This window comes from Oryctolagus cuniculus, chromosome 7 (genome assembly GCF_051225735.1).
Source record: "Oryctolagus cuniculus isolate XC-2025 breed Fujian yellow rabbit chromosome 7, ASM5122573v1, whole genome shotgun sequence".
Taxonomy (NCBI): Eukaryota; Metazoa; Chordata; class Mammalia; order Lagomorpha; family Leporidae; genus Oryctolagus; species Oryctolagus cuniculus.
Genome location: NC_142873.1, coordinates 48,955,214 through 49,019,940, shown reverse-complemented (window position 1 = coordinate 49,019,940; position 64,727 = coordinate 48,955,214). Strand labels below are relative to the sequence as shown.

General features: G+C 50.7%; 1 protein-coding gene and 9 non-coding genes across 10 annotated transcripts; 7 read left to right on the top strand and 3 right to left on the bottom strand.

The window, feature by feature from the left end:
* The first annotated feature begins 4,699 nt into the window (after positions 1–4,699).
* Positions 4,700–4,771, top strand: TRNAQ-CUG (transfer RNA glutamine (anticodon CUG)). Its single transcript has one exon. It is a non-coding gene; the product is annotated as a tRNA-Gln (tRNA).
* Positions 4,772–9,526: 4,755 nt separating this feature from the next.
* On the bottom strand, positions 9,527–21,736 carry LOC103350072 (NBPF family member NBPF6-like protein). The gene is made up of 8 exons (XM_089299387.1): positions 21,559–21,736; positions 18,850–18,934; positions 16,497–16,732; positions 15,216–15,267; positions 14,231–14,385; positions 12,283–12,390; positions 11,447–11,566; positions 9,527–9,537 (listed from the first exon to the last, which is right to left on the bottom strand). The coding sequence occupies exons 1-8, from the start codon at positions 21,734–21,736 to the stop codon at positions 9,527–9,529; spliced, it is 945 nt and encodes a 314-aa protein (XP_089155513.1).
* An 8,998-nt stretch (positions 21,737–30,734) lies between these two features.
* Positions 30,735–30,808, top strand: TRNAN-GUU (transfer RNA asparagine (anticodon GUU)). The gene has a single exon. It is a non-coding gene; the product is annotated as a tRNA-Asn (tRNA).
* Positions 30,809–36,067: 5,259 nt separating this feature from the next.
* On the bottom strand, positions 36,068–36,140 carry TRNAV-AAC (transfer RNA valine (anticodon AAC)). Its single transcript has one exon. It is a non-coding gene; the product is annotated as a tRNA-Val (tRNA).
* A 4,254-nt stretch (positions 36,141–40,394) lies between these two features.
* TRNAN-GUU (transfer RNA asparagine (anticodon GUU)) lies at positions 40,395–40,468 on the top strand. The gene has a single exon. It is a non-coding gene; the product is annotated as a tRNA-Asn (tRNA).
* Positions 40,469–42,149: 1,681 nt separating this feature from the next.
* LOC127493888 (U1 spliceosomal RNA) lies at positions 42,150–42,312 on the top strand. Its single transcript, XR_007924425.3, has one exon. It is a non-coding gene; the product is annotated as a U1 spliceosomal RNA (small nuclear RNA).
* Positions 42,313–46,360: 4,048 nt separating this feature from the next.
* On the top strand, positions 46,361–46,524 carry LOC138850766 (U1 spliceosomal RNA). The gene has a single exon (XR_011390945.1). It is a non-coding gene; the product is annotated as a U1 spliceosomal RNA (small nuclear RNA).
* Positions 46,525–55,300: 8,776 nt separating this feature from the next.
* TRNAG-CCC (transfer RNA glycine (anticodon CCC)) lies at positions 55,301–55,371 on the top strand. Its single transcript has one exon. It is a non-coding gene; the product is annotated as a tRNA-Gly (tRNA).
* Positions 55,372–56,458: 1,087 nt separating this feature from the next.
* On the bottom strand, positions 56,459–56,530 carry TRNAE-UUC (transfer RNA glutamic acid (anticodon UUC)). The gene has a single exon. It is a non-coding gene; the product is annotated as a tRNA-Glu (tRNA).
* Positions 56,531–57,686: 1,156 nt separating this feature from the next.
* TRNAV-CAC (transfer RNA valine (anticodon CAC)) lies at positions 57,687–57,759 on the top strand. Its single transcript has one exon. It is a non-coding gene; the product is annotated as a tRNA-Val (tRNA).
* Positions 57,760–64,727: the final 6,968 nt, after the last annotated feature.

Below are 64,727 nucleotides of genomic sequence, written 5' to 3'. Positions count from 1 at the left end.
ATTTTCCTGCAAATGTCTTCTCTTTGCTGTAACAAGTCTGTGAATGTGCATGTGTGAGCTACGGCTCTCATCCCGGGACCTGGCAAAGACCTTTATTTTCTCTGAAGGGGCAGCATGAAGGGTAAACTGAGGCTGAGGAGGAGCTGGTGGGGGTCTGGCTAACTCACCTGCAGCAGAAGCTGGGAGCAGGGCTGTTGGATTTCTTTTTCTAAAGATGAACTTTTCCTGTCCACTGACTTGTCTTTGGCAATCCAACATAAAGCTGGACATCTCTGAAACACAGGAAGCCCCAGGCTTACCAGACCTCTAGGCTAGCAGGCTGATTCAGCGAGGCACCAGGAAGACACTTCCCCCACACCCTGGTGTGGGAAGGGCCTTGGATGAGAGAAAATGAGACAGAGAAAAAATAAGAGGCATAGAGAGAGGACCCCTATCCAATAATTCACTCCTTAAATGTGCACAACACCTGGGGCTGGGTCAGGCCAAAACCTGGCTCAACCCAGTCTCCCCATGGATAGGAGAGGCCCACGTGCTTGTGCCCATCTCCCCTTCAGCAGATGGCAGCTGAGGTCTCTCTGGGTCCCTTTAGCTGTAGCAGGACTGCCTGGAGCCACCCAAACTCACACAAGCTCCACACATGCCTGGAACTGCCTTCCTGGCTTTTTCCTCTCTGAGATTTCCTCCAACCCCCTTGTCTTCCCAGCTGCTGTGGTGGCCTCGACCTTGTCCAGCAACTCAAAATTAGCTCTCAGCCACATCTGTGAAGCTGGAACAGTGGCTCCATTCTTCCAGGAGGCTGCCTGCAGTGCCCAGAAACTTGAGATCATTTTTTAAGAAAGATTTTCCAGGCCGGCGCCATGGCTCAGTAGGCTAATCCTCCACCTAGTGGGGCTGGCACACCAGGTTCTAGTCCTGATGGGGCTCTGGATTCTGTCCCAGTTGCCCCTTTTCCAGGCCAGCTCTCATCTCAGCATGGTAATTCATTTCATCCATGCCCTTCCTTTGATCAAGTGATTGGTCCATGCTGAATTTGTTTCCTCTTTACTAAAATGGGTCAGTTGGAATTCCTTGCTTGTGAGTTGTTTCCTTTCAGTGTTCAGGTTATGCACCAGATAAAGCAGATGCTGGTGTTGGAAAAGTGGATTTCTCTGGCGTCTCTCTGTAGAGAGAGACTCCCTCTGGGAACATCTGAGTGCACCAGAGGCCCAGGGCTGATGGTGCCTGGGCTGCACTCTGGGTGGGATGGAGGTGGACAGGGTTGCCTGTCCTCTCCCACCACACTGCAGTGGGGTCTGCAGGAGGAGCATTAGTGGGAATCAAACCACGCTCTGGTGGGCAGCTTTGGGGTGGAAATGAAGGTTCCAGCTGGAGAAATCCTGAAGGCAACTATGCAAGGGGCCTGTGAGCTGGAGAAGAAGACACTATAGACATCCTGCATCTACATCGGGAACACCCTGTGCAGGGGATAGGAAATCCTTCCAAGGCTCTGCTATCCAGGTGAACCCAGAGGCCTCCTGGAGCAATTCTCCCAGAGCTTTCTGAGTATACACACAGCAGGTTCAGTCCTTGCTCATAGAGTCCCATCCATGTCTGCGATGTCTGAATGGGGCCTGCTTAGTTTCTGACTCACTTTCTAGTCTTGCTTTGCAGAGAATCACAATGAAAAGAGACAGACAAGAGACTCTGGCCCACAGGTAACTCTGAATGCTGAGGAGCTGGTGATGGAGCGAGGAAAACTAGAGAGGATTCCAAAAGCAAGAGATCAAAGAGAGCTCAACATTAACACCTTGAGCAACAACACCAAAGCCAACCCAGAGACTGCAGAAGGAAACTCTTTGTTCATGGATATATAAGGATGTGTCCTAACTCTATTGGTAACCTGCTCTACTGGGAGCTCATACATTGTTTCCATTTATTAGTAATGTCTCAAGAGTCGCTTTTAGTCAGTCTGACCTAAAGGGAAACAAAGCAGTGGCCCTTGATTTCTGTGTGAGTTTTAATCTGCAGGGTCTTGGAATGGTGCCCATGTGGGATGCCGGCACTGAAGGCAGCAGCTTTATTCGCTATGGAACAGCGGTGGCCCCTAAATTCCCATCTCCATAGGTGCACTCCTGTATACTACAGAGTGGTAGCACCAGTCCAGGTGCATCAATCATTCCAGAATCAAATGTCACTAAGTCCCTGGGATTACACAGAAAAACTGCATTGGATCCCCCACTCTGACAACTGACATAGGTCAGGCAAGAAATTCTGTGTTGTAGGAGGCAGGTCTGTAGGGTCTGTAGGAGAGCAGGGTCACACAGGTTCACTGCTAGAAAACCCAAGGCAACAGTCATAAAATGTTTGCAGAGTCTTGAGAAGTGGCTCTTCACTCCTGACGTCGAAAGTCTTCCTGAGGACTCCAGATTTCCATATAAAGGTTTCAGTGTAGCGCACAGACTGAGACATGTGCCCAGATTGCACTGGGCATTTCACAAACTTCAGTCTTGTTTTATTTCTTTTTTTGAAGCTAAACTTTTCCTGTCCACTGACTTGTCTTTGGCAATCCAACATAAAGCTGGACATCATTGAAACACAGGAAGTCCCAGGCTTACCAGACCTCTAGGCTAGCAGGCTGATTCAGGTAAGCACCAGGAAGACATTTTCCCCACACCCTGGTGTGGGAGGGGCCTTGGATGAGAGTGTGCTGCAGATGGTGATCTCCATGTGCTGGTTCAGTGAATGCTGACGTCCATCAGCGACAAACATAAGGCAGAGCCCCACAGTTTCCATGCTGGGCGTCAGCCGGCTCTTCTCAGACTCCTGTTAAATTTTCCTGCACACTTTCAGAATCTCATTTCTTACTGCACTGTAGTGATGGAGTTTAGGCCACCTAGTTGTGTAGCGTGGGGTATGTTGCTTGTGGGACTTGTCAAGAGGCAGGGGCCTGAGTGGGGATATGGAGATGACAACAGCAGGCCCAGAGGGAGAGTTGGGAAGACCATGGGAGCATAAAACGACCCTTCCGCGACCGGGAATCGAACTCGGGCCGCGGCGTGAAAACGCTAAATCCTAGCTACTAGACCACTAGGGACACACAGTAAGGTCTTTGTGGTGTGTTTCCCTAGGAGCAGCGGCTATGTTGGACACGCACGTCTGAGAAGATCCATGTTTCATGCTGTGCCTTGTCCTTACTTCGGGGAAATCCTGGGAGGCCGCCCCCTGCAGATTCTCAACAAAGGGCGAACCGCACCGGGTGCACCAGGAGCCCCGCCCCGCAGGCAGCCTGGCTTTCAGCTGAACTTAGAAACCACCAAGCCTTAGTGAACAGACAGCGGGCCTCTGGGGAGGTGTCCGCAGGTGCTTGGGCACCCCGGGGGTGGCCGGCGGGAGGGAGACCCAGAGGCGCCCAGGGTACAAGGAGCTGAGTTGAGCCGCTACGAGCTCCGACGACAACGCACACAAAGCAGGGACACAGACGCCCGAGGGAATCTCTCCCAAGCAAGGTCTTGAGTTCCCCCAAAGACCACCACGAGCCTGTCCCCCAAACTCTGCCGCCCCTGAGTGTTTCCATCTCAGCTGGAGCTCGGTCCCCATCCTCCCCACGCTCAGAACAATCCCAAACACGAGGGCTCTGACGCCGGGGCGTTCCTCGACTCCACATCTAACCCGCCAGGAGCGCGTGTGTTCCCGCGGCTCCAGGACGGGCCTTGCTGTCACCCGCTCCTTCCTCCTGGTGACGGAGTTCAAGTAAGCGGCGCGGACCAAGGCGAGCAGACCCATGTCCCTCGCGCCCCCCGGCAGTGGCACTGTGCTGTCCTTGCACGCCTTCGTCGGCTCAGTCCTCCGCTTCACCCTCTGCCAGGCCTGTCCCGGGCCCAGGGACCGTGGCGGGGCCCTGGCTGCGCGGCTCCTGTGCGAGCGGCTGGCACCCGGCAGCTCCCGGGGCGTCCCGAGGAGGAGCTCCAGCGGCTGCTTCGGGGACGTGCGGGGGCGCGGCGAGGCGCAGGCGTGCGGGGCCGCAGGGAGTGCGGGTTCCCCAGAGGCTGGCGCCCGTGCTGCTCCCGCAGGAGAACGGACACTGCCCCCTCTGTCCAGCAGGACCCTAAACGTGTTCGTGGAAACGCGGGGTTTGTTATCCTGTGTGGATGGGGGAAGTGACCGATGGCGGCCGGAAGGGGACAAGAAAGGCACCACATTGTCTCATGAAGATACCAGGGCACAGGCTTCATCTGCATGAAGTCAACCCGCTCCTGCCAGATTTACAAGAGGGAAAAGCTTTCAGGTTTCCTTTCCTTTCTTTCTCTCCCTACATATTTCTCTTCTTTTAATATATTTATTTATTTGAAATACAGAGTTAGAGAAAGATGGAGACACAGAGAGACGTCTTCCTTCTGCTGGTTCACTCCCCAAATGGCCTCAACAGCTGAAGCTGAGACCATCCGCGCGCTAATTGAATGCGCCACAGAGACTCGGCTCCCAGGGCACAGGGACCGAACCTTCCCCGGGCAACCGCCGGCTTTGAAGGGAGACGTTTCGGGCTCCGGAGCCCGGCCACTGCAGAGAAGTAAGCGGGAGCCGCAATGTGCGCCACGCAGGCAACCGGTGCTTAGGGAGGTCGGGCAGCCGCAGGGCAGCCAGGTGGTCTTCTCGCCTCAGGAGCCCGCGCCTGGCAGTTACTGTGGACCACAGGCCTCCAGAGCAGGTAGGTCTTAATCTCGGTTTTATGGTGTAGTGGTGAGCACTCTGGACTCTGAATCCAGCGATCCGAGTTCAAATCTCGGTGGGACCTTTGCCTTTAACTTACTGAACTGTCATTTTGACTGTTTCAATGGGATTTATTACCGCTCCCAAGGTCCTTCCACCTTGTAAGGGACAAGAAGGCAGCTCTGCAGGGTATGGACTGCTCTGGGCCTCGATGCCTCCTGTCCCTGGCAGCACCTGGAACCTCGCAGGTTTGTTCTGCTCTCCTGCACTCTCTGGAGTCCGCCTTCCAGAAATGGGTTCTTTACACCGGCCCGGTCCCCAGGGAAATGACCCAATCTGGAGGATCCCCATCCTGGGCGAGGCTGGGGCTCCTGCCCTCGCCATGAACGAAGGGGCAGAGGCACACAGGCTGCCCTTGGCCCTGCTGAGGCTGAAACCTGAGCCGGTGGGGAAATCACCCATGGCTATCGGGGACAGGTGGGAAATGCTGGGGTCTGGACCGTGGATTTATATCCCGGCATGCTCACTGACCATTGTATAGCAGAGTCTGGGTTGGATCCCGGCAAAGTCTGGGTCGGACCTACTCGAGTGGGTAAAAGACTTATCCAGGACACCCATGCTTTCTGGGCAGGAGGAGCAAGGGAGATGATGTTAAGAAAAGGCATATTTCATTGAAAGAAGAAAAACATTCTTGTGCTCTAATGTGTCGCTCCCCCTCTTCGTGGAGGAACGACACTAAGTCCTGCCCAGGCTTCATATCCGAGTCACGGCACCATTATGTCACTCCCCCTCTTCGTGGAGGAACGACACTAAGTCCTGCCCAGGCTTCATATCCGAGTCACGGCACCATTATGTCGCTCCCCCTCTTCATGGAGGAACGACACAGGACCCTGCGCTGTTCTTTCGTCTGCTCGGCCCTCCCCGGGTTTGCTGCTGGTTCTTCCCGGGTTTGCTACTGACCCTTCCACCTCCGTGGAAGGGCGGTTCCCCCTGGCCACTTTCCCCACTTCCGCAGGGGAGCGGCACACCGCCGGCCGGCTCTCTCGGGGGCTGCACAGGTGTTCCCCTTAGATGTTCCCCTTAGATGTTCCTGGTGCATGCCGTCTCTCTCCTCCTTTATAGTCCTCCTCTGCCAATCCCAACTCAGCTGCCCACACGCCGAGCATGCTGCTCTCCTCCAATCAGGAGCAGGTCCTGCTGTTTATTGGTTGAACTGGAGGCAGCTGGGTAGAAGCTGTTTTCTTCTCTCCCAGCGCCATATTGTGGGAGAGCAGATGCATAGAATAAATCTTAATTCCAGTAACTTAGTCTATTCCGGGTTGCTCCCCACACTAATGTTTGTTAAAATTCTTTTGAGCATAATAGGCAAGTGAGTCTGGAACAGAGAAGTCTTTGACTGTTCTGCCTGCAGTGTTGCAGACCTTCAAGAGAAAACTCAGATAGAAGTTTTTCTATTTACATCGAAAAAACCCTTTGTTCCAAGAGGAGCAGAGGTGGGGAAGCAAGACCCATCTCCTTAAAAACCCCCAGCCTCAACCGGACTGCGCTCAGCCCTCTGCCTCTCTGCTGAGCTGCCCTCCTGGCCTGGTCAGGTGTAATCTCTCTACTCAAGATGTAACCTCGCTCCTCCCCCCCCCCGCCCCCGCCCCAGTCTTCAGGCTCTGTCTGGAGAGGTGCCCATCCGTCCTTACGGATGTCCCTGCCCTAATAAACCTTGCTATTTTACCTCCCACTACTCTCTGTCTCACACTTGAATTCTTTCTTGTGCGAAGACAAGAACCCTGCAATTTCTCCAGTAACAATTCCACCAAGACGAAGCTATGCTGCCCCAGCAAAGAGGACCGGGCAAGTCTCATGGGGCGGGACACTGCCATCTCCTCACGGCCCTCTCCTCACCTCACTGGGCCCTAGTTCATTGCTGTGCCTGTTGCATTCCGAAAGGCAGACACAAGACCACACGAGTCTGACAAAATCCCTCGGGGAAGTTGCATCTGAGGTGCTCAGTTGACGTTTAGTGCATAGAGGGCAACTTTGAACTTTCAGCAATGGCCTACAGCAAAGCTATATGTGAAAAGGTTTTTTTTTCTCCTTCCTTTTCATAGTAATTGAATCAAAAATGTGTACTGGGTTAGATTGAGGAATTAGGCATGGATCTGAATGCTTTTTTTACTTCTGAAATTTGTCCAAGTTTCTCATTTACTTCTTTCTGTGCATATGAATTGTTAAAGCCAAACTCATGAGCCCTCCAGATCCCCATAAAAGGATCTGCTGAGCCAGGGCAGGGGACTGCCAGATGGAAGGAAAGGGCCAGGGTCAAGGTCCTGCAGGTGCAGCTACATGGCTGCGTGGCAGCTGGAACCATGTCCATCAATCTCAAATGCCAGAGTGCCTGGCACCTGGCTGTCTGTGGGAAGGGCTCCTGGTGCATCCAGTGTGGTACACACTTTGGCGGGAATCTGCAGGGCGTGGCCTCCCAGGGCTTCCCTGAAGGCAGGACTAGGCCCAGGTGTGGTAACATGGATTAGTTCTTCTCCAATGTGTGTGTCCAACCCAGCTTCTGCTGCTAGGGAAACAGACCAGACACTGCTTGCTGTGTGTCCCTGGTGGTTTAGTGGCTAGGATTTGGCGTTTACACTGCCGTGTCCCAGTTTGGTTACCGGTCCAGGAAGGGTCGTTTTATGCTCCCATGTTCTTCGCAACTCTCCCTCTGGGCCTGCTGTTGTCATCTCCATTTCCCACTCAGGCCCCTGTCACTTTGATGAGTCCCACAAGCAACACACCCCAGGCTACACAACTATGTGGCTTAAACTCCATCACTACAGTGCAGTAAGAAATGAGATTCTGAAAGTGTGCAGGAAAATTTAACAGGAGTCTGAGAAGAGCCGGCTGACGCCCAGCATGGAAACTGTGGGGCTCTGCCTTATGTTTGTCGCTGATGGACGTCAGCATTCACTGAACCAGCACATGGAGATCACCATCTGCAGCACACTCTCATCCAAGGCCCCTCCCACACCACGGTGTGGGGGAAGTGTCTTCCTGGTGCTTACCTGAACCAGCCTGCTAGCCTAGAGGTCTGGTAAGCCTGGGACTTCCTGTGTTTCAATGATGTCCAGCTTTATGTTGGATTGCCAAAGACAAGTCAGTGGACAGGAAAAGTTTAGCTTCAAAAAAAGAAATAAAACAAGACTGAAGTTTGTGAAATGCCCAGTGCAATCTGGGCACATGTCTCAGTCTGTGCGCTACACTGAAACCTTTATATGGAAATCTGGAGTCCTCAGGAAGACTTTCGACATCGGGAGTGAAGAGCCACCTCTCAAGACTCTGCAAACATTTTATGACTGTTGCCTTGGGTTTTCTAGCAGTGAACCTGTGTGACCCTGCTCTCCTACACACCCTACAGACCTGCCTCCTACAACACAGAATTTCTTGCCTGACCTATGTCAGTTGTCAGAGTGGGGGACCCAATGCAGTTTTTCTGTGTAATCCCAGGGACTTAGTGACATTTGATTCTGGAATGATTGATGCACCTGGACTGGTGCTACCACTCTGTAGTATACAGGAGTGCACCTATGGAGATGGGAGTTTAGGGGCCACCGCTGTTCCATAGCGGGTAAAGCTGCTGCCTGTAGTGCCGGCAACCCATATGGGCACCATTCCAGCACCCTGCAGCTCCACCACCAATCTAACTCCCTACTATGGCCTGGGAAAGCAGTAGAAGATGGCCCAAGTCCTTGGGCCCCTGCACCTGCGTGGGAGACCTGGAAGAAGCTCCTGACTCCTCTCTTCAGATCGGTGCAGTTCTGGACATTGAAGCCAACTGGGAAGTGAATCAGCGGATTAAAGACCTCTCTCTCTCTCTCTCTTACTCTCTCTCTCTCTGTCTCTCTCTGCCTCTCCTTTTTCTGTGTAACTCTGACTTTCAAATAAAATAAATAAATCATTAATAAAAAGAATTAATCTGAGTATTAGAAAAAAAGATGGGAGTTCAGGGGCAGATATTGTGGTGCCATGGGCTGGGCTGCCACTGGAACACCTGCATCCCGTATCAGAGCCGAGTATCAGACCTGCCTCCACTTCCAGTCCAGCTGTCTGCTAATGTGCCTAGAGGGAGCAGTGATGGTGCACAGACTGGGTTACTTGCCAGCCAGGACTAAGACCTTGACTGGCCTCATGGCGCCAGCTTCCACCTGGCCCAGTCCTGGCTGTTGGAGGCATTTAGGGAGTGAAGATTCTCTCTCTCTCTCTCTCTCTCTCTCTTTATATCTCTATCTCTATCATTATCTCTTTCTCTCTTTCAATCTGTGTGTGTGTGTGTGTGCATGTCACTGTGCCTTCCAAATAAAAACACCTTTAAAAAGAAGAATTAACATTGCTGTTTCAAGCTGGAGAATAAAAGTTTTAATTTCAACTTGTACAAAAAAGATAGGCAACAAAATGTACGTTCAATAAAATTTATTTTCTGAGGTTTCTATACCCTACCATTCAAGTAAAATGAACATGTGCCCGAGAGCTGGTAAACCATCTGCAGGGACTTTTTTCTGCCCGTTCCTGGACCCAAATCCTTGCTCTTTCCAGGCTGGAGTTGGGAGGGAAAAGGATGAGGGCCTTTGAGGATCCTCGCCTGATCTGGGCATTGGTGTCTTAGGGGCTATCACATGTGCAGACGGAAGGGCTGGGATTTCCGCAAGCAAATAGTGCATTGGTCCTGCCAGGTAATTTGGTTCTCAGAGATGGTGACTTCTTTGATTTAGACTTGCTTTATTGTTTTATTTTCTCATCAGTTGGAGAATTATTGGTGACTTAACTTTTGGTATTGAAATTAAACAAGTCATTTGATACTTCAGTTGTTACCTGAAATAGATAAACAAACAAACAAAAACAACTCATGAACAATCTTCTGTGTGGTTGCTGACAACTGCCTGGGGCTGGTGCTAGAGCTGATGGAAATGGAGGCCAGGGGGAGCCCGACTGAGGGGAAGGGGAGAAGTTACAGAGTGGACCACAGGCCGGAAGGAGATGGTGGCGCTAGCACATGCAAGGCAGAGTCTCCTGAAGTGTGCTAGCTGCCCGTGGTGTGGGACACAGGGCCCCAGCACCTCCCGTTGCCAAGAGCCCTGCTCCCAGCTGCTGCTGCAGGTTAGTTAGCTAGACCCCCACCAGCTCCTCCTCAGCCTCAGTTTACCCTCCGTGCTGCTTCTCGAGAGAAAATAAAGGTCTTTGTCAGGCCCCACGATGAGAGTCATATCTCAAACATGCACATTCACAGCCTTGTTACAGCAAAGAGAAGACATTTGCAGGAAAATTCTCCTAAATCCATCTCATAGGAGGGTAGGGCCACAGGGAGAGCCCTACAGTATGAGAGCCACCAGAGTCCTTGGACAATAACAAGACTGTGAGAAGATCATGGTGACAAGGGGCTAAGGACTAAACCCACATGACCTAGAGGTCAAAATCCTGAGCTGGACACCAACATGTTTTCTGGTACATCACAGAGTGTTGGAAAAGGCGGAGGGAGGGCTTCCACCTGGAGGAAGCTGGACAAGTTCTACAGGATGAGCGTGACTTTGGCTGGGACAGGAACACGCTTTGCCTGGTGAGACTTGTCAATGTTCTTGTACAGTTAGAGGGTGGAGGTGGGGGAAAGAAGTGAGCAGAAGCAGAAAAAGGGAAATTGCCAAGCAAAGAACAAGGCATAGATCTTGGCTGATGCCCCTCATCCCAGGGGAAAGCAACATTCTACAAAGGTAATTTCTCCTCAGGGCGTTTCGAGGGATATCTTCAGGAACTAACCAAAAAGTTCTTTAATAAAACGTGAGGTGGGAAGGCCGGCGCCGCGGCTCACTAGGCTAATCCTCTGCCTAGCGGCGCCGGCACACCGGGTTCTAGTCCCGGTCGGGGCGCCGGATTCTGTCCCGGTTGCCCCTCTTCCAGGCCAGCTCTCTGCTGTGGCCAGGGAGTGCAGTGGAGGATGGCCCAGGTGCTTGGGCCCTGCACCCCATGGGAGACCAGGAAAAGCACCTGGCTCCTGGCTCCTGCCATCGGATCAGCGCGGTGCGCCGGCCGCAGCGCGCTGGCTGCGGCGGCCATTGGAGGGTGAACCAACGGCAAAGGAAGACCTTTCTCTCTGTCTCTCTCTCTCTCACTGTCCACTCTGCCTGTCAAAAAAAAAAATAAATAAATAAAACGTGAGGTGGAGGATTAGCCTAGTGAGCCACAGTGCCGACAATCCCGGTTCTTGCCCCGGTAGGGGCGCCAGTTCTGTCCCGGTTTCTCCTCTTCCAGTCCAGCTCTCTTGCTGTGGCCAGGGAAGGCAGTGGAGGATGGTCCAAGTGCTTGGGCCCTGCACCCACATGGGAGACCAGGAGGGAGCACCCGGCTCCTCACTTCGGATCAGCACAGTGCGCTGGCCGTAGCAGCCATTTTGGGGGTGAACCAACGGAAGAAAGACCTTTCTCTCTATCTTTGTCTCTCTTACTGTCTAACTCTGAAAAGTGGAAAAACGCTCATTTCTCATACCTTAGATGTTTCCCATCAACCCATCTTCTTAGGGAAGGATCTGGGGTTTGGTTTTGATTTGTTCCTTCCATTGTAGGGGAGGTAATTGCAAACCCAGAAGCTATTACCTGTAAGTTTGGTTTCCTTGCTGTTGGGTTCTCTTTGGGAGAAGAAGACCTAAAAGCTCTCTGTGTAGTTTCTTTCATGAGAAGACTCATTGAAGGCAACATTTTCAAAGACCTCCCGCTGTGCCCTCACCACTTACCTCTGCAGGCAGGGTTCCTGCACACTGGGAGTCTCTGGTATTTTTCCCTGAGGACCATGTTTTCATCATACAGCTGAACAATGGAATCCAGGACCTGCCAGTAGAGGTTGGAGGTGCATCCTGTCCAGGAGAGAATTATGGTCAGGCAAGGCATTCACATTTGCTTAAGGGAAGGCTTCCTGCTAATTTCCTGAACTCCACTGCAGGGCCTGAGGGCTGCACTGACAGGCTGATGGGGAACAAGCTTCATGGTCACCTGCTTCCCAGCTCCAGCACATTCACATCATTCTCACACCCGGTGCTGCAATATGAGGAAGTGTGTGAGATTCGATCACACTTTTGGGGCCCAGCCCAATGATGCAGCATGGTGGCCTTGGCATGAGAGCAGTGGAAGGCGAGGGCTGAGGCAGAAGTACCCTAGGATCCACGAGGAGCCCTAGGTAGGAGCAAGGAGCAAATGAGACACAGGAGGCAGATGAGGATGGCAGCGGGGGAGACTGCTGCACGTGGGGCTCGGAAACCTGGGTTTTACTGAACCACACTCACATAAGCTGACAGACGCAGACCATGCACAGAGTCAGAGGCACGAACATGGTTTGAGGTCAGATGGCTAAAAGTGGGAGGAAGAGTTTAGCGTGGTCAAGTCTCTACCTAAGCCTATTTGGTGGCTTCCAGAATAGGAGTTACAGCACTGGTGCTCACTCTCTAGCCAGGCCATTTGTATGAAGTGGGTGAAGCAGGTCTAACATGTGCTTAGATTCTGTGAAGCTCTGGCCCAGTGGCCTGCCTGTGGAAACACACCAACTGCCAGACTCAGGCCCCTCTGGTCCCCCTACCGCTGTCTCTGTCCACGGTGCTGAGGTGACGCTGCAGCATCTGTCGCAGGCTGACGTTGACCACCATGGTCTCCTTCAGATGCTGCTGTAGTTTCTGCATCTCATCTTCTGCAGCAGTCCACCAGGACATGAAATGAGGGAAGGGAGGAAGAATCTTTGTCACTATGGGACAGCCAGAGGCTGCCGTACAAGATCCCTGACTCTCCCTACCCCTCTGCCTACGTCATGCTCTCATCAGAGAACACCAGTCCCTGGGTGGGTTTCAAGTGAAGAATGGGCAAGCACTGAGCACACTCACAGGGCTGCCTCAACCCAAGGGCATGGGAGGTGGAGGAGAGGCAAAGAGGAGGAACAAAGACCTTACAGCCTCTAGGTAAGGCCAGACGGTTCCCACGGAAGCTGTGGCCACCTCCTCGGTGTGACTTGCAGGAACTAGAAATACTTTCCTCTACTACATACCTCGCCCAGACCAGTTCAATACATGGTGAACACTTCCTCTGCAGCTCATGGTGAAATGTGAAAGGGAAATGGGGATTCCTTCCTAGGAGGATGATCTGAGTAATAAAGGGCACCTACTTATACCTGCCACGTGAAGGAGAGGGAGAAAGACAAGCCTGACGGGGTTTATATTGCTAAGCAAATAGCCCAGTGGGTCCTGAGTGAATTAACACAGTCTCATTCACCTGCCAAGAAAAGGATATACACAAAAATTCAAAAAAGGGAAGCTGGACATCAAGAGAGAGAAGACAAAGACTGAAGCTGTGTTCTGAACACACACCAGCGATGCTGCTGCCCAGGGGGCTCCTCTGTCCATGCAGGAGGTGCTCTGGCCCCTGGGGGGTTTTGGGAGGGGAGCATGCTGCTGGCACCACGGTTACTCATGGCCTTTCTTTCACCAGACATGTTGGCTCTTGGTTTGGATGGCAATGCAGCAATGAGAATAAACCACCCATGTTTTGGGGGGAAAAAAAGAAACTTTGTGTTGCTGCACAAAGCGTGACATTGTGGCCATTTACCAGGGGTTGGCAGCATCAGAGACCTGCCTTCAGGAAAATCACCTTTCAACTGTCACTCTGATCGGACCTGGGGAGGAGGAAAGGGGACAGGATGCCTGATAACTGAGCAAGGCTGGCAGCATTCCTACATGGTTGGAAAATGCAGGTATTCCATCCACGGACTATAATTATCAAGACCATTTCAAGCACGGGGGGCTGGTGCTGTGCCATAGTAGGTAAGGCCACTGCCTGCAGTAGTGGCATCCCATATGGGGGGAGAGTTTCTAGTCCCAGCTGCTCCGCTTCCGTTGCAGCTCTCTGCTATGGCCTAGAAAAGCAGTAGAAGATGGCCCAAGTCCATGGACCCTGCACATGCATGTGACCCAAAAGAAGCTCCTGGCTCCTGGCTTCAGATCACATCAGCTCTGGCTGTTGTGGACATTTGGGGAAGGAACTAGCAGATGGAAGACCTCTCTCTTTCTCTCGCTTTCTCTCTCTCTCTCTCTCGCTCTGCCCCTCTCTGCCAGAATGTAACTCTGCCTTTCAAACTAATAGATAACTCTGGGGAAAAAAAAGACCATCTCAGGAAAAGAGCTGTCCCAATAGAGGCAGGTTGTGTACATGGACTGTGGAGTTGGCTGAAACTTTCCCGTGCTCCCTTCACTCTCCTCTATGGGCCACTGTGCGTGCATCAGATGCTCTATGCCAGTGGTGGCAGGGTGACTCAGGCGAGATGTCAACCAGGAACACTGAAAATCATCTGACCCACCCAGGACTGCACTTGACACCTGAGCCCAGCGCTGTTTTCAGCCTATATGCCTTTTCAAGGAGAAGCTTCTAGGCCTGTCTACACAGATGCTACAGCTCAGTTCAGACAGAAGTGGTGAGCATGCAGAAGGAAGAAGCTACTGGAAGGTTTTGAGCTGTACTTTATTTACAAGGGGAGGACTCACGGCCTGCGTCCTCAGCAGAGGTGGCTTCTTGTGTCTCAGACAGGACGGTGTCTCTACTGGAAGGCTGATCACAGTTGCGCTGGCCAGAAGGAGTCAGATACCGTTCATCCACTGCGTCCTCAGGTTCCACACTCCCTCCCTCCCCCTGGTGCTCTCTGTGGGGCCTGCTGGGAGAGGCAAGATAAGAGAGGTCACTGAGGCAGCTTGGAAGCAAAGCTCATTACAGGTCCTGATCTGAAGCTCATGGAAGTGGCACGAACACCAGAGAGGCCATCGCATCAAGAGGAAATGTAGCATCTACTTCTGATGGGGCGGGGTGTGCTTAGAGCTGGGGTAGAGACAGCGGCAGGTGCTCAGTGCACTGACCCATAGCTCAGTGTGAAGAAGCAGACTCAGGAACTGCCCTAAATCCAGTTAGAGACCCAAAACAGTGAACAGAGATGTGTAAATAAAGCATTGTATTTTATATTACATGAAATGGCCCATTGAACATTGGCTCCCGAGACAGCAAAACCTCCCTGATTTCTTCCAAGTTTTAGATTTCTCCAGATATTTGATGTCATTTCTGTGTTTTTTTTTTCTCAAGATAACTTTCTGGGAATGAAACATCTTCCAACAAATCTCAGGAAAACTGTGCAGAAAGAGACAGGCATGTGAATTTGGGGTTCAGTCATGAAGGTTTAAAATCACACAGAAACCAAGGGCCACTATTTTGTTTCCCTTTAGGTCAGACTGACTAAAAGTGAACTTGACACGTTACTAATAAGTGGAAACAATGTATGAGCTCCCAGTAGAGCAGGTGACCATTGGAGACAGGACACATCCTTGTAAAATCCATGGACAAAGAGGTCCCATCCGCAGTCTCCGGGTTGGCTTTGTTTGTTGCTCAGGGTGTTAACTTTGACCTCTGTTTGGATTCCTTGCTTTTGGAATCCTGTCTAGTTTTCCTCGCTCCATCACTAGCCCCTTTACCATTCAGAGTTACCTTTGGGCCAGGGTCTCCTCTCTGTCTCCAGATTTCTGATCATTGTGATTCTCTGCAAAGCGAGAATAGAAAGCGAGTCAGAAACTAAGCAGGCCCCATTCAGACATCACAGACCTGAGACTCTATGATCAGAGACTGAACCTTCTGCGTGTATACTCAGAAAGCTCTGGGAGAATTGCCCCAGGAGGCCTCTGGGTTCACCTGGATAGCAGAGCCTTGGAAGGATTTCCTATCCCCTGCACAGGGTGTTCCCGATGTGTGTCCACGATGTCTACAGTGTCTTCTTTTCCAGCTCACAGGAAGTAAGATATGTATAAAATTAGATTTGAAAGTTTACTGAGTCTCAGGGCCAGCGCTGTGGCATAGTGGGTAAAGCCATCGCTGCCTGTGGTACCGGCATCCCTTATGGGGTCAGTACAAGACCCAGCTGTTCGACTTCCAATCCAGCTCTCTGCTATGGCCTGAGAAAGCAATGGAAGCCCACCCACGTCCTTGGGACCCTGCACCCATATGGGAGCCCCAGAAGAAGCTCTTGGGTCTTGGTTTCGAATTGGCACAGCGCTGGCTGTTGTAGACATTTGGGGAGTGAACCAGCAGATGGAAGACCTCACTCTCTCTACCTCTCTGTAACACTGCCTTCAAATAAATAAGTAAATCCTTGGAGAAAAAAAGCAAAACAAAACTTTTAATCTAGAATCCTACATCCAGTGAAAAGCCATTTCACAAATGAAATCTGGCAGCCAGCCTTGGGGCGTAGAGGGCTAAGCCAGTGCCTGCAGTGCTGGCATCCCATAGAGCCACTGGTTGCATTCCTGGCTGCTCCACTTCTGATCAAGCTCCTGCTCATGGCCTGGGCTCTTGCCACCCACATGGGAGACCTGGATGAAACTCCTGGCTCATGCTTCAGCCTGGCCCAGTGCTGCCACTGCAGCCTCCTGGGAAGTGAGCCAGCAGGTGGAAGATCTCTCCCCACCTTCTCCCTCTCTCTCTGAAACTCTGCCTTTGAAAACTAAAAAAAAAAAAAAAAAAAAAAGAGGTCTATTTCCTGCCATGCTCATCAAGATGAAGTCAGTCTTCTGTACTCTTTCTTACTGACTGTAGATGGAACCTTGCAAAGAATAACTCGAAGGAATTACCTGAGTGCTCTGAAAAGTCCAAACTGCATGTGGATTAAGTGCCACAGACAAGAGCAAAAGAATGAGCTGGGGCGGTAAGGGCATGGTTCTCCCTCCTGTGAGGCGCTCTGGAGGAGGAAGGGCCTTTGGAGCTGCAGCCACTTACCCGCCGTGAGCTTTCTGGCAAGGCTCTCTGCCAGCTGGCTTCCTTGGGCCAACTGTTCACAGAATCTCTGTCTAAGGTGGCGGGCAACGTCCATGCTCCTGAGGAGGCCCTCAAAAGCCTGGCCCATGTCCTTCAGGTGCTGGGCAAAGAGGGAGCAGACCTCTCTCCCTTCCTGTATCTTGCGCCGTAAGTGGGTGAGTTCTCTGGCCCGAGCCTGAACTAGGGAGTCTTGTCCGCTAAGGTAGGGAAGAAGACAGAAATGTAAGATTGAATGACAGCTCACAGGAGCCTCGGCAGAGCCATCCACTAGAATTGCCGAAGGGCAGTGCCCATGGTGCATGCTGGTGTATGTTGTGAGGCTTGCCTTGGCAGGGGGAATGTGCACAGAGGCCCTGTGCTTGTTTGTTTTTGCTATGATTAAGATGCCCTTTCAGTCCCTCACCTCAGCCCACATCCATGTAGTGAACAGCAAGCAGTATGCCAATAGGGCCAGGAACATCTGTGTTGGGCAAGCTCGCCTGCTGGCATTGAGATGTGGGAAGTCCCATAAAGGCCATGAAGGCAACATTCATTAGAATGACATGGAGATAGGCTGGCGCTGAGGCTCACTAGGGTAATCCTCTGCCTGCGGTGCCAGCACCCCGGATTCTAGTCCTGGTTGGGGTGCCGTTTCTGTCCTGCTTGCTCCTCTTCCAGTCCAGGTCTCTGCTGTAACCCAGGAAGGCATTGGAGGTTGTCCCAAGTGCTTGGGCCGTGCACCCACATGGAAACACCTGGCTCCTGGCTTCGGATCAGTGTAGCGCCGGCTGTAGCAGCCATTTGGGGAGTGAACCAACAGAAAGAAGACTTTTCTGTCTCTCTCTCTCTCTCTCTCTCTCACTGTCTAACTCTGCCTGAAAACAAAGAAACAAAGAAACAAACAGAAACAACAACAACAAAAAAGAATGTCACGAAGATGAGGATAACCAGTAGGAATGCAAGGATAGTACACGAGCTTCAGATGATGATTGTGTCATCTCTGTGAGATTTCCTTGTTTTCTAAAGCCTGAAGCATTTCTCATTGCCCCAGTATAGGATGTGAGCTCTGTTGGACAGACATGGCCATGTGTTATCCAGCTCACAGCACTCAGTAGAGGTACACATGGGGCATCCAGTTAATGCTGAGAACCACAGAATCCTGAAGCTGGACCAAGCTCAAGAGTCACCCACCCTATCAGATGCCTGAATGTTCTCTTTCTGTCAGCCAAGTGGTTGTTCTCACATTGTCAATCTCTAATCCCTAGAAATGCTACAAAGTGTGGGGCAAGTCAAGGCCTACAGGAGAATCAAACAGGGGCTTCAGGCCTGTACCCCCTTCCAAGTCCTATCTCTGTTTGCATGGGTTTTACACACATGACTGTATAGGATCACTTCAGCAAAGTGCTCAAAGACAGTTTGAATGCCACAATCTACCCTATGTTAGAAACTCTCTAGGAAGGGAAATGCTGGCCTTGAGAAAAGTAATAATTCATTTTCCAGGCAATAGCTGCACAATTATGCACTTACTAAATAGCCCTATAGTGCTTAAAAAATTGGTAGAGAGGAAATAGTTTTAAAATGAAAGAATATCTATAAAAGCTGGAAAATATCTCTTGTAGGAAAGCTCATTAATGGGGCCCGTGCCATGGTGTAAATGTTAAACTGACAGGACACCAGTATCCAGTATGGGTACAAGTTCGACCCCCAGTTGCTCCTCTTCCAATCCAGTTCCCAGATGACAGCCTGGGAAAAGCAGCAAAGTCTGGCCCAAGTGATTGGGCCCCTGCAACCAATGTGGGAGAACAGGAAGAGGATCCTGGCCCCTAGCTCTGGCCATTCCCTGCCCCAGCAGTTGAGGTCATCCGGGGAGTGAACCAGCAGAAGGAAGATCTCTCCCACCCTAACATCTGTCTCTCCCTTTCTTTGTGTAGCTCTGACTTTCAAATACACAAATAAATCTTTCTAGAAAATGCCATTAGTTACAGTCACCATGTCTATAAGAAAGAGTAAGTCTAGCAACTACAGCAAATCACTGAGATTCCATGTGTGTCAGAGATGGTGCCAACCACTTGTACTGGTGAGTCTGACCTCGTGAAGCTCTGCAGGAGATGCTGTCAGCACTTTCCTCTTACAGGTGAGCCAGCCCAGGAAAGTTAAGAAAATGGGTCAGGGACACACAGTTGGACATGCACTGTTGTGTCCTACCCAGGCATTTGATCCGTTTTACCCATATGTTACTTCATGGAGAACCCCACGCCCTACCTCACCCCAAACCCACAACCCCACTGATAGTCATGGATATTTCCACTTCTCCTTGCACAGACTTGCTCCTTACCCCAGCCTCGCAGCTGATCGCATCTCCTCAAAGTCAGGCTTCTCCTCCAGCACCGATGCAATGAGGTCTTTGTACTCCTCACACCCTGAGGAAACAGAGTCGCACCCTCCTCAGTGGACAGGTGGCCATGCAGCCGAGGTCACTGTCTATGGGGAGGACGCACAGTCCCCTCCACCACACAGGAAACCCAGGGACCAGGCTATGTGCAGAGATTGTCACTCCTGTACTCCTTGGACTCCTGAGTGTTCCCCAGTTTAGAGATGAGGAACGAGAAGCTCATGGAAGGTAGAGCAACGTGACGAGAGGACTGGGTTTGAATGAGGCAATGCCAGGGTTCACATCTCCTAGGCCTCATCTAAGTCATGGGCCACTGCAAGCAGCAAGCCCTGGGGCTTCTTCAATGAAACGTTGACCTGGGAATTGCAGCAGTGATTTCCTTGTTTGGGAGGACACCAAGGACTGTAGGACTGATGGTTCTCCTGTGTGGAGTTTCAGTAATCCCTGAATAGTTTGAAGATTTAAAAGACTTTCGTGGGAGCTGCAGCCCATATGGAAGCGCTGATTCAAGTCGTGGCTGCCCCACTTCTGATCCAGCTCCTACTAGTGCGCTCCTGGGATGGCAATGGAAGATACCTCAGGTACTTGGAACCCAGCCACCAAAGTGGAGACATGGATGCTGGGTTCCTCACTTTGGCCTGTCCAGCCCTGTCAGTTTTAGCCACTTGGGCAGGGAATCAAGGAATGAAAATTCTCTCTCTTTGTGTGGAGCTTAGAGCTTCTTCTGGGTCTCCCACATGGGTGCAGGGGCCCAAGGACTTGAGCCTTCTTCTATTGCTTTCCCACGCCAGGCAGAGAGCTGGATCAGAAGTGGAACAGCCAGGACTCAAACCAGCACCCATATGAGATGCCAGCACCGCAGGCAGTGGCTTTTTTTTCTTTTAATTTGACAGATAGAGTGAGACAGTGAGACAGTGAGAGAGATAGAGAGAAAGGTCTTCCTTCCGTTGGTTCACCCCCCAAATCTGTGCCAATCCAAAGCCAGGAGCCAGGTGCTTCCTCCTAGTGTCCCACGCAGGTGCAGGGGCGCAAGCACTAGGGCCATCCTCCACTGCTTTCCCGGGCCACAGCTGAGAGCTGGACTGGAGGAGGTGCAACCGGGTCTAGAACCTGGTGTCCACATGGGATGCTGGTGCCGCAGGCAGAGGATTAAGCAAGTGAGCCATAGCGCCAGCCCCCCCCAGGCAGTGGCTTTACCTGCTATGCCACAGTGTTGGCCCCTGTTTTATTTTTAAAGAGAGATCTGCTATACTTTGAGTCAGATCCCAAACACCAACAACAGCCAGGTCTGGGCACAGGTTGAACACTGAAGCTCCATCTGGGTCTTCCATGAGGGTGTCAGCTACTCACTTACTTGAGCCATCATCTTTTGTCTCCCAGGCTCATTAGCAAAAAGCTGGATCAGAAAGCAAAGGCAAGACTATATTCCATGCGCTCCCACATGGGATGCAGCCATCCCAAGCTGCACTACAGCCTACTGGGCATGACACCTGCCCTGAGGAGCCAGTACTGAAATCAGACATTCCAACAGGGGATGTGGGTGTCCCAAGTGACAGCCTAAACCCTGAGATATCCACCTTTAATTGTAGTATACTTTTGATAATGTGATGTCTTAAAGATCATTTTGCATTTCATTGCCAGGGAAGCTGTAATTTTCACTGTTCACTGTGTATGACAATAAACAGCATCACAGGTTTGAAGCCCTCCCATACTCACACTGATCAACTGAAAAATCATGGTTGAAATTTGAAAGCAAACAACTGCAGTGTAGCAGGTGCCCTCCTGTAGCATCCCTGCCCTCGCAAGCTCTTGTTCCCGTGTACACGACAGGAATTACAGCCTCCCCCTCTTCCCTCTATTATTAGCAGCTTTAAGATTTTCCAGTAGATTTCCGAATGGTAAAGCTGGCTATGGAGACGGAGAGCCAGCACCTACACTGGCCTGGCTTGCGATTGAGACCTGCAGTCTTCTGCACTTGGCCTTCTTCTCCTCATGCTCATGTCTGGGGGCCACATCCTGGAGGGCCACCTGCCCTTGCTGGCTATCTGCAAAGTTCCTGTGCAGGGTGAGACAGAAAGGGTGGCATAGGTCTCAGAGTCTCCTGGACATGGCCTTCTCGTAAGCAGAGAGTGAGCAATGGCTTCTCTGCACTTCTGGGGAAAAGAAACTTTTGCAGGCATTAGGGCTTCCCTCTGTGCCTGCCAGGGCTGCTCTCAGTGCCAGATGCCTGGGAACAGACAGTCCCGAGCTCCTTGAAGGCAGGCGGGTATCATTACCCCTTTCAGGCCAAGTGAAGCTACCTGTAGATGGGTGCTTAGTAAGAGTTTGAACTGAATGCTGAGACAGTGGAGCGCACAGCGCTGCCCTGGTTCCTAGGAGCTGACACAGGTTCCTGTGCCAGAAGAAGCAGTTACTGCCTCACCTGGGGTTTTAGTCTCCTCCTCCCTACCTTGTCCCTGCAAACTTTCATCTTTGTGCCTCTGTTTTCTCCACTGCGGCAAGCTGAGGATGAAATACAGGCACCTACCGACCCAGAGTACAGTTAGGAGTTTACTTTGACGAAGAACAGGGAAGATAAAGTAGAGAGTGTCCATTTCTCTGAGGAAGGGAACCCCCACTTCTCAGTCTGGGCCCGTGGCTCTGCAGACCTACCGTGCCTCTGCAGGCGGTTGGCCAGGAAGTAAACAGTAGCTCTGGCAGTGAGGAATTTCTCTCTCAGGTCTTGGACGTTCTGCTGGCTCCTCTCCAGCTTGGCCCGCAGGTCGTAGTAGGTGTCCAGGGCACTGCTGTTAGCCATTGTGCCAGGAACAGTGCTGGGAGGTACTGCCATGATGAAGCTGTGTCAGAGCAGAGCCAGAGCCTGGACAGGAGAAAGCCACACAAATAATGAGCTACACACACGTGAGTGCACTGTGCTGACAGTGGTCTTGCTTAGTTACACACACGTGAGTGCACTGTGCTGACAGTGGTCTTGCTTAGTTACACACACGTGAGTGCACTGTGCTGACAGTCGTCTTGCTTAGTACACACACGGGAGTGCAATCTGCTGACGGTGGTCTTGCCTGGTAAGCTCCTACACTCACCAAGCTGCTCAGCTCTAAGGTGTGAGTGATACCAGATACAATTAGTATCTCTGTAACTCTTCTTCACATCAAAGAGGGGGTGTAAAGAGAGTCAGGAATGCAGATCTCACTCTAACTTACTTTTGGGAGGAACTTTGTCAGCAGTCACAACTCGCAGACTCCTTAGAGACAAACGTGAGGGCCAAGATGCCAGAGGTCTGAGCTGAAGGCACTGCCCATACACAGACGCTGCCGCAGGAGTGTGGCCAGAGGCCCCAGGCTGCCAGGGAACGGTCTGAAGTCACAATAGCAGAACTAGAAGGTGGGGGGGTCGTGGACTCTCAGGAACCCGTGAGTTCTTCTGCTCATCCCCAATGGGCACCATCCCCTCCGCAGCACACAGGTCTGTGCGAAAGGGTCCGGTGGCCTAGCAGCTGAGGGGTTGAGGGACAGGCAGACTCGGCCTGGAGTCCTCGGGTCCCCACGGAGAGCCCGTGACGGCCAAACCGAGAGCGGCCGTCACCGCGACCCTGTCCCTGGGGAGCCCGGAGCTGGATACGCGATGCGATGCTTCCGAGTGCCCGCGGGCGGCAGGGGCGGCGGGGGCACGGTTTTCCCTGAGTGGAGGCGGCACCGACGCGGGCGCTCCGTGGCCTCCGGCCCACTCTCTCCGGTGGGACTCGGACCCGGACTTCTGCGGGGAGCGGGCTCCTGCGGCGGGCGGGCGAATGCCACGCGGCTTCCCGCGGCCACCCGACTCCCAACGCACAGGTAACCCTCGCGGCGAACAGTGTGCCTTCTGCTCGCCGGTCCGCGGTGCCCGGGGCTCTGGAGCTCGCAGCGTCGCGCTGTGCGGGCAGAAGCTGTGTCTCTGTGGCGCAATGGGTTAGCACGTTCGGCTGTTAACTGAAAGCTTGGTGTTTCGAGCCCACCCAGGGACCGCCGTCAGCACTTTTACCCCGTTTGATAATAAGTCAGTGAAATGCCCTCACTCTGTTACCCTCACGGGCTCCTCGCGTCCCCAACGGGGTTCTCAGAGAATGGCTGCTGGGATGTAAACCCTGTAGTTGAGGGGTGCAGATCACCGCCCCTATTACTCTGTGACAGATAGTGCAGGAGCGGTGCCCCTAGCAATTAGGCCATCTGCACCTGTCTGCGGAGATGAGAGAATCTTCCCCTGTTGAGCTGGTGGCTCACATGGGCTCAGGTTTCTGCTGAATCTCAGGAGCAGAGGTTGAGTCTGACTTTATAGGCTTGCGCTCTCTCTCTCTCTCTCTCTCTCTCTCTCTCTCTCTCCCTCCACCACCCTCCCTCCAACACCTCCATCTCTCTGTTAACCCCTGCATGGTATTTTCCCACCGGCGGTCTCACTGTGAGTTTCTAGTTTTGATATTATGAACTTCACTTCTCTGGTACCTACAGGGATCCATTCCCTGTTTGTGGGTGAGTATCTTCAATTGCCTATCATCCTGTGCCTTCTGGAAGTTCTTGATATTTGAGCCTGCAGCCGAGAAAAGAAGCTCCCATTCTGTCTTTCTAATACTTGGTTAAAAGGGCAGGGTGTGCTTAGAGCTGGGGTAGAGACTGCGGCAGGTGCTCAGTGCACTGACACATAGCTCAGTGTGAAGAAGCAGACTCAGGAACTGCCCTAAATTCAGTTAGAGATCCAAAACAGTGAACAGAAGATGTGTAAATAAAGCATTGTATTTTATATTACAAGAAGTGACTCTTTGAATACTGGTTCCTGAGACCACAAAACCTCCCTGGGCTCTTCTACCTTTGAGATTTCTCCAGATATTTGATGCCATTTGAGTTTCTTTTTCAAGGTAACTTTCTGGAAATGAAACATCTGCCAACAAATCTCAGGAAAACTGCAGAAATGAATCATGCATCTGAATTTGGGATTCAGTCATGAAGGATTAAAACTCACACAGAAATCAAGGGCCACTGCTTTGTTTCCCTTTAGGTCAGACTGACTAAAAGTGAACTTGACACGTTACTAATAAATGGAAACAATGTATGAGCTCCCAGTAGAGCAGGTAACCAATAGAGTTAGGACACATCCTTGTAAATCCATGAACAAAGAGGTCCCATTAGCAGTCTCTGGGTTGGCTTTGGTGTTGTTGCTCAAGGTGTTAATGCTGACCTCTGTTTGGATCTCTTGCTTTTGGAATCCTCTCTAGTTTTCCTGGCTCCATCACCAGCTCCTCAGCATTCAGAGTTACCTGTGGGCCAGAGTCTCTTGTCTGTCTCTTTTCACTGTGATTCTCTGCAAAGCAAGACTAGAAAGCCAGTCAGAAACTAAGCAGGCCCCATTCAGACATCGCAGACATGGATGGGACTCTATGAGCAGAGACTGAACCTGCTGTGTGTATACTCAGAAAGCTCTGGGAGAATTGCTCCAGGAGGCCTCTGGGTTCACCTGGATAGCAGAGCCTTGGAAGGATTTCCTATCCCCTGCACAGGGTGTACCCGATGTAGATGCAGCATGTCTATAGTGTCTTCTTCTCCAGCTCACAGGCCCCTTGCATAGTTGCCTTCAGGATTTCTCCAGCTGGAACCTTCATTTCCACCCCAAAGCTGCCCACCAGAGCGTGGTTTGATTCCCACTAATGCTCCTCCTGCAGACCCCACTGCAGTGTAGTGGGAGAGGACAGGCAACCCTGTCCACCTCCATCCCACCCAGAGCACAGCCCAGGCACCATCAGGCCTGGGCCTCTGGTGCGCTCAGATGTTCCCAGAGGGAGTCTCTCTCTACAGAGAGACACCAGAGAAATCCACTTTCCCAACACCAGCATCTGCTTTATCTGGTGCATAACCTGAACACTGAAAGGAAACAACTCACAAGCAAGGAATTACAACTGATCCATTTTAGTAAAGAGGAAACAAATTCAGCATGGACCAATCACTTGATCAAAGGAAGGGCATGGATGAAATGAATTACCATGCTGAGATGAGAGCTGGCCTGGAAAAGGGGCAACTGGGACAGAATCCAGAGCCCCAGCCAGGACTAGAAAGAACCTGATGTGCCAGCCCCGGTAGGCGGAGGATTAGCCTATAGAGCCACGGCGCAGGCCTGGGAAATCTTTCTTAAAAAATGATCTCAAGTTTCTGGGCACTGCAGGCAGCCTCCTGGAAGAATGGAGCCACTGTTCCAGCTTCACAGATGTGGCTGAGAGCTAATTTTGAGTTGCTGGACAAGGTTGAGGCCACCACAGCAGCTGGGAAAACAAGGGGGTTGGAGGAAATCTCAGAGAGGAAAAAGCCAGGAAGGCAGTTCCAGGCATGTGTGGAGCTTGTGTGAGTTTGGGTGGCTCCAGGCAGTCCTGCTACAGCTAAAGGGACCCAGAGAGACCTCAGCTGCCATCTGCTGAAGGGGAGATGGGCACAAGCACGTGGGCCTCTCCTACCCATGGGGAGACTGGGTTGAGCCAGGTTTTGGCCTGACCCAGCCCCAGGTGTTGTGCACATTTAAGGAGTGAATTATTGGATAGGGGTCCTCTCTCTATGCCTCTCATTTTCTCTCTGCCTCATTTTCTCTCATCCAAGGCCCTTCCCACACCAGGGTGTGGGGGAAGTGTCTTCCTGGTGCCTCTCTGAATCAGCCTGCTAGCCTAGAGGTCTGGTAAGCCTGGGGCTTACTGTGTTTCAGAGATGTCCAGCTTTATGTTGGATTGCCAAAGACAAGTCAGTGGACAGGAAAAGTTCATCTTTAGAAAAAAAATCCAACAGCCCTGCTCCCAGCTTCTGCTGCAGGTGAGTTAGCCAGACCCCCACCAGCTCCTCCTCAGCCTCAGTTTACCCTCCATGCTTCCCCTGGGGAAAATAAAGGTCTTTGCCAGGTCCCGGGATGAGAGTCATATCTCAAACATGCACTTTCACAGACTTGTTACAGCAAAGAGAAGACATTTGCAGGAAAATTTCTCCTAAATCCATCTCATAGGAGGGTGGGGCCACAGGGAGAGCCCTACAGTATGAGAGCCACCAGAGTCCTTGGACAATAACAAGACTGTGAGAAGATCATGGTGACAAGGGGCTAAGGACTAAACCCACATGACCTAGAGGTCAAAAGCCTGAGCTGGACACCAACATGTTTTCTGCTACGTCACAGATTGTCAGGGAAGGCGGAGGGAGGGCTTCCACCTGGAGGAAGCTGGACAAGTTCTACAGGGTGAGCGTGACTTTGGCTGGGACAGGAACACGCTTTGCCCGGTGAGTCTTGTCAATGTTCTTGTACACATAGAAGGCCAGGTGGGGGAAAGGAGTGAGCAGAAGCAGAAAGTGGAAACTGCCAACTAAAGAGCAAGGCATAGATCTGGGTTGATGCCCTGTGCCCAGGGGAAAGCAACATTCTGCAAAGTTATTTCTCCTTAGGGCATTCCAGGGATATCTTCAGGAAATAACCAAAAATTCTTTAATGAAAAGTGAAAAAATGCTCATTTCTCATTCCTTAGGTGTTTCCTGTCAACCAGTCTTCTTAGGGAAGGATTTTGGGTTTGCTTTTGATGTGTTCCATCTGTTGCAGGGGAGGCAAATGCAAACCCAGAAGCTATTCCCTAAAGGTTTGGTTTTCTTGCTGTTGGGTTCTCTTTGGGAGAAGAAGACCTACAAGCTCTTTGTGTAGTTTCTTCTTGAGAAGACTCATTGAAGACAAAGATTTTCAAGTTGTGATCCTGCTCCAGTCTCACATTGTGAAATCAAGACTGTAAGCACTTACTACTGAGATTGTACTGAAATAATAGGGCTGGTTGCTTCTAGCAAAGGTTCTTGTTTCTTTGATTTTTTTTAAAGATTTGCTTATTTTATTTGTGAGGTAGAGCTACAGGGGTGGGGTGGAGGACGGAGAGACTGCGAGAGAGTTGTTCCATGCCCTGGCTCACTCCACAAATGGCCACAAAGGCCTGAGCTGGTCCAGTCTGAAGCCAGGAGCCAGGGGTTTCCTCTGGGTTGGCCATGTGGGTGCTGGGGCCCAAGTAATTGGCCATCTTCCACTGCCTTCCCAGGCATATCAGCAGGTAGCTGGACTAGACGTGCAGTTGCCCATGCTCAAAGCTGCCTTCATATGGGATGTGGGCCCACACACCAGCCCCTGCGTTTTTACTCAGTTTACTGTCCATGCTACAGGTCACAGAGAATTGTGTGCTTCTCACTACATTTTGAGGACAGAGGTCTAGGAGAAAGTCTGCTCTATCTTTTTCTCTTCATTTTTCCCCCCTGCTGTGAAAATATGATCATTGAAAGAGGAAGAATTCTATCAATGTCTCTTGTTAGGACTCTTCTATGAAGAAGGTTCATGCTTGGGATACTTCTAGGCTGGTGACCTGAGCACATTCACATTCCTTGTCATCTCTAGCCAAAGGCTAGAAGCCCCTGGGTACTTTGAAAACTACTAATGCTCCAAACCCACCTGAAGCCACTTCAAACTGAGATTGCTAGGAACAGAAACCAGCCATTCGTGGTAGTTATAGGCTCTCCACGTGATTACAACATGATAGCACTATTAGAAGCTACTGCATACACCTGGTCTAATTCCCACCCTTCTCTGATTCCTTGTCTCTCCCATGATGGGTGTCTTGCCCATGCAAGCAGAACATCTTCAGTCTTCCTCTGCACAGTCTCACATGTGTCACTCTCTGTCATAATTGGACCTTCTGTGGCAAGGATTTATCCATTTCTATGTAGATCTTTAAAAGGTGGCCCCAGAGGGGACAGCGACCATGCAGCTGGGGCCAACAGGGTCAGCTGCTCAGGCTCCGTGTGCGGGGGGACAAAAGATCACATCACAGCCTCTTTCAGGAAACTTGCTGGGATCTGTGGATCAGCCCAAGGAGAGCCCAGGAAGCGGGAGGAACTCACTCTGTGTGTGGACAGCGAGTTGTGTGAGGCTGTGCTGGGACAGAAGGGGCGGAACTCATACTTACCTGGCAGGGGTGACACCATGATCACGCAGGTGGTTCTGTAGGTAGGAAATCACATATGAGCTATGTGTGTGTGACAAAGGCCTAAAGAGTTGACATGTAGGTCCAGCATATGCATCTCAAAGTCATCCCAATAACCTGCCAGGGGCAGCCCAGTATTTGCATCCTGCCCTGCTCCCTCTACCCAGTAACCTGCCAGGTGGGGGTCCCCGCCCCTTCTGCCTGATCACCTTCCAGGTGCAGCCCAGTATGTGCACTTCAAACATCCTAGGGATCTTCCAGAGGGTCCCGCCCATCCTTCCTCTAAGCAGGGCAATGGCAGCCAGGCTTCCTGCTGTTTCTGAGAACTTCAGAAGCAAAACTCAGATAGGAACTTTTCGCATTTACATCCAAAAAGTCCTTTGTTCCAGGAAGAGCAGAGGCAGCAAGGCAAGGCCCATCTCCTTCAGAGCCCCTGGCCTCAACCCTCTGCCTGGCAGCTGAGCCACCCGCCTGGCCTGCCCAGGTGTACTCTCTCCACTCAACCATGTAACCTCACTCTCCCCCAGTCTGAGGGACTGACTGGGCACTCTCTCTCAGGGTCTGTCTGGAGAGGTGCCCATCCATTCTTACTTTGGCCCTGCCCTAATAAACCTTGCTGTTTTGCTTTCTGCTTACTCTCTGTCTCACGCCTGATTTCTTGGTTGGGCCCAGACAAGAACCCTGCCAATCTCTGGTAACCGTGCTCCCAGGGCGAGGCTCGTCCATTTCACTGCGGCAGTGCTAACCCCTGCGACTTCCCCATATGGGGGAAACTCGACTGCAGAATGTGTGGTAGTGGGGACGGTGTGCTCGCTCTCCCCTGATTTTTCTCCAGTTCAAAGAGTAGATGGCCAGGAAGTAAACAGTAGCTCTGGCAGTGAGGAATTTCTCTCTCAGGTCTTAGACGTTCTGCTGGCTCCTCTCCAGCTTGGCCCGCAGGTCGTAGTAGGGGTCCAGGGTACTGCTTTTAGCCGTTGCGCCAGAAATTGTGCTGGGAGGTACTTCCATGAGGAAGCTGTATCAGAGCAGACCCAGAGTCTGGGCAGAAGAAAGCCACGTAAAGAATGAGCTACGCACACGTGAGTGCACTGTGCTGAAGGTGGTCTTGCTTAGTTCCCGTATAAAGATACTCTTGGATGACCCTAAATGTTGCGTGTATTCGATGAATTCGAAAAGGGTGCTCGGCACTTGGACTCCTAAGCCTGACGCAGTGTAAGAACGGGCGCAGTCCGGACAGACCAGGGCCGAGGCCTGGGCCGGGGCGCCCGCAGGGGTGGGGTTTGGAGGGACGGGGCGGGCACAGCTGTCACTCTGAGCTCGCCTAGGGTCTGCTGGTGGAGCAGCTGCTGGGCGCGGGGAGGGTGGGGCACCTCCCGTGACGTCGCGTAAGGGTCGGAGCTACGTAGATAGAGCAAGCAGGGGCTGCTGGGCCGGGACCTGCTGCAGATTCACGACCGCTTTCCAGTGCTGTGGGAGAAAGCACGGCACCGCTGGCGGCACATACGTGCGCTGTGCGTGCTTCAAGGCGAAGGGCACCCAGGGACGTGAGGGGCGCAAAGTGAGCGCGTGTGAAGAGTTCGGGGCGTATGAGGCTGTGCGATTTGTCGGCTGCAGACTTTTTGGAAGTGGGGCACTGTGTTGGCACTCTCCCCCGGCTTTGATAAGTTGAAGAGCAGGTGGCTACTAAGTTGCAGTGTGCAAATCCTCCGTGCAAAGCAGGTTATGTACTTTTCAAATCCTACGCAGGGTAAATATTGTGGGCTACTCTCCTCTACACAAACATCTCTCCGTTCTGGGACTCACTTGCTCTTTCTCTGAAAGGAATTTTAACAAACATTATAGCACAAGGATGTTTTTCTTCTTTTAATGAAATATGCCTTTTCTTGCAAAGAGTCCTTCATTGACTGATGTACGGTGGTTTTTGCAAAGCCCGCTGGGCGGAGCCTAGTGCCAGGGCGGGAGCTCTCTCCTGGGACCTGTAGACGGCCTCTCCCCTGCTCCTCCCGCCCAGAAATCCTGGGTGTCCTGGATAAGAGTCTTTTTTACCCACTCGAGTAGGTCCCACCCAGACTTTGCCGGGATCCAAATCCGCGGTCCAGACACCGGCGTTTTCCACCTGTCCCTGATAGCAGTGGGTGATTTCCCCACGGGCTCAGGTTTCAGCCCCAGCAGGGCCAAGGGCGCCCTGTGTGCCTCCGCCCCTTCGTGCATGGCGAGGGCAGGAGCCCCAGCCTCGCCCAGGACTGGGATCCCCCAGGCTCGGTCATTTTCCTGGGGACCTGGCCGTTGTAAAGAACCCATTTCTGGAACGCGGACTCCACAGAGTGCCCTAGAGCTGGATGAACCTATGAGGTTCCAGAGGCGGCCGGGGACTGAGGGCATCGAGGGCAGAGCAGTCTGTTCCCTGCAGAGCTGCCTTCTGTCCCTTACAAGGCGGAAGGACCTCGGGAGCGGTAATAAATCCCATTTAAATGATCAAAATGGCAGTTTAGTAAGTTAAAGGCAAAGGTCCCACCAAGATTTGAACTCGGATCGCTGGATTCAGAGTTCAGAGTGCTCACCATTACATCATGGAACCACGCTTAAAATATACGGGAAATGGCTGCAGGCGGACCGCGTTGACTGCCAGGCGCGGGCTCCTGAGGCGGGAAGACCACGCAGCTGGCCTGCAGCTGCCCGACCACCCTAAGTACCGGTTGCCAGCGTGGCGCATACCGCGGCTCCCGCTCGCCTCTGGGCGGTGGCCGGGCTCTAAAGCCCGAAACGTCTCCCTTCAAAGCCGGAAGTTGACCCGGGGAAGGATCGGTCCCTGTGTTCTCAGAGCCGAGTCTCTGTGGCGCAATCGGTTAGCGCGTTCGGCTGTTAACTGAAAGGTTGGTGGTTCGAGCCCACCCAGGGACGGCCGCCGTTGCATTTTTACCAGGTGCTGCCCGCGGAGCACATTCTTGTCTCTCGTCTTTACTTGTCTGCTGTCCCCACAAAAGCCACCTCCCCACGTCATTCCACTCCCCCAGACCACCTGCTGGGAGCCCAGGAGGCCTGAAACACATACTGGAGGAAACCAGTCCTCGGGCCAAATGGGCTGGCGCCGGTGAGGTCCGTTGGGGGACTTGCATTTCACATCTGTGATACAACACCCACAGCAGTGTTTGGTGCCCAAGCGTGTGCCTCAGTTGTGCTTACTTTATCAACAGCGTTCTCACCATTATAAATAATAATTTGTAAAAAGAAGTTTCTGTACTCTGTGCAAGTACTTTCAAAATCTTCTGAAGCCTGGTTGGCTTCATGAGAGCACCACAGAGGTCGTTGTATTGTGCACTAGGAAGATGTATCATGCACATTTTAGCCCCTGTGCAGCTGTGTCCACAGTGTAGCGTTGCCTGTGCAACTGCTTCCTTATGGCTGTTATACACGGCTTCGAATATCAGCCAACTTGGAAACTGCTCTTTTTCTAGAAAGGCACTAAGTCATATTCCAGGTGGTTTATGAACTCCATTAGTGTCCCTCTCTTCACTTACTTGTAGGCACAAGCTTACTATTCAGGGATCTTGAACCTCCAACAAGGGGAGTGGGCCCCCCTGCTTGACTAAGAGCTTGGTGCAACAGGAGGATTTGGTGGGCACTCCCCACAGCTGCTCAGCTGTGGGTGTTGACAGCTAAACTTCTAAGCTAGCTTGCAGACTTCCAATAACTGCAACTGTTGTCTGTAATGACCTGGTTACACACATCCAGAGAACCCTGGCAGATGACCTCTTTTATGGCTTTCAGCCAAGCCACTATCCCAGAGGGGAATCCTCATGGTGTCAGACACCTGTTCTCCTGCTTTCCTTTATATCTTCAGAGATCTTGCTTTGGCTTCCACAGGAAGTGATGAGAAGCTTGCGTGTCTTCTCCTGCTATACCATGGTCAGTGAGCATGCAGATAACTCTCTCCATAGTATTCCTTGCCAGATGTTTGCTGGGGCTCTGCCCATGCCAATATGCCCATGTGAGATGCATCACTGGAGCCAAAGGAACCTGCACCCGACAGGCAGACCTGGGCCCTAGTGCTGTGGGCTCATGATCCCTTGGTTCTTCTGTTTCTCCCATGCGCAGAAACAGAGCTCTTGACTCCTGCATGCTGAACCTGGGTCCTGGACCAAGGCTTTTGTTCTTTCTTTAATTTTTGCATCGTGATTTCTCCCACCAGGGGCATCGCAGGGGGTTTCTGAGTGTCATGTTTCAAGTGAACTTCTGGGGTGATCTCTGTTAGGTGGTGATTGACAGAGATGCATTCTCTGTTTGATGGCGCATGTCAGGAAAACTAGTCTGCGAGTGTGTATTGATTGTCCATTATCCTGGAGAGGCTGGTATTTCCAGCATTTGAGCCTGCAGAATTGAGAAGCTGTTCACCTCTCCTCTTTCCAGTGTGTGGTGAAATTATTATGGGCCTATAGCTTTTATGTAACAGCTTTTTTTTTTCTTAAGATTTATTTATTTATTTGAAAGGCAAAGTTACAGAGACTGAGAGAGGGAGAGAGAGAAAAATCTTCCATCTGCTGGTTTACACCCCAAATGACCTCAAGAGCTGGGGCTGTGCCAGGCTGAAGCCAGAGGCTTCTTCCAGGTCTTCCACATGGGTGCAGGGGCCCAATCACTTGAGCCATCCTCCACTGGCCACCCAAGCCCTTCCAAGCAGCACCATCTAAGACCAGGGCTCGAAAGCTCTCCTGGGAGAGAAGGCAAAGCTCTGGCTGCGGTGAAGGCAGCTCACCAGTGAAGACAGCACGAAGAACTCCAGGGACAAAGTAGAAGAGAGTGTGGGCAAGGGGTTGGGAGCCACAGACGCACTCAGCACATGCTGGAGCTCCAACTATTAAAACTGTCGGCTGCCTGAACCTTCAGAGGGGGCGTGAGACCCTCACAGTGTCCTGAGGATCCTCTGGGTTAGGGGTGGGTTAATGTAAATATATACTTTCAACCAGGGTGCCTGAGGAATATTGACAGTATCAGCTTGGTTTGAGATCCAGATGCGGATTTAAATTCAGGTTCTCTCCACCAATCAGTGGGTTCTGCCGCTGTGTTCCCATAGGGTGGGAAGCCAAGCAGGCTCCTCCTCAGCTCCTCTCTGGAGTTCACAAACCAGAAAGCACTGGTTCCGTGTCAGCCTAGGCAGAGGACTGAGGCCTGTGGAGAAGACTCACTGTAAGAAACCTGAGGGGCCTACACTGTGACTTGAGGCACTGACATTCCATATAGGCTCCAGTTCGAGTCCAAACTGCTCCACTTTCTATCCAGCTCCCTGCTATAACTGCTGCCTGGAAAAGCAGCAGAGGATGGCCAAGTCCTTGGGCCCCTGCACCCATGTGGCAGACCTGGAAAAAGCTCCTGGCTCCTGGCTGTGGATTGGCTCTGCTCCGGCCATTGTGGCCATTTGGGGAGTGAACCAGCAGATGGAAGACTTCTCTAAGTGTCTCTACCTCTCTCTAACTCTCTGTTTCAAATAAAAAAATTTAAAAAAAATCTGAAAGCATTTCACCATTGTAAATCTAAAGAGCTGGGATGGCAGGAAAGGGGTGACAATGGGCACTACGAGCAGAGAAGAGAAATGGGGTCTGGTTGACGTGAGCTGCGTGGTGTGTCCACCCTAACCCCATCCTTGTTCTCCTGGCTTCAGGAAAAGTCTGTTTCCGCCCGGTTTCGAACGGGGGACTGTTCGCGTGTAAAGCAAACGTGAAAACCACTACACTACGGAAACCAATAACAAAAGTAGCCAACAATACGTGTCCCTGAAAGCCATGTAGATGAAGCAGGTACTTTGGTGGCTTCAGATTAGACAATGTGGTGCCTTTCTCGTTCTCTTCCCGCCGCCATCGGTCACTTCCCCCGTCCATACAGTTTAACAAACCCCGCGTTTCCACGAACACGTTAGGGTCTTGCGGGACAGAGAGGGCAGTGTCCGTTCTCCTGCAGGAGCAGCACGGGCGCCAGCCTCTGGGGAACTCGCACTCCCTGCGGCCCCGCACGCCTGCGCCTGGCTGCACGCCTGCGCCTCGCTGTGCCCCCGCAGGTCCCTGGAGGAGCCGCTGGACCACCTCCGCGGGCCGCCCCCCCACCCCCCCTTTTCGCAAACTCCAAGCTTCAGGAGTGTTTGAGACCCGGTCTCGTCCTTCCCCTTAGAACCCTGACATCAGAAAGGTTGCAGCCTGCTTCGGAAACAGCGCCCCAGGGACGCCCGAGTCAGCGACCCCGGGCGGGAGCCGTGCTGTGATCACGGGGAGCCGAGCGCGCCCGTGGGCTCCGTGCCGGCGCTTCCCACTCCGCGCTCCGCCCGGCTGCGCTCGGCGGAGTCCGTGAGGTCGGTGCGACTGGTGCGGGTGAGTGACCGCGCCAAAAGCAGACGCTGGAAAAGGAGCCAAAGAAAGCAGAGGCGTCGCTGAGACAAGGAGACCTCCCAGGAGGCCTGTGGGGAAGCACCGGCCCGATCCCAGGCGTGGGAATCGTGACTGTGTGGAAAAAGCGGGAGGAAGAAGCGGAGACGCGCATGGGAGAGAAACGCTCGAGGATCTCTACCCGTCCAAGAAGGAGGCAGCGAAGAGAGTATTTCGCTTTATTTTTGAAGTCGCAAAATGATAGGCGGCACAATGGTTGCCAGCAAGCTTCTCCAGCCTGGAGGTCTGCAATTCGAGCTCTGGACACCGCGACGCCCTCCAGCCCGCAGCTGGCGACGGGACCGGTGTCGCTAGGCTTGGACTCCTGCAGCCACTGGCGCGGAGGGAGGTCCCTGGCTCAAAGCGATCCGAAGAGGAGTAAACCTCACCGTGCACAAACCCGGAGCCGGCCACGTCAAAGAAGGAAATTTGGACGTGCTCTTTGTCACAACTGGAGGGGAAATACCCACAACGGTGAACTGCTGCCTCACAGGGACCTGGGAAAGGATCTTCCACCAATGAAATAATGTGGTTTAGCCGTTCTCCCAGGAGAGCTATTTCAAATACCAGTGGGACTTTTCTTTCTCTTTCTTTCTCTCTCTCTCTTTCTTTCTTTCTTTTTTTTTTTTATTAACACCAAACCAGATTGAGCATTGAATGAGTTCACAATAAAAAGCATAATAAAAAGCCATGGTCCAGACTGGCTTGTCTCTACTCTCTGTATCCTAGTTTTTATGGGAACAATAAATTATTGCACTACAGTACACATGGCAAATTATTGCACTACGATACAGCACTTTTTAAAAAGAAGTAATTAGTGCGGTATGTTTAATTTTGATAAATGCAGTCAGCATCTAGCTCAAGTTACAGAAGATTACTATGATTCAAGAAAGGTGTGTGGAGCCCCTTTCCAAGCCATTCCTTCCCTCTCTCTCTCTTAGGTAATCACTAATCTGAGTCTTATCACCAGAACTCACAATTGCCTATTTTTGAATTCATGTCAACGACTGTACAAGGGCACTTCAAGAAGATTGTGGAAAATGGCTGTCAAAGGTAAGTTTCCTTGGCTGTAATTTTTTTTTGAAATCCATTCGGATGAGCAGTCTTCACCAAGTACACCCAAAAATATCATATCATGAAAAAAATGCTTGGATTTCAAAAATGTTTCACCAAAATGAATGTTTTAATTCCATTTTCTATGAAATTTTTGAATCACCCTTGTGTACTTTTTTGTATGTGGCTTCTCCCCACTCTCAGGTAATGATGCCCATTATGTTTATGAGATATATCCAAGTTATGTGTATCATTTCTAAATTTTGGTCCCAAAGTTTCCTGAGCTTTTGATGGAAGAACAAGTAGGAAAGTCACTGAACCCCATATGGAATGCTGGTCTTCCATGGCTGAAATAAATATCTTCCTAGGGATTTGTTTCTTAAACTCCAAATATTGCTCTGAATTAATTCAAAACTCACTTTTTAGTTAAGTTTTCTGCCAGTACCATGTATTCAAAGCAATCTAGATCAGTTTTCTATTCAGTGTAGACATGCATAGCATGTCTGTACTATAATTTATCTAGCTAGCCCATAAATGTAGCCATCTAACCCCCCCGCCCCAAGCTTGCAAAATGAGTGAGCAATAGTAAAATGGTTGTATCCATGCAGGTATCATTATGGAATCGGAGCAATTATTTCTCTGGGGCAAGCATTTAAGTGTGAGTCCTACGGTTTTCTTTCCGGAAAAAGAACACGTCTGTTTCCGCCTGGTTTCGAACCGGGGACCTTTCGCGTGTTAGGCGAACGTGATTACCACTACACTACGGAAACCACCATTGGGTTCTACGACAAAATGTACCCTAGAAAATGATTTCTATGCCATATCTCAGTATAGCAAACTGAACTACATTTCTAGATTAGAATAAAATGAGCTCCAAGAAAATACCAACAACCCCCAAGATAAGGAGCCAGCGACGTCCAAAGAGACCCGCGACTCCACCTTAGGCGCCTGGAGCCTGAGCTGGCGGTGGAATCGGGCGTCTCCCGCCGCGTTTCCAGGGGCAGAACCGCCCGCCGGGGGCGTTCTTCGCTGACTGTCCAGTCCCAGAAGCTGAATGAAGGAGCCGCGAGTCAGGTGCCGCCGAGCCATGGGCGCGTCCCTCACGGCCCTCGTGGTCTTCTTCTTGGCTCCGGCCGGGCCGTCGGTGCTCCTGGCTCTACGCAGATGGCAGCGCTGGGGTCCAGCGGTGGCTGCGGGGGCCCCCTCTTCCCGCCCTCCCCGACCCGGCGGGGCCTCACCTGCGCGCTGTCCCTCGCGGCCCTTTCGCCCCGACTTCTGCAGGTCTTCCACCCGACAAAGGCGCCAAAGCCATGGGCCGCGGTTTCAATCTGACCCTTGCGTCAAAAGCTCAGGGTGTGGTTAGCACAGGTTCCGTGTTGGGGCAGTTGGTTGTCTTCTATGCCTGAAACTCTCCTGAAGGGCAGAAGTCCTCTGGACCCTGGCTTGGCTAGGTCACACAGCTCTGTGGTATGCACATCAGCACAGGCTCTCTCTTGACTTGCTGGATGCCCATTCTGTCCCCCCCCCCCCTTTTTGCCTCTCAGATTTAACTCACCCACAGGAGAGAGCTGAAAACTTAGTGGAATTATCTTTCTTAAAGGATCTGAAGTTGCTGGGGACTGAACAAAACAGGCAGACTCCTGGAAGAATGGAGCAGCTGTTCCAGCTTCACAGATGTGGCTGAGAGCAAAGCTCGGTTGTCTGCTCATTTCAAGTTGCTGGACAAGGTCGAGGCCACCACAGCAGCTGGGAAGACAAGGGGGCTGGAGGAAATCTCAGAGAGGAAAAAGCCAGGAAGGCAGTTCCAGGCATGTGTGGAGCTTCTGCGAGTTTGGGTGGCTCCAGGCAGTCCTGCTACAGCTAAAGGGACCCAGAGAGACCTCAGCTGCCATCTGCTGAAGGGGAGATGGGCACAAGCACGTGGGCCTCTCCTACCCATGGGGAGACTGGGTTGAGCCAGGTTTTGGCCTGACCCAGCCCCAGGTGTTGTGCACATTTAAGGAGTGAATTATTGGATAGGGGTCCTCTCTCTATGCCTCTTATTTTCTCTCTGTCTCATTTTCTCTCATCCAAGGCCCTTCCCACACCAGGGTGTGGGGGAAGTGTCTTCCTGGTGCCTCTCTGAATCAGCCTGCTAGCCTAGAGGTCTGGTAAGCCTGGGGCTTCCTGTGTTTCAAATATGTCCAGCTTTATGTTGGATTGCCAAAGACAAGTCAGTGGACAGGAAAAGTTCATCTTTAGAAAAAGAAATCCAACAGCCCTGCTCCCAGCTTCTGCTGCAGGTGAGTTAGCCAGACCCCCACCAGCTCCTCCTCAGCCTCAATTTACCCTCCATGCTGCTCCTCGAAAGAAAACAAAGGTCTTTGCCAGGCCCCGGGATGAGAGCCGTAGCTCACACATGCACATTCACAGACTAGTTACTGCAAAGAGAAGACATTTGCAGGAAAATTCTCCTATATCCACTTCATAGGAGTGTGGGGGAACAGGGAGAGCCCTACAGTGTGAGAACCACCATGGTCCTTGGTCAATAACAAGACTGTCAGAAGATCATGGTGACAAGGGGCTAATGAATAAACCCACATGACCCAGAGGTGAAAAACCCGAGCTGGACACCAACATGGTTCTGCTACGTCACAGATTGTCAGGGAAGGCGGAGGGAGGGCTTCCACCTGGAGGAAGCTGGACAAGTTCTACAGGGTGAGCGTGACTTTGGCTGGGACAGGAACACGCTTTGCCTGGTGAGACTTGTCAATGTTCTTGTACAGTTAGAGGGTGGAGGTGGGGGAAAGAAGTGAGCAGAAGCAGAAAAAGGGAAATTGCCAAGCAAAGAGCAAGGCATAGATCTTGGCTGATGCCCTGTGCCCAGGGTAAGCAACATTCTGCAAAGTTATTTCTCCTTAGGGCATTCCAGGGATATCTTCAGGAAATAACCAAAAATTCTTTAATGAAAAGTGAAAAAATGCTCATTTCTCATTCCTTAGGTGTTTCCAGTCAACCAGTCTTCTTAGGGAAGGATTTTGGGTTTGCTTTTGATTTGCTTCATCTGTTGCAGGGGAGGCAAATGCAAACCCAGAAGCTATTCCCTAAAGGTTTGGTTTTCTTGCTGTTGGGTTCTCTTTGGGAGAAGAAGACCTACAAGCTCTCTGTGTAGTTTCTTCTTGAGAAGACTCATTGAAGGCAAAGATTTTCAAGTTGTGATCCTGCTCCAGTCTCACATTGTGAAATCAAGACTGTAAGCACTTACTACTGAGATTGTACTGAAATAATAGGGCTGGTTGCTTCTAGCAAAGGTTCTTGTTTCTTTGATTTTTTTTTTTAAAGATTTGCTTATTTTATTTGTGAGGTAGAGCTACAGGGGTGGGGTGGAGGAGAGAGAGACCATGAAAGAGTTGTTCCATGGCCTGGCTCACTCCACAAATGGCCACAAAGGCCTGAGCTGGTCCAGTCTGAAGCCAGGAGCCAGGAGTTTCCTCTGGGTTGGCCATGTGGGTGCTGGGGCCCAAGTAATTGGCCATCTTCCACTGCCTTCCCAGGCATATCAGCAGGTAGCTGGACTAGACGTGCAGTTGCCCACGGTCAAAGCTGCCTTCATATGAGATGTGGGCCCACAACACCAGCCCCTGCGTTTTTACTCAGTTTACTGTCCATGCTACAGGTCACAGAGAATTGTGTGCTTCTCACTACATTTTGAGGACAGAGGTCTAGGAGAAAGTCTGCTCTATATTTTTCTCTTCTCTTTTCCCCCTGCTGTGCAAATATCATCACTGAAAGAGGAAGAATTCTATCAATGTCTCTTGTTAGGCCTCTTCTATGAAGAAGGTTCACGCTTGGGATACTTCTAGATTGGTGACCTGAGCACATTCACATTCCTTGTCATCTCTAGCCAAAGGCTAGAAGCCCCTGGGTACTTTGAAAACTACTAATGCTCCAAACCCACCTGAAGCCACTTCAAACTGAGATTGCTAGGAACAGAAACCAGTCATTCGTGGTGGTTATAGGCTCTCCACGTGATTACAACATGATAGCACGATTAGAAGCTACTGCATACACCTGGTCTAATTCCCACCCTTCTCTGATTCCTTGTCTCTCCCATGATGGGTGTCTTGCCCATGCAAGCAGAACATCTTCAGTCTTCCTCTGCACAGTCTCACATGTGTCACTCTCTGTCATAATTGGACCTTCTGTGGCAAGGATTTATCCATTTCTATGTAGATCTTTAAAAGGTGGCCCCTGCGTTCCCTTTTCCCCAAGCCTTATTCACTACAAAATCAACTAGCTGGGCTTTCAGATACCTGCACCTGTCAATCATAGGTAAATGCTCTGCACAGGGTTCCTGGGTGCTGTAGGATTGGCAGAAACTCCCAGGGACTTCCAGCTCTCTGAGCCATCAGGCAAAATGACTCCAGTAAGCTGACAATTCTCCCCCTCATTAGGGACTTTGGGAACAAAAACAAACTATGGGCCTGAGAGAGCAAAAGAAAGCCTAGGTGCTGGAGGCGTCTACCTAATGGATCTCATGCAGAGCTGGATACTGAGGTGGGCTTGCAACAGCAGGAGTTCAGGAAATGCTGTATCTGGTGCACAAGGGACAGGCTGAAGATAGTTTGAGACTTTTAAATATTTCCACTAAGCTAAAGATATTTTTGTGTTTTGTTTTTCTCCTCAGTCAGAGTCTAGTACAATGAGGAGATAGGGTATTATAATTTGAATCCAGTAAATTTGTATTTTATCAAAGACCAACATGTATCATCCTTGCTTCATCTTTTAGCACATTTTTTTCAGCAGTTTGAAAAAAAGTATTTTGCTCATTTCTTTCTGAAAGACTACTGACTCCTGAGGCGGTGGGGTGAAGGCCGTGCGGCTGTCCCTGCGGCTGCCCGACCTCCCAACGCACCGCGCGGCTCCCGCTCGCCTCTCCGTGGAGTCCCGGGCGCTGGAGCGCAACAGCGTCGCTCTGCAACGCCGGCGGCAGCCCGGGACACGCGGGCCGGGGAAGGGGCAATCCCTGTGCTGCTGAGCGTGGAGTCTTTGTGGTGCAATCGGTTAGCGCGCTCGGCTGTTAACCGAAAGGTTGGTGGTTCGAGCCCACCCAGGGACGGCTGCCCTCACTTTTAACCCACTTGCTAAATCAGTCAAATACCCTCATTTCTGACACCATCAGAGGCCCCCTTCCCCTGCATCGCCAACTGGGCACCAAATGTTAGGGAAAGAGGCACAGAAGTGAGAGGAGGCAGCCAGACCCAATTTGTTCAGAGAAAAGAAATCCCAGAGGTCGCTTGGTCGACCAGCTCCCTGCATATACGGGATGGACCACGTGGCAGAAGGCCCGATCCCCAGTGGCTGGACCTTTTGAAGGAGGACTGGGGCTGGGGGTGGGAGTAGTGAACAGCAAGCAAAGGGGATTCAAGGAATTGGGCGAGGCTTTGGGAACCTGGAAAAGAATGCAGGATGGGAAAAGAATGCAGGATGGGGCCTGCACCGCGCCTCACTAGGCTAATCCTCTGGGTTCTAGTCCTGGTTGGGGCGCCGGATTCTGTCCCGGTTGCCCCTCTTCCAGGCCAGCTCTCTGCTATGGCCAGGGACTGCAGTGGAGGATGGCCCAAGTGCTTGGGCCCTCTACCCCATGGGAGACCAGGAGAAGTACCTGGATCCTGCCATTGGATCAGCGCCGTGCGCCGGCTTCAGCGGCCACCGGAGGGTGAACCAACGGCAGAGGAAGACCTTTCTCTCTGTCTCTCTCTCTCTCACTGTCCACTCTGCCTGTCAAAACAAACAAACAAACAAAAAAAAACAAACCAAAACAAAAAAAAAAGAATGCAGGGTGGAATATGAAGGCAATACGGTGTGAGAGCCAATGGAGGTGCCAGGGCAAGAAATACATACCAAAGTTTCTCTCTTTTGGGCAGTGAGGGAGAATGGCTGAGCCTTTATGTCCTTGTTCCATCAGTTGCGCCATGTGGCCACCTGGTTCCAGACATGGCGGCGGGGGTGGTGGGGCGAGGGGGCGGGGGCTACCGCCTAGGATGCTGTCCGGGTTATAGATCACACCATAGATAAGATTGCGCCATTTTACTAACAGACTGTAGGGCATTGCGGAAAGTTCAGAGTTGCCCTCTATGCACTAAACGTCAACCCTTTGAAAGTCACCCACTAAGCTCCTCAGATGCAACTTCCCCGAGGGGTTTTGTCAGACTCGTGCGGTCTTGTGTCTGCCTTTTCGGAATGGAGCAGGCGCAGCAATGAACTAAGCCCCGGTGAGGTGAGGAGACGCCCATGAGGAGATGGCAGTGTCCCGCCCCGTGTGTAAGACTGGCCCGGTCCTCTCTGCTGGGGCAGAGAGGTGGAATTCGACTGAAAACCGTCTTTCTAGCACCAAGTGGGGCTAACACAAACGACAAAACGCGGTAAGCGTGGCTGATGGGCAGTCTCCAGGAGGCTCTCGCTGGGTGCACAACTATGGCTGCTTTGTGCTACTTCACGAACCACCTAAGGTCCCTAGGCACGACCCGAGGCCGGAAGCAGGCTAGGAGAAGGGCGCGACCCCCGAGGACCCTGAGGGGCGGCGCCCATGCAGATGAGGTCGCGCGGGGGCTGCTGCTCCGGCACCGGCTGCAGAACCACGCACGAGTCCCACGCTGTGGAAATCCTCCTGGCCTGTTGCGGGACACTCGCTGGGATCTGCGGATCTGCGCAAGGAGAGCCTGAGGAGGAGAGGAAGTCACCGCGTGTGTACACAGCGAGCTGTGCGCAGCTGTGCTGGGGTGGAAGGGTCGGAGGTCATACTGACCTGGCAGGGGAGACACCGTGATCAGGCAGGGGGTCCCCCAGGGCGAGGCTCGGCCATTGCACTGCGGCTGTGCTGGTCCCTGTGATTTCCTGAAGTGTGGGAAACTCGAGTGTAGAATTTGTGGTAGTGGGGGCCTCTGTGTGTGCCATCCCCTGTTTGTTTTTTTTGTTTTTGTTTTTGTTTTTTCCTTTGTGGTACATATTCCAAGCTTTTTAAGGTGCATCAAAAGTTGTCAAAACAAACAAACAAACAACGCCTGGAATACTTCTATACCAGCACAAAGTCCTACAATAATTACTCTCAGGTTCAGTCCAGCTTCTCTTCTCATGCTTCCTGAACCCCCTGTTGCGTCCCAGCCCAGTTTCTTCTCCCTGTCAGTGATTGCTGCCCTGAGCTCCTCCACCTGGCCACACCAGTAGTCTCAGTGTCTACTTCAGCAGAGAGAGCAGGAGAGCAGCGGAGTGCCTGAGCTGGGCACTGGCTTTGAGGACATGTCCCAAGTTTTAAGCCGTTACTGCCTGTTCATTAGGTTATCCTATTAGGGGCGCCCATGGGACAGGGCTTTCACATACTGTATGTTGACTGGCTTGGGGCTCATGAAGATAGCGGGGGTCTCCTGGAGACAGCCAGTCTCTTTAGGGGCTCAGTCCCCTCCTCTGCTAGCTCTGGGTGGAAGACTGTAACTATCTTGAAGGTGTGATTTAAAAAGCCAAGGGTCACACAAGACAGCCAGGATCCCCTTAGAGCCAGTCTGACTCTCCCCAGGGGCTCAGTGCCTTCCCCTGCCTCCTCTGGGTGAAAGAGTGCACCCACCCTGGAGGTGTGATTTAAAGCCCCAGGATCACACATGCAGCACAAGCAGCTATCAGTAGGGGAGATGCCGGTTGGTCTGGAGACAACTTTTCCAGCCACAGCTGGCAGCCTGCCTGTGAAGGAGGTTCTAGCTACACCTGAGGGGCCCACAGACCCCAGCCCCGCTGGACAGCCTCAGGTTTCAGCCTTACAACCTAAGACTTCTACATCAGTGGAAGCCAAAGTTATGGGGTAGAAGCCATTGCTCACTCGTGAATAGTTGGGGTGGCAGTCACAGGAGACACTCCCATCTGCACCACTGCATTCTCCAACCAGGGTGAGTGGCACCAGTATTGGTTGCCATTCAGTGTATGCTCAGGGGAAGTCCCCTGAGGCTTCAAAGTGTCACCCGCTTTGCCCAAGCTGCCTTCTCCACTCCTGCCCCGAGTGGCAAATTCTCTACGAAGCAGATAAAACCTGAGTCCCAAACACGCCCTGTGCACAGTCTCTTGGCAAGAACAGTCGCCAACCTTTCTGCTTCCAATAAAGGAACCTGTCTGTTGAGGTTGGTTTCCATCTCGTTTTTCCGTCTCTCCTTTCTGGGAGTCAAAAAGGCCAACACCCCAAGCTATTCCAGACCTAACAACCACAATCTGATATTTAAAATGCTATATAGCTTTTTTCTCTGAATTGTAAATTTTCCCCCTACTGTGGCCCCATTTTTAATAAAGATAATCCCAGTGACAAACTTAGGTTTGGGACAGTGAGTTACAAAAGATGCCAAAGTCCCAGGGGCGATATTATGGCGTCTTTGTTTCTGAAGGCTGGCGGCTGCATGGGGCATGTGTTCTCCAAACCATGCAGCCCCGACTGAGCTCAGGGGTAAGCCTGTAAAGGCAAAAACCACAGCTAGTTGGAAATGAATTACAGAACTTGTGTTTTAGCCAAGCAGATGTTACAGAAGCTAGAGAAGTAGGATCCGCTTATCTCAGGGGCATCTCACACATTTCCTGACCTTATGTAACCAAGCCTTACAGATAACATTCTTACAAGATCAGTTTTTCAATAGATGGCAGTCATGTGCCTGGTTAGGGAAAATAGAGGATACCAAGAAAAGGACAAAAAGGAGTGACTCTGGTCAGGCCATGGCTCACTGGCACTTCAACTAGGTCTAGTTTAATGCATGGTCTGGTTATTGAGCGCAGCTAGGATAGCAGTTGGCTATATAAGCTCCTTCTAAGCTGGCCTTGCTGGGACTTTTAATGAGGAGTCTTCTTTAAATGCCTCTCTATGGTGGGAAGACACAGACAGGTCTGGCTGTGCAAGTCGGCCTTCAACGTCTCTCCTGTTGGCTGAGTTCCTCTCTTCCTGTCGTCCTCACAATGGTTGTATTGGTCCTGGGCCTTCCTGTCACCAGGCTGGGAACCTGTGAGACCCGCGCCAAGGGCAGGGTTCTTCCAGGGGCTTTCTTGGTCCAATCAAGTCAACTTCCGTTCTTCAAAACTGGCCAAGCCTGGGCCCGTGAGCTTTTCTGAATACGACATTCTAGCCAAAGACCAGGTCGAGAAACAGTATTTCCAGTGAGTCTTCTCACAAAGAGAACACATATCTGCTGACACAGCAACAACGATTTTGGGGCCGCTTGCATTGCCGGCGTCCATATGGGTGCTGGTCTAGGTGCCCTCTGCTCCATTTATGATCCAGGTCTCTACTTGTGGCCTGCGAATAGCAGGGGAAGATTGCCCAAGTACGTGGGCCCAGCCGCCTAGGTCGCAACCCATTTGAAGCAGCTATGCCGCCATCGTTCCACTCGGGAGAGGAAGGCGCTGACGCGGGCAGGAAGTGGGATGGGCGAAGGGCGCTGCCTGAAAAACGCAGAGGGGACAGCGACCATGCAGCTGGGGCCAGCGGGGTCAGCTGCTCAGGCTCTGGGTAAGGAAGTACGCCCAAGTCCCGGGCGACAAAAAGGTCACATCACAGCCTGTTTCAGGAAACTCGCTGGGATCTGAGGATCAGTGCAAGGAGAGCCCAGGAAGCAGGAGGAACTCACTGTGTGTGTGCACAGAGAGTTGTGTGAGGCTGTGCTGGGACAGAAGGGGCGGAATTCATACTTACCTGGCAGGGGAGACACCATGATCACGCAGGTGGTTCTGTAGGTAGGAAGTCACATATGAGCTTATGTGTGTGTGACAAAGGCCTAAAGAGTTGACATGTAGGTCCAGCATATGCATCTCAAAGTCATCCCAATAACCTGCCAGGGGCAGCCCAGTATTTGCATCCTGCCCTGCTCCCTCTACCCAGTAACCTGCCAGGTGGGGGTCCCCGCCCCTTCTGCCTGATCACCTTCCAGGTGCAGCCCAGTATGTGCACTTCAAACATCCTAGGGATCTTCCAGAGGGTCCTGCCCATCCTTCCTCTAAGCAGGGCAATGGCAGCCAGGCTTCCTGCTGTTTCTGAGAACTTCAGAAGCAAAACTCAGATAGGAACTTTTCGCATTTACATCCAAAAAGTCCTTTGTTCCAGGAAGAGCAGAGGCAGCAAGGCAAGGCCCATCCCCTTCAGAGCCCCTGGCCTCAACCCTCTGCCTGGCAGCTGAGCCACCCGCCTGGCCTGCCCAGGTGTACTCTCTCCACTCAACCATGTAACCTCACTCTCCCCCAGTCTGAGGGACTGACTGGGCACTCTCTCTCAGGGTCTGTCTGGAGAGGTGCCCATCCATTCTTACTTTGGCCCTGTCCTAATAAACCTTGCTGTTTTGCTTTCTGCTTACTCTCTGTCTCACGCCTGATTTCTTGCTTGGGCCCAGACAAGAACCCTGCCAATCTCTGGTAACCGTGCTCCCAGGGCGAGGCTCGTCCATTTCACTGCGGCAGTGCTAACCCCTGCGACTTCCCCATATGGGGGAAACTCCACTGCAGAATGTGTGGTAGTGGGGACGGTGTGCTCGCTCTCCCCTGATTTTTCTCCAGTTCAAAGAGTAGATGCTCCTCAGGCTTATCAAAGCAGGTGTAATGCATGGAGATAAATCGGGTCTCCCCGCGGCGCCCGCGTGGGTCGGGGAGGGAGGGACGGGACGGGCACAGCTGTCACTCAGCTCTTGGAGGGCGCGCTGGTGGTTCTGCTGCTGGGCGCGGGGTGGGCGGGGCGCCTGCGGTGGCGTCCCGGACGGGGCGGGGCTATGTAGATAGAGCAACGCAACGCAGGGGCTGCTGGTCCGGGACCTGCTGTAGATTCACGACCGCTTTCCCGTGCTGTGGGAGAAAGCACGGGACCGCTGGCGGCACATACGTGCGCTGTGCGTGCGTGAGGGCGAAGAGGGCCCGGGGCGGGGGAGGTTGAGGGGCGCAAAGTGAGCGCGTGTGAAGAGTGCGGGGCGTGTGAGGCTGTGCTGGGGTGGAGCGTTTGGTCCTCATACTTACCTGGCAGGGGAGACACCATGATCAGGCAGGTGGTTTTCCCAGGGCGAGGCTCTCCCATTGCACTGCGGGAGTGCTGACCCCTGCGATTTCCCCACATGCGGGAAACTCGACTGCAGAATTTGTGGTAGTGGGGCACTGCGTTCGCGCTCTGCCCTGGCTGTGCTTTGTTGAACAGTAGATGGTTATTACCTTGCAGTAGTACTGACTGTGTCGTCGGTGAGGAAGTACTTGCAACTTTGCTGGGTTCCACAACCCTACTTACTGCATCTACACTGATAATTTTCATGCAGTCTCATTCACTGTTACATTTCTTCCTCCTTGGATCTACTCCCTCTGGACTCATAGAGCCACCACTCACACTTTCTCTCCACGTAAACTGGCACAAGCTTGCGGTTCTACTCATTGTATTTTCACTTTCTCATAGCTCACTGTGTTCTTTGTACTTTTCCCTCTAGGGCTTGCTGCAATTTGCATCTCATTTGCAGCCCAGAGCCATGATCCCTGGTGGTGCCAGGTCCTGAAGAGGAGCAGTAGGCCCCTCTAAGACAATTATTCAGGGGACATCCTTACAGGTTTTACAGGAAAATGCAAATAAACCGCCTCAAACGAGGAAAGAAGGGCTGCTTCTCATGTAACAGGAAGCTCAGTGCTGGTTAGGGTTTCAAAATCTACAGCCTCACCACATTCTCTTCCTATGATCCCACAGGAACATCCCATAGGAGCCACTGCCTCCTGCTTTTGTATACACTTTCAAGACAGTGAGCCTCAACCGATCCAGAAACCACAACTACTTTTTATGGATTGGCCTCCTACCCCAAAACTTACCCTGCTTAATACAATCTCTCTCATCTCTTATCTGTAACCACTGTAAATTCAATATAAACAATTTATAGGTTTTCCTTCTCTAAATTTTTTTTTTTTTTTACAAAAATGGTTCTGAGTCCAGTGGACTTATTTCCAACGATCAGCCTTAATCCTGGGGGCTGGGGAATTTGTCCAAGGACCCAGTCCTTTTCTTGCTAAGGCTCAAAGAATCCTTGGTCTCAAGTGTTTTGGTCCAACAGTATCACTACAAATATGCTAAAAGTAGAACAATAGCACCATCTCATAAAGACTTAAATCAGTGTACTTTAGCAAACTGGATCTTTGCTACCATAGTGCTTTCTTGTGTACACACACACACACACACACACACACACTGCTCCTTCCTACTCACATATCAGATCAGGCATTTGCACTGACCTGATTATTCAACAACAACAAAAAAAGACATGACTTGAGCCATCTTGTAGTCCTCAATTTCCTGTCCCTTTTGCCTCCCTAGCTTTCTGCTTCTCCTCCTCAGATTCTTACTTATTCTTGTCCTCCTGGAGGGTGTCCTCTTTCAAGTCCGTGGCCTTGTCTATCAGGGCACAGGGGAAAAACTGAGAACTGTGCTAATATGGACAGTATTACTGCTGATTGAAATCAACTCAAATAATTGAACTGATCGTCTCTCTCAGGGTGTGTTGTGGTAAACTCCTTAGAAAAGTTCATCTTGAACATTTAGTTTTCCTCCAAAGAGAAATCTGAAGTGACAACTTCCAGAGGATGTAGAGTAAGCTCAAAACTGAAGCTCTGGCATTCACCAGGGATGAGGTGAAATAGCAGTAAAAGTTGCTGGGAGCCAGCTTCTAAGTGTGTAAAACAACCAAAGGGAAGTGATGTCTCTGTTGAGTTTGCAGATGGAGTTTACAAAAGATGGCTTGCTGCCTTTCTTTCCTTTTTAGAGATTTATTTATTTATTTATTTGAAAGTCAGCAATACAAAAGGAGAGGGATCTTCCATCCACTGGTTCACTCCCTAATGGCGACAACAGCCAGGGCTGGGCCAAGCCAAAGCCAGGAGCCAGAAGCCAGGAGCTTCTTCCAGGTCTCCCATGGGTTCACAGGGGCCAAAGCACTGGGTCATCTTGTGCTGTTTTTCCCAGGCCATTAGCAGAGAGTGGAGCAGCCAGGATGGGTCAGGCACCCTTATGGGATGCCAACATTGCAGACGCTTTATCAGTTAAGCCACAACTCATTCTTGAGAGAGATAAGGAACAGTTATAGGAGGGCAGTTGGCCTGCCAGTCTAGCCTTGAAATCATTTAACTACACGATGTTCCCATGATCCCAAAAATGTGTACTGTGACACGATTTCCCTCTTCATGTCCCCAGTGTCTGAAGTCTCCCCAGGTTTACAGATCTAAAGGAGTTTGGAAGAGCAGAGGATAAAAAGATGTAAGCCAAGGTTCTAGCAAGTTTCAGAGCATGACAAGAAGACTTCTTGGTGCAAGGTGTCCAGCGCGTAACAAATCTTCCCAGGCAGATGAATCAATCAATTCACAGGCTTGTATTGGGGTTCCAATCCCGGGCAAGGTTCCCTGGTCCCAACAGAGCAACAGACTGGGGGCCGGAGAAGTCGCGCATCAGAGATGGGGAGGTCTCCTTTCATAGATTCAGGGCATGGGGGTTAAAGGTTGAGGTGGGTCTGATCCTCATTGGTTGACCTTTAGGCACTCTCAGGGACCTTGACAAGGACTTCCCCCACCCCCAGAAGTACAGGTAGGAACCTTCCATTCCCGGAAGTATAGGCCTTCCTTCCATGTGGATCCCAAAGCTACCATCCCGACCTTTTGATGATAGGAAAGGGGGTGACGAAGAGTCTCTCTGGCTACTTCCTGCTGACTAGGGACGTCATCTACAGGGGCCCGCTGCGGATATCTTGGGGCTCCGCTGGGACAGGCATGTATGGATGGAGAAGCATCTGGTTGAGCGCCTGGTTGCTGAAGGCCTTGGTTCATTCCATTATCAGCTGCTGTAAACACTTAAACAGACACTGCAGAATACAAGTCAGGGTGAGAATAGCAACCAATGATACTAAGAGTGGCATTAACAAAGTAATGAGAGGATTTCATAAAGGAGAGGAAATGAGGGGGGGGGGTCTCTGGACCCTTGTGAGGATTGTTTGATGGACATGGTTTAAATCTGATCCCCGCTGAGATCGGGAGAAAGGCCACTCAACTTTTGCAGGTAGAGGGGTTTGTCTGTAGAGAAATTCTGAATAATCATATGACATTAAGTGGAGGAGAGGACCATCAGTATACACATGTTGGGAGTAGAGCCATTGATGTTAGAGTAGAGGTTATGATTACAAAGGAATGAGACCCGAGTGGGCTAGACAGGGTCTAGAACAAAGGACAGAGTCGTTATTAGAGGACTCAAGAAAGGTGCTGGCAAAGCCACAACTCAGTTTGCTGATTGAGAGGCAAATAGAACCTGACAGAAGGGGCTTGATAAAAATCTGGTGGGCTTTAGGCCTTATAAGTTAAGAGGCCCGGATCTGTCTGTCTCTTCACATGGGGTACATCCTAAGGGAGGTGTGAAGCTCCTTGGGGAAGGCACCCTGTTGACTTCCATTACCTACCTGGCCTGGGAGGAGAGCTGGCCAAGTGAAGGCAGGTGGCATCTCTAACAGGAAACTTACAGTTCTGCCTGCAATGTTGCTGACGCTACTTGGCCATCTCTTCTTAGCAGTGGTGTTCACCTTGGAAGCTGGGCTGAGTGAAGCGCTTTTCAGCTTAGAGCCAATAAGATCTGTGGCTCGGACCTGAAGTCCTTCAACTCCAGGGCAGGTCCATTTCCAGTGATCCAACTCTTGGCTGGCAGAGCTGCCAGGGCTCTTCCTAAGCTGACTTCTGCTGAGGCCCAGGCTTATCACATTGAAAGCCACAGCAGTGGACTGGCCTGTTGGGACTCCTAGAGGGCAGATCACTGTACAGAACAGCTATTCATAGGCCTGCCACCTATCTTTCCATTTCTGATGCCTGGCTTTCTTTCCCTCCTGGTTTTTGTTAAAGCAGACCAGAGGATGCAAGTCCAGGGGCTTCTCAATCCCATCTCTAATCTAAAAATCAAATTGTGCACCTTGGAGAGTCCTTCAGAATAGAATTAGTTTCCTGCCCTATTCTTTCTTCAAAATAACTCTTTCCTTTTAACCTTCCTTACCAAATGCACACTTCTGTACTTGTGATGTTTTCCATCTGCCAATTTCCTTGATCTACATTTCTAAATAACCTGTTAAAAATGTCAGATTAAGATGAAGGTAACACATCAAATTTCAGCCTGAGTTTCTCCAAGCAATGTTGAACTCTTTTCATAGACAGTTTATAAACTAACCTAAACTTTTTTTATAGAATACAACATGCTGAGTATACAAAAGTTTACATTTAGACACATTTATCTCATTTGCCTTTATCCAATTTAAATTGGCAGTTACACCTAAATGACTTAAGATGCTGATATTAAATATTGCTATCTGAATTCAAGTAAAGTTAAAATTGCATTCATCTAGAACAAGTACTAATTACCCATTTTTGTTTCATTGAGTACTGATTACCCGGAAACCTGTTAAAATAAATTCAAAAGAAGTTTAGCAAGTTACAAAGCGATATTTTCAAAGGTAGTGTTCTTCCTAGATTCAAAGAGAAATTCCTTCAAGCTCAGTGTCTTTTTACAGTTACAGTTGCATTTTTCCTAAGAACACCTTAGGCCCATGGTGTCATATTCAGTTGGCCACGTGGGGCTTAGGCACTTGACCTAAAACCCAGCAGACCAAAGGGGTGGGGTGAAGGAGGGAACAAAGAGGGAGAAGGCGAGTGTGAGAGAGAAGAGAGGAGAAGAGCTAGTGAGGAAAGAGAGAGATGAGAGGAGAGAGTGAGCAGGAGAGAAGAGAAAGGAGACCAGAGGAGGAGGCTAGAGAGCCATCTGGGGAGTGAACCAGCGGATGGAAGACTTTCTCTCTCTCTGTTTGTCTCTCTACATCTCTCTGTAACGCTGCCTTTCAAAAGATTTATTTTTATTTATTTTGAAAGGCAGAGTTACAGAGAGGCAGAGGCAGAGAGAGGGTTCACTCCCCAGATGGCCCCAATGGCCGGAGCTGCACCAAGCTGAAGCCAAGAGCCTCCTTTAGGTCTCCCATGTGGGTATAGAGGCCCAAGCACTTGGACCATCTTCGACTGCTTTCCCAGGCCATAGCAGATAATGGGATTGGAAGTGGAGCAGCCAGGACTTGAACCAGTGCCCATATGGGATACTAGCACTGCAGGCAGCGACTTTACCAGCTATGCCACAGCACTGCCCCCCCCCCCACACACACACCTTTAAACATGTGAACTCAGAAATTGGTGGCATAACCCTATGGGAATCAAAGCCTTCTTTTGAATCTTTTCAGGTAGATTCCCTGCATTGTTGGATTTTGCTGCCATCCCACCAATGATCACATCCTCTTTGCCAGTATCATCTAAAGCAGATAACAAAAAGCCCTAGTGGCTAGAGTGTTGGTAGACATTAAAAAAATATTTTTATTTGCACTGGAAATGAAAAGTGAAATTTGTCCTCAAAGTTATTTTCTTATATGGTCAGAATTGGATTCTTAGGCAGTTTTGGTGTGCTCAAAGTCCATTTCAAACTCTTGCTTGGTTCAGTAAACTTAGATCTATTCCATGAGGTTTTTTTTTTTTTTAGTCCAAGGATGCAAAATCTATTGCTCATAATTATTGCATCATCAAGCACAACCCTTCAGTAAAGAGTACATAGAAGTCTGTGAGAAAAAATAGATTGTACAATTTCAAATTGGGAAATGTGGGATCCCAAAGCCAAGAGTGGGGCTTCCAAGGGACCCTAAGCCGGGACCCATCCAGAGCTGCAAGCTCCTTGCCTGAGGAATCAAGGATGCTTCCCAGGACTTTTTTTTTTTTTTTTTTTTTTTAGTTTGGAAATGCTGTTGACCTTTGTAGATTAGAAAGTGTTGTTAGTTGAAGATGGCAGATGTCAGGTTTTCTGAGGCAAATCCCAATGCCCTCTCCCTGCCTGGTTTCCGTAGTGAAATGGTTATCATGTTCCCCTCACACGTGAAAGGTCCCCAGTTCGAAACCGGGCGGAAACAAAGGAGCGGTTTTTGCAGGACCTGTCAGGCATTTTATCCTGGTCTGGGAGCAACAAACCGAAAACCCGCCAATCCTGTAGCACAGGTGTTGGTGTTACTTACTTGATGTCTATCACCTTCAGTTTGGTTCACTGGACCCCAAGTCACCAGGATGAGGGCATTTGGATGTGGGGCCTGGGAGAGGTAATTAGACTTAGAAGAGGAATAAGATGCTGGTCTGCAAGCCAGGAAGAGTGCCCTGCCAAGGAACCGAATCAGCTGGCACTCTGCTAGTGGCAGCCCGCATTAAAATAGCTCACTAAGGGATTCAATGACAGGACTCTGCAAAGTTCATCATCTCCTTAGTTTCTTAGGTCAAATAGTTCGTTGTCCTTAAATGTGAGTGCTGGCAGGCCGGCGCCGCGGCTCACTAGGCTAATCCTCCGCCTTGTGGCGCCGGCACACCGGGTTCTAGTCCCGGTCGGGGCACCGGATTCTGTCCCGGTTGCCCCTCTTCAAGGCCAGCTCTCTGCTGTGGCAGGGAGTACAATGGAGGATGGCCCAAGTGCTTGGGCCCTGCACCCCATGGGAGACCAGGAGAAGTACCTGGCTCCTGCCATCGGATCAGCGCGGTGTGCTGGTCCCAGCGCGCCAGCCGCGGCGGCCATTGGAGGGTGAACCTTTTTCTCTGTCTCTCTCTCTCACTGTCCACTCTGCCTGTCAAAAAAAGAAAAATGTGAGTGCTGGCAAGAGATACTAGAATGATGAGCAAGTGGGAAGCAAGAGGCAGATAAGGTGCTAATGACTTAACTGATGAAAACAGGGATACTACACGGATTCAGGCTGCAGTTGTGTCCAGATTTCAGATGTGGACGGTTCACACAGGGTCCAGTGTGGAAGTGGATGGCATGGAATAGACTGGCTGAAGGGAAGCCAATTTTTCATCTGCTTTTATTAGTGGAAGTAAGAGATGATAGGTGGAAAGTAGTTCAAAAAGTGGCAGTAAGCTTGTATTCAATAAACTTATGCCCTTTTTACATTAAACTGGAAGCAATTTACGTTGTGAGAATGAGAAAGTGCATCCAAAGAATACAGTAAGATTTGGCTTGGGAGTAAGCCAATGTACTCAGCAGGGGTACACATAGATTGTAGTGACCAATTCAAGCCCTCAGGTGATACCCTGCTCTTCAGGAGGTGCTGTTCTTGGGTCTGATCATAGAGTATTGCTGTGCGGAGTGATGTCGTGACGCTGACAGGGAACTGTCTGCTGTGTTAAGCATTAGCATTTGACCTGATGCAGAGATTTAGCAGAGACTCTAAGATGCATGCAACATTGACCTGAGAATTGAGGGTTGAGAGTAGGAAGTGCAGGTTTGTGAGAATAAATATAGATGTTGTTGGCATATAGAGGTGGTATTTGAAGGTGTATTGGCCATACCTGGTGTGTGTCTTGGGTGATGGACAGAGGACAAATAAAACCAAGGCTATGCAAGCTCAAAGTGAAGGTTGATTCCCTTGCTGAGCCCTAAGTTCTGACCCAGCGTGGACCTTGCATGGCCTCTCAGTGAGAGAAGCACGATCCCCTGTCACGGCTCCTGTCCTCCAAAGCCGTCAGGACTCCCAGACCTGACTTGGGGAACAACAACTCTCCAGGTTCTTCTCCTCATCTTCCTTTCCCCGGGGAGAACTGGGTACAGAACTCTCAACTATTTGAACTTCATCAAAAGACCAATATGTTAACATTTCAACCATCAACATTTCTTTAAAATTAAAGATCTCTGCGACTGAGATCCCAGTAGAAGGAATGGGCCATCAAAGAAGGAGGTATCTTTCTCTAAAGGGAGGAGAGAACTTCCACTTTGACTATGATCTTGTCTACATAAGATCAAAGTCAGCGACCTCAAGAGGCTTCCATAGCCTTGGAAACTCATGACTAGAGCCTAGGGAGATTTCTGACGCCATAAGCAAGAGTGTCAAGTTGTTAAGTCAACAACAGGAGTCACTGTGTACTTACTCCTCATGTGGGATCTCTGTCCTTAATGTGTTGTCCAATGTGAATTGATGCTACAACTAGTACTCAAACAGTATTTTACACTTTATGTTCTGTGTGGGTGCAAACTGATGAAATCTCTATTTAATATATAAAAATCGATCTTCTGAATATAAAGTTAATTGAAAATGAATCTTGATGTGAATGGAATGGGAAAGGGAGCGGGAGATGGGAGGGGTGCGGGTGGGAGGGAAGTTATGGCGGGAGGGGAAGCCATTGTAATCCATAAACTGTACTGTGGAAAATTATATTTACTAAATAAAAGTTTAAAAAAAATAGCCAGGTCCTTACATAGCTGATAAATTAAAGCATACTAATTGAGGAAATTGGATATTCCCAAAGAAATCAACATTGACCTCAAGAGTTGTTGATCTTTTTATATCACACATTCCTGTACATGCTTTAAACATCATATAAAATAGACACCATGTTTTTATCATAAGATTGGTTATTACTTTTACAAAAAAACCATACATCCTACAAAGTACAATTCCATGAAGCAAAATTGACTTCTTCATTTCTCTATGTTGATTCTGTCCTTTGGTTTCCTTTCTTTTGCGTCTGCTGCTGCTACTTTCTCCTCTGATCAGAACTTTACTTACCTACCCCTACCAGTTAGGTCACCTTCTAAGAACCACTAAGGCAACACTTGGAAGCTGGCCGTTGGAGACAGCAGTAGAAACAAGCAACCTGAATGAATTTCTGATGTTTCACTATGGAGAGCTGTCATAGAGTTGGAAAGAACCTTTTTTGAGTTGCTTCAGGTAAAGTTAGACATTTTGATATTGATAGTTTTGTGAAAGTCTTCTATTAAAATACTTCTGTGTGGGTGCGTTTGTTAGCTTTGACTCAACACTACAATAAACCTCTTTTGCAAAAATGGCTGTTTTTGGGGATACTCTCAGGAGTGACCACTTTGACTGCAGTAGTGGTAGGTGCATTGGTGGTTCAGTGGTAGAATTCTCGCCTCCCACGCGAGAGACCCGGGTTCGATTCCCGGCCAATGCAGCTTTGCTCTTTTTGGAATCTTTACACTTCTCTGTGAAATTGCACTGCATAGGCTGGTGCTAGGACCCTTGTCTAGGTGATCCTGAACTGATGACAAGAGTCCATGAAGCAGCAACACAATCTTAGTAGGATCTCAAATTACTGCACAAAATAAGAGCGTAGGAGAGTTTTTGCAGTTTGGAATGTTGGTTCTTGGAGCCACTGCCACTACCACCTAGGCTCCTGGACGGTCCAGGGGCATCAATCATTCCAGAATCAAATGTCACTAAGTCCCTGGGATTGCACAGAAAACTGCATTGGGTCCCCCACTCTGACAACTGACATAGGTCAGGCAAGAAATTGTGATGTAGGAGGCAGGTCTGTAGGGTCTGTCGGAGAGCAGGGTCACACAGGTTTACTGCTAGACAACCCAAGGGAACAGTCACAGAATCTTTGCAAAGCGTCTTGAGAGGCTGCTCTTCACTCCTGATGTTGAAAGTCCTTCTGAAGAGCCCCGATTTCCATCCTAAAGGTTTCAGTGCAGCCCACAGACTGAGACCATGTGCCCAGATTGCACTAGGGATTTTCAAAAACTTGATTCTTGTTTGAATTTCTTTTTCTGAAGATGAACTTTTCCTGTCCAGTGACGACTTTGCAATCCAACATAAAGCTGGACATCTTTGAAACACAGGAAGCCCCAGGCTTACCAGACCTCTAGGCTAGCAGGCTGATTCAGGTAAGCACCAGGAAGACACTTCCCCCAATCCCTGGTGTGGGAGGGGCCTTGGATGAGAGTGCACTGCAGAAGGTGATCTCCATGTGCTGGTTCAGTGAATGCTGACGTCCATCAGCGACAAACATAAGGCAGAGCCCCAGAGTTTCCATGCTGGGCGTCAGCCGGCTCTTCTCAGACTCCTGTTAAATTTTCCTGCACACTTTCAAAAGCTCATTTTACTGCACTGTAGTGAGTTTGAGCCACATAGTTGTGTAGCCTGGGGTATGTTGCTTGTGGGACTAGTCAAGTGGCAGGGGCCTGAGTGGGAATTGGAGATGACAACAGCAGGCCCAGAGGGAGAGTTGGGAAGAGCATGGGAGCATAAAACGACCCTTCCCTGACCGGGAATCGAACCCGGGCCGCGGCGGTGAAAGCGCCGAATCCTAGCCACTAGACCGCCAGGGACACACAGCAAGCAGTGTCTGGTCTGTTTCCATAGCAGCAGCGGCTGCGTTGGACACGCGCGTCGGAGAAGAACTAATCCATGTTACCACACCTGCGCCTCGTCCCGCCTTCAGGGAAGCCCTGGGAGGCCGGCCCCTGCAGATTCCCGCCAAAGGGCGAACCGCACCGGATGCACCAGGAGCCCCTCCCCGCAGGCCGCCTGGCGTCCCAGCTGAGCTCAGAAACCACGCAGCCTTGGGGAGCAGACAGCGGGCCTCCGGGGAGGTGTGTACAGGCGACAGGACACCCGGGGGTGGCCGGCGGGAGGGAGACCCGAAGGCGCCCCGGGTACAAGGAGCTGAGTTGAGCCGCTACGAGCTCCGACGACAACACCCACAGAAGCAGGGACACAGACGCCCGAGGGAATCTCTCCCAAGCAAGGGCCTTGAGATCCACAAAGACCACCACGAGCCCGTCCCCAAAACCCTGCCGCCCCTGAGTGTTTCCATCTCAGCTGGAGCTCGGTCCCCATCCTCCCCACGCTCAGAACAATCCCAAACACGAGGGCTCTGACGCCGGGGCGTTCCTCGACTCCACATCTAACCCGCCAGGAGCGCGTGTGTTCCTGTGGCTCGAGGACGGGCCTTGCTGTCACCCGCTCCTTCCTCCTGGTGACGGAGTTCAAGTAAGCGGCGCGGACCAAGGCGAGCAGACCCATGTCCCTCGCGCCTCCTGGCAATGGCACTGGGCTGTCCTTGCGCGCCTTCGTCGGCTCTGTCCTCCGCTTCAGCCTCTGCCAGGCCTGCTCAGGGCCCAGGGACCGTGGCGGGTACCCGGCAGCTCCCGGGGCGGCCCACGGAGGAGCTCCAGCGATTCTTCGGGGACGTGCGGGGACGTGGCGTGGCGCAGGCGTGCGGGGCCGCAGGGAGTGCGGGATCCCCAGAGGCTGGCGCCCGTGCTGCTCCCGCAGGAGAGCGGACACTGCCCCCTCTGTCCCGCAGGACCCTAACGTGTTCGTGGAAACGCGGGGTTTCTCATTCCGTGTGGATGGGGGAAATGACCGAAGGCGGCGGGAAGGGGACGAGAAAGGCACCACATTGTCTCATGAAGATACCAGGGCACAGGCTTCATCTGCATGGCTCTCAGGGAAATATTTTAGCAGGTACTACTGCGGTTGGTTTCCGTAGTGTAGTGGTTATCACTTTCGCCTCACACGCGAAAGGTCCCCGGTTCGAAGCTGGGCGGAAACAGAATTCTTTTCCTGAAGCCAGGAGAATAAGAGCAGAGTGAGGAGGAGAAGCGGCCGTGTCCACGTGTCCACGCAGCTCACATCAACCAGACCTCGTTTCTCTTCTCCCGTGCTGGCCATTGTCACCCGACTCCGGCCAGGTTTACAAGAGGGAAATGCTTTCAGGTTTTCTTTCCTTTCTTTCTCACTTTCTCTCTCTACATATTTCTCTTCTTTTCTTTTAAATATTTCTTTGTTTATTTATTTGAAATACAGAGTTAGAGAAAGATGGAGACGTCTTCCTTCTGCTGGTTCACTCCCCAAATGGCCTCAACAGCTGAAGCTGAGACAATGCACAGCCAGGTGCCAGGAGCTTTTTCCAAATCCCCAGGTGGGTGCAGGGGCCCAAGGACTTGGCCATCCTCCACTACTATCCAGGGAAGCAGCTGGGACATGAACCGGAGCCTATGGGGAAGCCAGCGCCGCACACCACAGTGTAGGCCCCTCAGGTTTCTTACAGTGAATCTTCTCCATAGGCCTCAGTCCTCTGCCTAAGCTGACACGGAACCAGTGCTTTCTGGTTTGTGAGCTCCAGAGGGGAGCTGAGGAGGGGCCTGCTTGGCTTCCCATCCTATGGGAACACAGTGGCAGAACCCACTGATTGGTGGAGAGAACCTGAATTTAAATCTGCATCTGGATCTCAAACCAAGCTGATACTGTCAATATTCCTCAGGCACCCCAGTTGAAAGTATATATTTACATTAACCCACCCCACCCAAGAGAATTCTCAGGACACTGTGAGGGTTGCACGCCCCCTCTGAAGGTTCAGGCAGCCGACAGTTTTAATAACTGGAACCCCAGCGTGTGCTGAGTGCATCCTAATGGCTCCCAACCCCTTGCCCACACTCTCTTGTACTTTGTCCCTGGAATTCTTGGCGCTGTCTTCACTGGTGTGCTGTCTTCACCACAGCCAGAGCTTTGCCTTCTCTCCCAGGAGAGCTTTAGTGCCTTGGTCTTAGATGGTGCTGCTTGGAAGGGCTTGGGTGGCCAGTGGAGGATGGCCCAAGTGATTGGCCCCTGTACCCACGTGGGAGACCCGGAAGAAGCTCCTGGCTTCAGCCTGGCGCAGCCCCAACTCTTGAGGTCATTTAGGGTGTAAATCAGCAGATGGAAGATTTTTCTCTCTCCCTCTCTCTGTCTCTGTAACGCTGCCTTTCAAATAAACAAATAAATCTTAAAACAAAAAAAAGCTCTTGCTGACAGCTATAGGGCCATAATAATTTCACCACACACTGGAAAGAGGTGAGCAGCTCCTCACTGCTGCAGGCTCAAATGCCAGGAAATACTAGCCTCTCCAGGATAATGGACAATCAATACAGACTCACACACTAGTTTTCCTGACATGTGCCATCAAACAGAGAATGCATCTCTGTCAATCACCACCTAACAGAGATCACCCCAGAAGTTCACTTGAAACATGACACTCAGAAACCCCCTGCGATGCCCCTGGTGGGAGAAATCACGATGCAAAAATTAAAGAAAGAACAAAAGCCTTGGTCCAGGACCCAGGTTCAGCATGCAGGAGTCAAGAGCTCTGTTTCTGCTCATGGGAGAAACAGAAGAACCAAGGAATTATGAGCCCATAGCGCTAGGGGCCAGGTCGGCCTGTCGGGTGCATGTTCCTTTGGCTCCAGTGATGCATCTCACATGGACAGATGGTCTGGGCAGAGCCCCAGCAAACATCTGGCAAGGAATACTATGGAGAGAGTTATCTGCATGCTCACTGACCATGGTATAGCAGGAGAAGAAGCATTGGCTTCTCATCACTTCCTGTGGAAGCCAACGCAAGATCTCTGAAGATATAAAGGAAAGCAGGAGAACAGGTGTCTGACACCATGAGGATTCCCCTCTGGGATAGTGGCTTGGCTGAAAGCCATAAAAGAGGTCATCTGGCAGGGTTCTTTGGATGCATGTAACCAGGTCATCACAGACAACAGTTGCAGTTATTGGAAGTCTGCAAGCTAGCTTAGAAGTTTAGCTGTCAATACCCGCAGTAGAGCAGCTGTGGGGAGTGCCCACCAAATCCTCCTGTTGGACCAAGCTCTTAGTCAAGCAGGGGGTCCACTCCCCTTGTTGGAGGTTCAAGATCCCTGAATAGTAAGCTTGTGCTGACAAGTAAGTGAAGTTAGAGACACTAATGGAGTTCATAAACCACCTGGAATATGACTTAGTGCCATTCTCGGAAAAGAGCAGTTTCCAAGTTGGCTGATATTTGAAGCCGTGTATACCAGCTATAAGGAAGCAGTTGCACAGGCAACGCTACACTATGGACACCGCTGCACAGGGGCTAAAGACGTGCATGATACATCTTCCTAGTGTACAATACAATGACCACTGCGGTGTTCTCATGAAGCCAACCAGGCTTCAGAAGAGTTTGAAAGTACTTGCACAGAGTACAAAAACTTATTTTTACGAATTATTGTTAATAATGGTGGGGATGGCGCTGTGGCGCAGCAGGCTAAAGCCCCGGCCTGAAGCGCCAGCATCCATATGGGCACTGGTTCAAGTCCCAGCTGCCCCACTTCCCATCTAGCTCTCTGCTATGCTCCTAGATCCTGGCTTCGGATCGGCACAGCTCCGGCCATTGCAGCCAACTGGAGAGTGAGCCATGGGATGGAAGACCTCTCTGCCTCTCCTCTCTGTGTAACTCTGACTTTCAAATAAATAAAATAAATCTTAAAAAAAAAAAAAAAGAGCCGGCACCGTGGCTCAATAGGCTAATCCTCCACCTTGCGGCGCCAGCACACCGGGTTCTAGACCCGGTTGGGGCGCCGGATTCTGTCCCGGTTGCCCCTCTTCCAGGCCAGCTCTCTGCTGTGGCCAGGGAGTGCAGTGGAGGATGGCCCAGGTGCTTGGGCCCTGCACCCCATGGGAGACCAGGAAAAGCACCTGGCTCCTGGCTCCTGCCATCGGATCAGCGCGGTGCGCCGGCTGCAGCGGCGGCCATTGGAGGGTGAACCAACGGCAAAGGAAGACCTTTCTCTCTGTCTCTCTCTCTCTCTCACTGTCCACTCTGCCTGTCAAAAATTTAAAAAAAAAAAAAAGGAGAAAGAAACCACCTGTAAAACAAAACAAAACAAAACAAATTATTGCTAATAATGGTGAGTACGCCGGACCTCACTGGCGCCAGCACATTGGGCCCCAGGACTGGGTTCCTCCTCGGTGTGTGTTTCAGGATTCCTTGGCTCCCAAAAGGTGGTCTAGGAGAGTGGAATGACGTGGGGAAGTGGCCTTTGTGGAGACAGCAGAGAAGTAGATACAAGAATGTGCTCATCTGCGTGCCATCCCTGGGTGGGCTCAAACCACCAACCTTTTGGTTAACAGCTGAATGCGCTCACCAATTGCACCAGAGAGACTGGGCTCTGAGGGCACAGGGAGGAAACCTTCTCGGTCAGCTGCCAGCTTTGAAGGAAGAGGTTTTGGGCGGTGGTTTCTGTAGTGTGGTTTTTATCACATTCCCCTAACACGCGAAAGGTCCCCAGTTCAAAACCGGGCGGAAACAAACATGTCCTTTTTCCGAAAAGAAAACCGTAAGACTCACACTTAAATGCTTGCCCCTAGAGAAATAATTGCTCCGATTCCATAATGATACCTGCATGGATACAACCATTTTACTATTGCTCACTCATTTTGCAAGCTTGGAGGGGGGGTTAGATGGCTACATTTATGGGCTAGCTAGATAAATTATAGTACAGACATGTTATGCATGTCTACACTGAATAGAAAACTGATCTAGATTGCTTTGAATACATGGTACTGGCAGAAAACTTAACTAAAAAGTGAGTTTTGAATTAATTCAGAGCAATATTTGGAGTTTAAGAAACAAATCCCTAGGAAGATATTTATTTCAGCCATGGAAGACCAGCATTCCATATGGAGTTCAGTGAATTTCCTACTTTTTCTTCTATAAAAAGCTCAGGAAAGTTTGGGACCAAAATTTAGAAATGATACACATAACTTGGATATATCTCAAACATAATGGGCATAATTACCTGGGAGTGGGGAGAAGCCACATACAAAAATGTACACAAGGGTGCTTCAAAAATTTCATAGAAAATGGAATTAAAACATTCGTTTTGGTGAAACATTTTTGAAATCCAAGCATTTTTTTTCCTGATATGATTTTTTGGGTGAACTTGGTGAAGACTGCTCATCTGAATGGATTTCAAAAAAAATTACAGCCAAGGAAACTTACCTTTGACAGCCATTTAACACAATCTTCTTGAAGTACCCTTGTACAATCATTGACATGAATTTAAAAATAGGCAATTGTGAGCTCTGGTGATAATACTCAGATTAGTGATTACCTAAGAGAGAGAGAGGGAAGGAATGGCTTGGAAAGGGGCTCCACACACCTTTCTTGAATCATAGTAATCTTCTGTAACTTGAACTGGGTGCTGACTGCATTTGTCAAAATTAAACATACCGCAAAACTCACTTCTTTTTAAAAAGTTCTGTACCATAATGCAGTAATTTGCCATGTGTACTGTAGTGTAATAATTTATTGTTCCCATAAAAACTAGGATACAGGGAGTGGAGACAAGCCATTCTGGACCATGACTTTTTATTATAGTTTTTATTGTAAACTCATTCAATGCTCAATCTGGTTTCCTGTTTAGAAAGAAAGAAAGAAAGAAAGTAAGAAAGAAGGAAAGAAAGAAAGAAAAGGGAAGAGAAGAGAAGAGAAGAGAAGAGAAGAGAAGAGAAGAGAAGAGAAGAGAAGAGAAGTCCGACTGGTATTTGAAATAGCTCTCCTGGGAGAATGGCTAAACCACACTATTTCATTAGTGGAAACTGCTTCCGCGGGTCCCTGCGAGGCAGCAGTTCACCGTTGGGGGTATTTCCCGTCCAGTTGTGACAAAGAGCACATCCAAATTTCCTTCTTTGACGTGGCCGGCTCCGGGTTTGTGCACGGTGAGGTTTACTCCTCTTCGAAATGTAGATCAAGCAAATTGGCAGATGGAAAACATCACAAGTACAGAAGTGTGCATTTGGTAAGGAAGGTTAAAAGGAAAGAGTTATTTTGAAGAAAGAATAGGGCAGGAAACTAATTCTATTCTGAAGGACTCTCCAAGGTGCACAATTTGATTTTTAGATTAGAGATGGGATTGAGAAGCCCCTGGACTTGCATCCTCTGGTCTGCTTTAACAAAAACCAGGAGGGAAAGAAAGCCAGGCATCAGAAATGGAAAGATAGGTGGCAGGCCTATGAATAGCTGTTCTGTACAGTGATCTGCCCTCTAGGAGTCCCAACAGGCCAGTCCACTGCTGTGGCTTTCAATGTGGTAAGCCTGGGCCTCAGCAGAAGTCAGCTTAGGAAGAGCCCTGGCAGCTCTGCCAGCCAAGAGTTGGATCACTGGAAATGGACCTGCCCTGGAGTTGAAGGACTTCAGGTCCGAGCCACAGATCTTATTGGCTCTAAGCTGAAAAGCGCTTCACTCAGCCCAGCTTCCAAGGTGAACACCACTGCTAAGAAGAGATGGCCAAGTAGCGTCAGCAACATTGCAGGCAGAACTGTAAGTTTCCTGTTAGAGATGCCACCTGCCTTCACTTGGCCAGCTCTCCTCCCAGGCCAGGTAGGTAATGGAAGTCAACAGGGTGCCTTCCCCAAGGAGCTTCACACCTCCCTTAGGATGTAACCCATGTGAAGAGACAGACAGATCCGGGCCTCTTAACTTATAAGGCCTAAAGCCCACCAGATTTTTATCAAGCCCCTTCTGTCAGGTTCTATTTGCCTCTCAATCAGCAAACTGAGTTGTGGCTTTGCCAGCACCTTTCTTGAGTCCTCTAATAACGACTCTGTCCTTTGTTCTAGACCCTGTCTAGCCCACTCGGGTCTCATTCCTTTGTAATCATAACCTCTACTCTAACATCAATGGCTCTACTCCCAACATGTGTATACTGATGGTCCTCTCCTCCACTTAATGTCATATGATTATTCAGAATTTCTCTACAGACAAACCCCTCTACCTGCAAAAGTTGAGTGGCCTTTCTCCCGATCTCAGCGGGGATCAGATTTAAACCATGTCCATCAAACAATCCTCACAAGGGTCCAGAGACCCCCCCCCTCATTTCCTCTCCTTTATGAAATCCTCTCATTACTTTGTTAATGCCACTCTTAGTATCATTGGTTGCTATTCTCACCCTGACTTGTATTCTGCAGTGTCTGTTTAAGTGTTTACAGCAGCTGATAATGGAATGAACCAAGGCCTTCAGCAACCAGGCGCTCAACCAGATGCTTCTCCATCCATACATGCCTGTCCCAGCGGAGCCCCAAGATATCCGCAGCGGGCCCCTGTAGATGACGTCCCTAGTCAGCAGGAAGTAGCCAGAGAGACTCTTCGTCACCCCCTTTCCTATCATCAAAAGGTCGGGATGGTAGCTTTGGGATCCACATGGAAGGAAGGCCTATACTTCCGGGAATGGAAGGTTCCTACCTGTACTTCTGGGGGTGGGGGAAGTCCTTGTCAAGGTCCCTGAGAGTGCCTAAAGGTCAACCAATGAGGATCAGACCCACCTCAACCTTTAACCCCCATGCCCTGAATCTATGAAAGGAGACCTCCCCATCTCTGATGCGCGACTTCTCCGGCCCCCAGTCTGTTGCTCTGTTGGGACCAGGGAACCTTGCCCGGGATTGGAACCCCAATACAAGCCTGTGAATTGATTGATTCATCTGCCTGGGAAGATTTGTTACGCGCTGGACACCTTGCACCAAGAAGTCTTCTTGTCATGCTCTGAAACTTGCTAGAACCTTGGCTTACATCTTTTTATCCTCTGCTCTTCCAAACTCCTTTAGATCTGTAAACCTGGGGAGACTTCAGACACTGGGGACATGAAGAGGGAAATCGTGTCACAGTACACATTTTTGGGATCATGGGAACATCGTGTAGTTAAATGATTTCAAGGCTAGACTGGCAGGCCAACTGCCCTC

Coding starts and splice junctions, on each gene's coding strand:
- LOC103350072 (XM_089299387.1), bottom strand. CDS start 21,736: ATGGCAGTACCTCCCAGCACTGTTCCTGGCACAATGGCTAACAGCAGT. Junction 12,391..14,230: donor CTCTGCTGAGGACGCAGGCC/GTGAGTCCTCCC, acceptor GGACTGCTGCAG/AAGATGAGATGCAGAAACTA. Junction 11,567..12,282: donor CACCGTGGACAGAGACAGCG/GTAGGGGGACCA, acceptor TCTCCTGGACAG/GATGCACCTCCAACCTCTAC.